Source organism: Coptis chinensis, chromosome 6 (assembly GCF_015680905.1).
Source record: "Coptis chinensis isolate HL-2020 chromosome 6, ASM1568090v1, whole genome shotgun sequence".
NCBI lineage: Eukaryota > Viridiplantae > Streptophyta > Magnoliopsida > Ranunculales > Ranunculaceae > Coptis > Coptis chinensis.
Genome location: NC_141461.1, coordinates 40,827,340 through 40,899,428, shown reverse-complemented (window position 1 = coordinate 40,899,428; position 72,089 = coordinate 40,827,340). Strand labels below are relative to the sequence as shown.

The 72,089-nt window shown below is 38.3% G+C and overlaps 1 protein-coding gene and 2 long non-coding RNA genes across 7 annotated transcripts; 2 read left to right on the top strand and 1 right to left on the bottom strand.

Moving 5' to 3' along the window:
* Nucleotides 1-10,143: 10,143 nt before the first annotated feature.
* LOC147492986 (protein DETOXIFICATION 29-like) lies at nucleotides 10,144-25,162 on the bottom strand. Of its 3 annotated transcripts, XM_086568625.1 has the most exons (5): nucleotides 24,691-25,162; nucleotides 24,015-24,555; nucleotides 17,547-17,633; nucleotides 13,513-13,569; nucleotides 10,144-10,666 (listed from the first exon to the last, which is right to left on the bottom strand). In XM_086568625.1, exons 2-5 carry the CDS (start codon nucleotides 24,476-24,478, stop codon nucleotides 10,636-10,638), a joined length of 639 nt encoding a protein of 212 aa, XP_086424751.1. In that variant the 5' UTR covers nucleotides 24,479-24,555; nucleotides 24,691-25,162; the 3' UTR covers nucleotides 10,144-10,635. The 3 variants fall into 3 exon arrangements, 2 of the variants coding, with proteins under 2 accessions (XP_086424751.1, XP_086424752.1); XM_086568626.1 differs by lacking the exon at nucleotides 17,547-17,633 and having other exon boundaries at nucleotides 10,147-10,666; nucleotides 24,691-25,161; XR_015199641.1 differs by lacking the exons at nucleotides 13,513-13,569; nucleotides 17,547-17,633 and having other exon boundaries at nucleotides 10,157-10,666; nucleotides 24,691-25,157.
* An 18,517-nt stretch (nucleotides 25,163-43,679) lies between these two features.
* LOC147492985 (uncharacterized) lies at nucleotides 43,680-48,735 on the top strand. The gene is made up of 3 exons (XR_015200053.1): nucleotides 43,680-44,204; nucleotides 44,293-45,968; nucleotides 48,466-48,735. It is a non-coding gene; the product is annotated as an uncharacterized LOC147492985 (long non-coding RNA).
* A 5,469-nt stretch (nucleotides 48,736-54,204) lies between these two features.
* LOC147492984 (uncharacterized) lies at nucleotides 54,205-57,215 on the top strand. 3 transcript variants are annotated; one of them, XR_015200050.1, is made up of 5 exons: nucleotides 54,205-54,549; nucleotides 54,643-55,002; nucleotides 55,249-55,550; nucleotides 56,582-56,654; nucleotides 56,993-57,215. It is a non-coding gene; the product is annotated as an uncharacterized LOC147492984 (long non-coding RNA). The 3 variants fall into 3 exon arrangements; XR_015200052.1 differs by having other exon boundaries at nucleotides 54,205-55,002; nucleotides 56,455-56,654; XR_015200051.1 differs by having other exon boundaries at nucleotides 54,274-55,002; nucleotides 56,956-57,215.
* Nucleotides 57,216-72,089: the final 14,874 nt, after the last annotated feature.

The following is a 72,089-nucleotide window of genomic DNA, read 5'->3' as shown; positions in this document are numbered from 1 at the left end:
CTTCTTCTCAATGTCATTGACATTGTCTTCTGCTTTTCCTCGCCATTGTTGTATCCTGTCCCCGACATCTGAAGCCTGCAATCACCACGAGAATGAGTATAGCCTATTGCAATATGTACACTCCATATAAATTCAATTAATGTAAACATTGCTAATAGGTTACCTCTTTGTCCCATTTGGTCCTGTATGTGATGAAGAAGAGTATGCACATTTGTGCCAATGTTCCTGTGATCATTCCACACCAGATTCCCTGTATTTTCATAAAGAAAATATAGTGAGAAACTTCGAAGGATTTTCAAATTTTAGATATTAAATAATTGATTGCTGAGAGCAAAATTTGGCTACCTTAACACCGAAATCTAGTGCGAAGCCCATTATTAGACCGAAAGGAATTCCAAACAAATAGTAGCATGCAATGTTTACATAACCCACTAAAGCTTACCAACCAGCTCCAGTAGCTACACCTGTGTATAGAAAGATATTAATCAAGCTTCACCACATATTTAAGAGGGTACTTAGATTAGTGATAAGAGACCAAAACTGTAGTTTTAACCCTGTAACAGTCATACTATTAGACCAATTATGTGAGTAATAATTAAGAGTTAACACTGATTACGTGTTTTTATGCATTTCAGGCTTCAAAGTCCATTATGTGCAGAAATGTGCCACTTTAGCGAGATAAAGGAGCAAAGGTCGGTTACTAAGGAGTTCCGTGATTAAAGGCCATGTTTCAAGAAGACAAAGCCTTTCTAAAGCCCGGTCAAAAGCTGAAAAGTCGACGCCGGGCGGTAAACAAAGACACAAGTCGGCAGAACTTCCAAAGGCCATATCTTTAGACTCAGACCTCGGAATGGGGCCTATCTTATGTCAAAACGACCGGCTCGGAAAGAGCTTTCCAATGGTCTAAGTCTTGATCCAATCAGAGGAGTCGAAGTGGACAAAAAGTCTGTTGAAGCCAACTGCAGCTGCAGAGGCCTTTTTGGACTGAAAGAATTGGGTTTTGGGCCTGATTCTCTGGACTAAAACATGGCTCCAAGCCCATGCACGATTTTTGGATCTGAAAGTATAAAAAACAAAGCTTAACTCTTTGTTAATGGTAGAAAATGGGTAGATAGAAAGTAGCTTAAAATAGAAAGTAGCCATTATAATAGCTTCTAGATCTAGATTTAATTGTTTTAATTAAGTTTAGTTTCAAATCCAATTCTTGTTTTAGATTAAACTCTTAGAATCATTACTCTTAATTAGTTTGATTAATAAAATAGCTAGTTTGTTAATTTCGATTCTTGTCATTTACATTTGTGTTAGATCTGATTTCATTTATTACTTGTTATTCAATTCTTAGTTATTAATTAGATTTTAATTATTGTTTAATTTAGATTAGTAAATTCAATTCTTTATATTATGTTTAGTTTAAATTTAATCGGAAATGATTGCGTAATGATTCTCGGCTAAACCTCCATTAGAGGGGGTTGAGAAGCCTTGATGAAAGCTTGATTCCGATTATCATAGAGTCATCGTAATTTCCTTTCCACTCTAGAAACGATTAGTTCACCATGAGAATGGGTTTAATCGTTCACATGCTAGTTATGAATTGGTAGAAATGTCATGTGTAATTAGGGATTAGGAAGAACCAATTGTTCTCGAAGGCGCGCTCAGTCGGATTTCGACGATTAAATGGTTAATAAGATTAAGTTGAGTTAAGGTGGAATCAATCCCCTCTAACTCTTTATCATCGAATCAATGTAGCATAACCATAGTTATTTTGATAATCGACTAGTTGCATCTTGTGGGTAGTTGCATCGTAGTCTAGTTGCCACTTCGTAAATCTCTCATTAGACTTTAGTGTCAAAAGTACTTATACGTAGAGAACATTAACATGCGGAAAGACTAGGAGTGGAACGAACTTCCTACTCCACTATATCTCATAGGATTGAGAGTAGAATCTTTGATAATCATAGGAACATAAGATAGTTTTAGTTTACTTACGTTTTGAGTTCATCGTTCATTTCGTAGGTAAACTATTTAATTTTATGTTTTATCAAATGGCGCCGTTGCCATCTTAGTTTCACTTTCGCATTGTTTTCGTAGAGTAAGTACTTTTCTTAAAGTCCCATTTCACCCACCCACCCTTGTTTGATTCATACTGTGGTTTTCCGTTTCATCGTTGAAAAGTTCCGGACAAAAATACACCGAAGCGCCCCCGGCGCGCTATAAAGAGCGCACCTGCTTCCTATACTGGAACGAGCGACCGCCCCATGTGGAGCGACCACCCCTAAAAACACTGTAATTTGAAAATTACACGAGCGACCACGCTTCTATGAGAGCGCACCACTTTGCTATTTTTCCGAATTCAACGCTTTTGACTTCGAACTTTGATTTTTCAAGTTTTTCAGTGTTCTAACTTGTTATATACACCGAACACGCCAGAAACAAGATGTTATTCATAAGCGAAGCAAGGATGCAATCAGGTATTCCTTTCTTCCACACCTCGCATCTCCTGTTAGAGGTTTATACTAGTATATCGAATTGTTTGGAGTGTTGATGTGTTTAGCTAAGTTTGGTTTTAGCCTTGTATGAGATTAAGGTCCGGCGAACAAAAACACCGAACGTAATTACACAACAAACGCGTCAACAAACAAGTCTATCTAGTATACCACCCACTACACCTCTAGCTACTAATTCACACACATCACGACCTGATGCCCGGCGAAGAAGAGAGACTCCTCTCTCGACTTCTACAAAGCCTTGAGCGATAGCCCCAAATCTTGCATCGTTCTAGCGGACCGGTAGGAGATTTCGAATCCCCCAAATATTTTTAATTTGTTACCCGTTTTTCATGGATTAGACCATGAAAAACCTTATCGGCATTACATCGTAGGATTGAACAAGTCCTAACAACATTCCACCATCCTTGGTTGGTGCGGAACAAATTAAACTCGTGGTATTCCCTTTCACCTTAGCCGATAAAGCGGCGTCTTGGTTAACGCCCAAACGCCTAATTGCGGGACTCGTGGGCTAAACTGGTTCACCTGTTTTATGGAACATTTTACCCACCCCTAAAGACGGATGAGATGCTTTCCAAGATTCATTTCTTTTCGACAAAATCCTCATGAATCATTTTCGAGGCTTGGAATCGTTTCACCGATCTCCTTATAGAGTGTCCACATCATAACTTAGCGAAAGACACGTTAGTTCATGCCTTTTCAAAGGACTTCTACACCACCATAAATAAGTCCTAGACATAATGAATGGGGTAGTTTCTTAAAAGGAAGGAGCCTCGGAGGCTTATAAATTTTTAGGGATCAAACTAAGCTTAAATAACAACCGGGGTAGTGATGATATCCACCGCTCCGCTAGTTCTTCTAATACTGATTAAGGCCGCCCGGTATGTTTGAAATTAAACACGACCCGAGCTTAAAACTCTAATCGAATCACTCACTAAAAAGGTAGAGGCCATTTCTGTTCAACAAGAGCCTATCCCGGTCATGAATGTAAATTCAAATCCATGTAGTTTCATTTGAGCCCCGAGCATCCCGACTCCTCCCCCGGCCCTATTGCCTATGAACAAAGCTTGTTCCATTAATAGTGAACCTAACGCCCCTTGGAGACAAAATCCCAACTTCGGTTGGAGAAATAACCAACACGTCACACCTCCAGGGTACAATAATCAATATGTTAGGCCAACACAAAGTTTTAACCAAGCTCCACCACGACAAGGACAGGGTCAGGGTAATTTTAATAATTATAACAACCAAATGCAACCTCGACAAGGTCAAGCACAAAGTCAAGGTAGTTATAATAATTATAATGCTAATAGAGGTATCGTTCCGGTAAATAATAACTATCAAAATCCACCCATAAATAATTCACGCGAAATAGTTCCAGTCACACCACCCGTGACTACTACACCCACACAACCGGATTGTCTTAACACCTTCATACAAGTGAGCCAAAAACTTTTCCAAACCATGGCTCAATCTAACCAACAGCTTCTACAATCCGTTAATAATTTAACCCAACAGTTGGCTCAAGATAAAGCCCAACCCAAAGGTGTGTTTCCAAGTCACGAAATACCTAATCCTAAAACAACAAATACAGCCTTTGAGGTAACCGATAATACTAGTAAGGAATATGAAAATGTAGGTGAGCTAAAAGCCATCACCACTCTCCATTCTGGCAGAGTGGTTGATAACAACGTAACTATGCCTATAGTTACCCCACCAGTAGCCCCTACACCTGCTATTTTACTAGATACCGAAATAGAAACTGAAGAGCTTACCACTGTAGAGGTACCAGTTACAATACAACCTAAGAAACAGAAAGCCACGGTTAAACATCCAGGTGATACCATTGCTAAATATAGACAGAAACCACCGTTTCCACAAAAATTAGCCGTGTTAACTAGGGATACAAATTATGAGGAGATTAGGGATGTTTTCAAGAATCTAACTATAAACCTTCCCTTCCTCGAAGCTATTAAAAAGCTACCACACCATGCTAAGTTTTTTAAGGAATTGTGTACTACTAGGCGTAAGACCAATATACCAAAAGACGCTTTTTTTTGAACAATTCCCAACTCTATCTAAACATAATGGAATTGTTAAGTACAAGGACCCCGGTCGCCCCATCGCATAATGCACTTTAGGAGATTCTTATCTGACGACCGCGTTATTAGACTTGGGGGCTAGTGTTAACTTACTCCGCTTTATTTGTATAGACAAATAGGTCTAGATGAGATGCAACCCACTAAAATGACGTTGCAATTAGCTGATCGGGTCTATTAAGTATCCTAAGGGTGTGGTCGAAAACGCTCGTAAAAAATTCAGTGATTTCTACTATCCGGGCTGATTTTGTCATCCTCGATACGTAAGTCGTTAACGACTCGTCCCCGATAATCTTAGGGCGCCCTTTCCGGCAACTGCCAATGCGCTCATTAATTGCCGCGATGGTTCAATGTCCATGTCTTTTGGCCATCTTGTCATTTGAAGTCAATGTTTTTAAAACAAAGACACGCGATTACCCATTAATTCGTCTATGGATGGAAAGGTTAGCATGATCGAGAGCTTTGCTCGAGATTATTTCAACAACACATTCCCTGATAATCATATGCCCAAATTTCTTTCCTTTGGAAGTTCAGACTCCAACATTTCCATCCCTACACTAGTCGATACACATATTACGGATGAGGATGAGATAAATGACTTCCTTAAAGATGTAAAGGACTATCATAGTAACGAGGATATGACCAATCTAGATGAGCAACTCGATGAGTTTCTTAGAGGAGGTCATGATTCAACCTATCAAGAACTACTTTCCACAACATCCACCTCGACTTCCCTCCTTCCACCCTTTCAAAGGAATCTCGAGTTTGCACTCGATCCTTTTGTTTCTTTTGTGCTTCATAATTTTTTAAATCCACCTAGTAAACAAATACTTCAAAAGACAAAAGCGTTTGACACCTTCATTTTCAGACTTGAGACAGTCCCTACCTACACTATGAATGAGTTTTGTGCTAAACCCACATCCTCATTTTTTCCATGCTATCCTTCTACAACTTATCCATATCCACCATATTCTCCACAACCATTCACTCTTCCACACTTATTCACTAGGACACCCTCTTGTTCAAAAATGAAAAGGAAGGTACATGCTAGGTTACGTAATAGGGTTATCCGACTTCATTTTCATTTCACTAGGTTGCGTCATAGGAAATCTTGGTGCTTGATTGTGTTTGGATATGTTTTCTGTGATATTTATTTATGGAATGATCCTCAACTATTTCGGTTGTTGATATATGATAAACTGCATGTTCATACATATGTTTAGATAAAGTCTCGAGTATCTGACTATAAACGACTCAACTTTTGTGTTGGTGCATTTCCTTTCATTTCCATATATTGGTGAGTGCACCATTAAGGTAACCGGGCCCTCCCTACGGAGTGTGTGGCTGTAAGTACCGGATCCTAAGTTCACGATTAACATAATTCACGTTTTCCACTCTTGCATGTTTTTCTCGGATTTTTGAGTCATGTTTCTCTATGGGGTAAATTATGTCTTTCTTGTTTATTGTTTTTCTTTTTTTTTAAAAAAAAAATATATATATATATATATATATATATATAAAGAATAAACATAGTAATCTAGGAAGTCTCGGGAATCTGACTTTAAAAGATCCACTGCTAAAAACAAATTTTCTAAGCTTCGTGGTAAAAAATTTTGTTTGGGGGTGGGGTGTTCGTGTTTCCGTCCTAAAATATTTTATGTCCCATTAGAATTGCTTAGGCCGTTTAATTGTATTCCGATTCGGGTTGACATAATCTATGAATTTAGAGTTCAGTCGTTCGCATAACGTACGTCATGCACGCACTTCGAGGCATTTTCCACTATCTTATATGTCATCCACAGTCGGAATAGAGTGTTTTATGGATCATTAGATTGGAAATTCTCTCCTGATCATTTTCATATCTCATTCGCAAAAATCGGACCGGTAACGAAGCGGCAATTTTGATTTGAAGTTTCGCGAAAAAATCGAAAAATTCACAAATTTCGAATTGGGCTTGGGCCCAACCCGCGCCCATCGACAGTGCACCCGCGCCCTTACCTTCAACAGTCGCGTTCATCTTCTCCAAACCGCCATTAACGCCATTAACAAAGCTTCCAAAAACCTAAAAAAAATAATAATAAAACAAAACCAAATTACCCACGCCCACAATCCAAGACCCAACCCAAATCGACTCCAACCGCACCGCCCACAACCTCCACCAATTTACATCAACAAAAACCACAGGAAATCAAAATAAAATAAAAAATTTTGGTGTTGCCGCGCCACCACACCACCACCACCATCGTTCCTTTTAGTGAGGTGTCCCTCATTGCTTCCCTTTACCTTCTACAAACCTCAAACCGTATTCAAACTTCCAATGGCTCAACAACGCCGAATTTTACCAGAGCAAGCTTTTACAGGAGACCACTTCACGCCGTTTTACGGTGACGAAATGATTAGTCGAGACTGGAATAGCTTGTGGTACTCGACTGAAGCCTATTACCACGAAGACTTAGTCAGACGGTTCTACAATACGAGGGAGTTGGAAGGGACTAGGATTTTTGTTGTGGTGGCGAAGAGGAGGAAGGAAGTGACTACTGGGTTGTTGGCTGAGATTTTAGGCATTCCGCCTAGAATCCATCTGGATGTCACGTTACAGGAGTCCCAATATAATGGGGTAGAGCCATTGATGAACGTGACAGTTACAGAAGGGAACTACAATGCGAGATCGCATTGTGTTCGCCAGGCATCCCTAAGGACCAACCAACTGGCTGCAGCTCAGTGGATTGGTCGAAACGTCTTGGGGAAGGAGAAGGTCAGCGACATCGGCCTGAACTGCCTCCACATCTTATGGATACTCCGTGAGCGTAAGTACAAGTTCTCAGATCTTGGAGTTTTTACTTAGCATGATTAGGGGAGTAGGGAAGCCTGTTGCACCTCTCCCCGTGTTGATAACCAAGATCATGCTGAAGTTGAGAGCAGCTCAGGCGTCTGATAGGTCTTACATCACCCTACACCGAAACCCTCGCATCTATAAGGAGTGTGTCCAACGAGTTTGGAGGCTGCCTGGGGATAGAGAAGAAGACGAGGAGGATGGTGGAGATGAGAATGCCGAGGAGGATGGGGGAAACGAGAATGCCTCAGAGGATTAGGAGGATTTGACTTGTTTTGATCACGGATGCCTTGGAGAGGTGTTGGTCGACGCTAACGCATGGTTGTGATTCATCGTGGGCATGCGTTAAGCTCAACACTATCTGCTGCGAACCTCCGGACTCGACAGGCAACTATCCATCATAACTTCGAGATCCGTACCCAGAGAGAGGATGAGAGGTGGGAACAGATGAGGGCCGAGCTAGAAGCTCAACGCCAGTTCCGGACCAACATGCTTGCACGATTCCCACCTCACGGGGATTCTCCTTCTGAGGACACACCATCGAGGCACGAGCGTCGTCGCCGAAAGGACGGATGGTGCTGGCCCATCGGGAGCTCAGGAGCCATCTCCGGACCGTGTGCCCTTCACTACCAGTACATGAGTGGTTAGGGATAGTATCGTTTGATGTTTTATTTTTATTTGTAGTTTCATTATTGTCATTTATTTTCATGTAAGTTTTATTTCCGTAATTTGAATTTTGTAGTGAAATGTACTTCGAATGAAAATTTTAATATAATGTGGTTATTTTCATTATGCGTGGTTGTTTAATATTGATCCCACCTTCCCAAATTGTTTGGGGGTGGTTTTATCTATTCCAGCATTTTTATATGACCCTCGTCTTAGAATTTATTGCGGAGTCAAGGTGAAAATATGGCCATTTAGGCATATCTATGAATAAGTATCATGGTAGGATGAAATATCGATTAAATAGGTAGATTCTATCATAAATTCAACCTAAAAGATACTAGGTTTGTTTTAGAATCAAGAAAATGAGTTGTTTTCGTTTTCGGGTTTGGAAATTTTGGTATTTTCGAAACCGCCAGTAAAACATTTTGGCAACTTCCCCGATCCGTTTTAGCAACTTAAAACCTATATAAACTTCATACATTCTACACTCACAACCTACAATACACCTAACCTCCATTACTCACCGTTCACTCCCCACGAATCCCACATTTCGCCTCATTTTCCGAAGTTTCAAAGAACTCCGAAGCACTTCAAGCTTCTCAGAGGCGACTCGCTCGCAAATTTTTTCAGTTTTTGTCGAGCGCTTCAGCTTCAAGGTGAAGCGACCGACCCGCTCAAACACTGGATTTCCAATTCTTCAGAGCGCATTCGCGCCCTAAGAGAGCGCACTCGCGACCTGACTTCCGTGGACCTGAAAAATTCCAGTTTTCTGCGGGTAGTTTCGGATCATTCGCGCTATTCCAGAGCGTAATTTTGAGATGACATCTCCAACATTGATACCGGAACAGTCTTTTGAAGATTTGTTCCAAAGCACTACTTATGGTGCTTGGTTTCACGAAGCGATCACATACGTTGGTTGGGAGCCGCTTATGGTAAGACCTGATGCACTTTATTCTCCAACACTAGCATCTTATTTTTACGATAACTGCATTTTCTTTGAAAGACCAGATGGAGAACAAGTGTTCTCCATCAACATTGATAATGAACCAATGGAAATTACCAGGTTCTTGCTAGCATTTGTTCTTGGACTTGCTATGCCCGCTGAAATACAAGACCCATGGTGTTATTGGGTAGATAATATGTATGTCTACACTTATGAGTTTTTGCATGAGTCGTATGGGGCGGGCATTTTCCGTATCGAGGACCAAGGGGACTATAACGTCGCTTTTGGTAGCCTGTCCATGAACATAGGAACTATTATGTTTTGGATCATGCTAAACATTTTAGGGGAATGGCGTTTTTCTTCTGTGAATGATGCCACTTGCAGCGTGTTCCTTGCTTTAGCCACGGGACGTATGTGTCATGACCTTCCCCGAACCTTGATGTCTAGTTTAGCTCGATCCCATAGCATGAGGCATAAGTTCCTTCTTATGCCTGTTCTAGTTTCCCGTATTATGATATGTTTCTTTCCTGTTTTTTGTACACATTTCACGGATTGGATTACGGTCGATTAATCGATGCGACCCACCAATAGTATTATTCGATCCTTCCGCGGTAATGACTTGGCAAGGGTGGAGGATACAACCTCATCAGGTTGCACCCTACACCCCGTCAGACCAAGTGGCTCTTAATAGGTTAGCAATAATAGATGATAAATGGTGGGAAGCCTGGCAAATTATCATGGCATGGCAAGACGCAAAGGAACCTCACTTCTTTATGGAAGAAGAGGATGAGGAAGACGATGAGTAATGCCAGAGATAAGGTAAGTTTTCATTCTAGTTAGTGTCTACTTATGTCCCAAGTAATTTCATTCTTGTTAACCCCATAATGGGTAGAACTCAGATAGAGAGTTGTGGTCGAGTTTTATTTCCTATATTAGTACGTTCTAACTTTGTTTTGCAGATGTTCTTGAATTTCACACGTTTCAATGGTATTTTTCCTACCCTCTTTATTTACAATACTTTGAGGACAAAGCATGCTTCTTGTTTGGGGGGGGGGGGCATAGAAACACGTGTAATTAAGGCATCTGTTAGGATATAGATATGTATAATATGCATTTGTTTTATAGTTAAAATTTCAAAAATTCAAAAATATAAATAAATAAGTTATGCTATACACTTAGGAATATTGGTATTGTTTTTATTCTCTATGCTCTTAATAATCTAGAAGTCTCACGTAGTTTTTGCATTAGAATAATTTTTAGAAACTTAGGTTAATATGTAGGTAATAATCTTTGCATCTATCTATAAATATATTACATGAGTATCTATGATTGTTAGCAGTAAGTTTCTGAAATCTAGGCTAGAGTACTTATTCTACAAATCCTGTGAGAATATAGCCTAAAGCCTTACATGAGTGAAACATTTGAGAAATGACACAAGGGAGAAGTAAATCCGGATAGAGAAATCACATGTCCACTTGCTTGATCACTAAACCATATCCTAAGCGAGAATTTAGGCCCTCTTTGGATCGATATAGCCAGAAATTCAAACCTATGAATTATTTTCCGCTAGTCGCCCCTCTGAGCCTTTCTTTAGCCTTTCATAAACCACAATTCCTTTACCCTGTTACAAAAACAAAACAAAATAAAAAATTCAACTTACCCAATCTAGAATAAGTTTGAGAATAGAATGAGTGAAGAAAGAAGAAGAGAAAAACCTGTGTAAACAAAAATTAGTTAGTTGCTTCAGAAAAGAAAAGAAGTTTCCATCCAAGGAAAAGAAAGAAAAAAAAAAGAGAAAAAAATAGAAATAAATAAAAAACTCCAAAAATAGAATAAAAGGGAGTCAAAAGCCAAAGAAAAAGAAAAATATGGCTAAGGATGGAAACAAAGTATAGAAGCAAAAGAAAATAACAAGGTTTTCTCTAAGTTACATAATATGAAAACTCTATTATCTCAGACTTGTCCTTTTTGAATATCCATTTCTTTTCTTCTTAAACCATCTCCTAATCCCCGCAACACCTAATAAAGACCTCTAGCTCAATTAGGAATAGGTTAGTGTGATAGTAAGTGGCAGATGTGTTTGATCGACTCCGGCTTCCTTGTTGTCATTGAGATTGTAAGGTAAAGTGTGCCCACCGCATTAATCGGAGTAAATGAACTTGAGTGGAAAAATCGTGTTGTATCTTGACTATTATTGTGAGAACCTACTTTAGGACGCTATTCCGAGTTTCAGAAATGGACCTGCTAGGCATTTCATAGTATTACTCATTGTATATATGTTTATTGTAGATGATTGATTATTATGTATATATTAGTTTAGGTTTCAACTTGATTACTCTATATGCATTGCTAGTGAGAGGTATAGTTAATTTAGGGCATGAATAAGGAAACAATAGTTTTATTTCTTAGTCGTTGTAGTATAGATGAAGTTTGTGAGTACCTTCACTGGAAAACTCTCATGAGGCTATAACTCGTCCACTAGGGAATTCCTAGTGGTTTAAGGCCTTGTTGCATATGGTCAATGCAATCGCACTCAGCGAAATGAGAGTAGATAGAACTCCATTTTTGTCACTTATTCTAATTTCTCATCTTTGCTTGAGGACAAGCAAAATGCTGTCTGGGGGTGGTTTGATAAGAGCCCAAAACTGTAGTTTTAACCCCGTAATGATCATACTATTAGACCAATTATGTGAATAATAATTAAGAGTTAACACCGACACGTATTTTTATGCATTTCGGCTTCAAAGTCCATTATGTGCGTAAATGTGCCACTTTAGCGAGATAAAGGAGCAAAGGTCGGTTACTAAGGAGTTCCGTGATTAAAGGCCAAGTTTCAAGAAGACAAAACCTTTCTAAAGCCCGGTCAAAAGCTGAAAAGTCGACGCCGGGCGTAAATGAAAGACACAAGTCGTGAGAACTTCCGAAGGTCAGATATCTTTGGACTCAAACCTCGGAATGGGGCCTATCTTATGTCAAAACGACCGGCTCGGAAAGAGATTTCCAATGGTTTAAGCCTTGATCCAATCAGAGGAGCAAAAGTGGACGAAAAGTCTGTTGATGCCAACTGCAGCTGAAGAGCCTTTTTGGACTGAAAGAATTAGATTTTGGGCCTGATTCTCTGGCCCAAAACATGGCTCCAAGCCCATGCACGATTTTTGGATCTGAAAGTATAAAAACCAAAGCTTAACTCTTTGTTAATGGTAGAGAATGGTAGATAGAAAGTAGCTTAAAATAGAAAGTAGCCATTAGAATAGCTTCTAGATCTAGATTTAATTGTTTTAATTAAGATTAGTTTCAAATCCAATTCTTGTTTTAGATTAAACTCTTAGAATCATTACTCTTAATTAGTTTGATTAATAAAATAGCTAGTTTGTTAATTTCGATTCTTGTCATTTACATTTGTGTTAGATCTGATTTCATTTGTTTAATTTAGATTAGTAAATTCAATTCTTTATATTATGTTTAGTTTATATTTAATCGGAAATGATTGCGTAATGATTCTCGGCTAAACCTCCATTAGAGGGGGTTGAGAAGCCTTGATGAAAGCTTGATTCTGATTATCGTAGAGTCGTCGTAATTTCCTTTCCACTCTAGAAACGATTAGTTCACCATGAGAATGGGTTTAATCGTTCACATGCTAGTTATGAATTGGTAGAAATGCCATGTGTAATTAGGGATTAGGAAGAACCAATTGTTCTCGAAGCGATCAAGTCGGATTTCGACGATTAAATGGATTAATAGGATTAAGTTGAGTTAAGGTGGAATCAATCCCCTAACTCTTTATCATCGAATCAACGTAGCATAACCATAGTTATTTTGATAATCGACTAGTTGCATCTTGTGGGTAGTTGTATCGTAGTCTAGTTGACACTTCGTAAATCTCTCATTAGACTTTAGTGTCAAAAGTACTTATACGTAGAGAACATTAACATGCGGATGGACTAGGAGTGGAACAAACTTCCTACTCCACTATATCTCATAGGATTGAGAGTAGAATCTTTGATAATCATAGGCACATAAGATAGTTTTAGTTTACTTACGTTTTGAGTTCATCGTTCATTTCGTAGGTAAACTATTTAATTTTATGTTTTATCAATTAGCATACACAACCTAAGATAACAGAGTAGAAGAAAAATACCAGAAAGAACAATTTGTACCATGTTGAGAAGAATAGAGGTTGCAAGTAATGGTGTAAGTTGATATACAAGGTTCCTTACATCTGCGTTGCTTGTAAAGGCATACGGGTATTGTTTTCTTGCAATGATGAGAATTAGAGAAAGGATGACGCCAAGTGTGAATGATGTTATAACAACAACCACAATAGAGAATTTTGCAGTTCTTGGATGATTAGCTCCAAGTTCATTAGACACCCTTACACTGGAAACATCCAGAACACATGTACTTATGGTGTACGAATGAAAAACATATATATACATAATTAGTAATTAGGCTATCTTTGCGACAAACCTCGTGGATGCATTCAATCCCATAGACACCATAATTGTCCAACCTAATATGTTCGTGCTGCAAAATAAAAAATTGAACATAACTAAATAAGCAAATATTACTTTGCCATTGTTCACATACATGAAGTTGAGTGCTTGGCCAAAAAAGTAAAGGTATGAAAGAGGACAGTACCAAAAGGCCAAACGTTTAGTCACTAAATCGACGAGTAGCAGCAGAAGCTAGAGCAACTAATTTGAGAAGCTCTAGATATGAAAGAAGACCCTGTATGCAACCGATGCATATTGCATATATATTCTAGTTAAAAGAACGAAAAACACGCATTTACTGTTTTTTGGTTAAGAAAATGCATTTCAGAATGCATTGTGCATCGAGGTAACCTGGATACATATGCTGTCTAAAATAGGCATGGGATACATATATAGTGTCTTGAAACAACTTATATAGTGTTGTCAGTACCCTCCACTCTCAAACACTTGCGGACAGACCACGTGTCCAAACTACAAGCAGGTCGTGCACACGACCTAAGGTTAGGTCGTCCAAACGACCTAGGAAATGTAACCGCTGCAAGCTAGTCAACAACATCATTAATATATGAGAGATCATTACTTCATAACGGAAAAAGCAAAATCAATCATCAAGACAGCGCAAAAGGGGGATCTACACCTATAAAAGGAGGCGTCTTCTCCATTATGAAGGGAGACCAATTCTCCATCTTCTCGATCATCTATCTCCATCTCCCCTCCATTCAACTAATCAAAAGCTTGAACTATGTCCGACTTGATTTGAGTTCACTAAAGAACTCGATACATAGGCAGCTCGACATAACCGAGTTCAATCGAACAAATACCACCTCTATATTGGCGCCGTCTGCCGGGACGTCTTCTTGAGAAAAAACATTCAAACCATTTTCTCAAGCCCACAAAACTTGGAAAAACCACCATGGAAGGAGAACTCAAAGCTTTAGCTGATCAAATGAAAACTCTCCAAGATTCTTTTACGGCAAACACATCATTGAAGTTTCCATGACGCTGGTGTGGATTATCAATGGCGGCAAACGAAAAGTCAGCGTTCTAAGAGATAAGTCTACATTCAACTATCCTTCATGTATATTAATCTTTAATCTTTGGATCAGTTCAGATAATCTATGCACACTTCTATGTTGCAAGATATACTTCTTACTTACAGATCACTTGCAGTCGATCCAGTACCTACCCGAGGGTTGCAACTACCACCATGTCACACGTTCCTTTACGACGAATCGGTGACAATACAAATCCAGGAATCTAGCTTACAGGTCGCTCCTTACCAGGTCAACTAAGGTGTTGGTTCAACCAATCTCAAACATAAATTTCAGAGCATGCTAATCTATGAACCTATATCAATTAGGAGAAGTGCACATCAGCACAACTCATCACAGAGCTATATCAAAACCTCAGCCAGATCTCATGCAAAGACCTCCACCAGGTCGTCCATCAGCCTTCCATCAGCAGGTCATTATCAGTCATGTCGTCATCAGCCAGGTCGTCCTCAGCTAGGTCGTCCATCAGATCAGCGCATCATCAGCTAAGGTTGGACAAAAATAGAAAAATGTGAATTTGCAAGAGAAAACAATGGATTTTGACCTCGAAAATGGCCACCATGGAGCGAAGCTGGGTGGTGATAGCGTGCGCGCCGCCAAAATCTTTTCTAATTGGGGTCACATGCGTGATTTTGACAACTATAGCCAAAGTTATGGCCAAAATACCAAAACGCATCCAAACTTACTCCAATTAGCTAAAGATCACGATTACTTGTCATATTTGTGTTGATCCACCAACTCATGATACTTTAGTACCATCAATGTGCAATCTGACAACTCAGCATCATCTGACTCAGATCCTCCTGCATCACTCAGCCAGGTCATCGATCAGATCAGCGCATCATCAAGTCAGGTCGTCCTCAGATCAGCTCATCCTCTAATCAGGTCGTCCTTAGATCAAGTCATCCTCAAGTCAAGTTAGACCAGGTCATCCTCATATCAGCTCATCCTCAAGTCAGGTAGTCCTAAGGTTAGGTCATCCTCAGATCAGCTCATCTTCAAGTCAGGTCGTCCTCAGATCAGGTCATCCTCATATTAGCTTATCCTCTGATCAGGTCGTCCTCAAATCAAGTCAGAGGAGGTCATCCTCATATCAGCTCATCCTCAAGTTAGGTTGTCCTTAGATCAGCTCATCCTCAGATCAACTCATCCTCGATCAGGTCGTCCTCAGCTCAGGTCATCCACTCAGATTAGGTCATCCTCATATCAGCTCATCCTCTGATCAGGTCATCCTCAGTTCAGGTCATCCTCAGGTCAGGTCGTCCTCAGATCAAGTCATCCTCAAGTCAGGTCAGAGTAGGTCTACAACCTAGAAGAAGTAACCAATTTTCCAACTATCAGTTCAACTCGAACAGAATCACTGTTAGTTCAGCTTGTACACGGATTGTCATCAGTTCACTAGAGCTTAAATGAACATCAATATTCGAGGTCATCCTAGACTGACCACACCATAAAGCTCGCATCGATGATGTCAATCAATCTAAAAAGCTCGCTCGCCATGGAGTTATACCACACACAAAAGGTTGCCAGCATATCCATCATCAATTGAAATAACAAATCAAGGGGAAGCAATATAGAATCAAGGAATCAACAATTCCAAACCGAGAAGCATCTAAGTGTTCCCGAATCAGATATAACAATTCAAAGCAAGTAGTTCCCTCCTTGACAGTTCGCATATACTACAAATAAGTGAGTCACTCGAATTGCAAAATGGAAGTTCATTCCCTTGCAGTTTATTGCAAGCTAATCAAGCTAGCCATCTCCAAACTAGGACAAGTTATTGCCATCTAAACATGTCAATCAAGCTCCAACACTGGGGCTAAACAACATTAACACCCACAAAGGGCTGCTTCTACTACGAACTGGGGGCTAGCTACAACCACCTCCGACTTGGTCGCTTAAAGCTCCAAAACTAGGCCTAGCAACATACAGTCAATTCAAGACTAATAGCCATAGTGACGCCCCCAAAAGGCTAATTATCAACAAAAATGCCCCCAAAAGGCATACAAATCAACTTAACACTAACGCCAGGGTTAAGCTTAATTCAACTGTAATTACCACTCAAAAGCTAATTATCAGTCAAATCTAATCTACAAACTACGATCTATGCACTACGACATACGATTTATGATCTACGCACTACGAGCTACGATTTGCGTACTACGACGTAGGACTTACCACATCAACTCACAACAAAGCTCTAAGCAACAAACGTCATCCAACCTACAAACACAGAAAATTTAATTCGCAACAATCTCAATTTTTAACCAAGTAAGACACGCGGTCTCCTTTATTATCTTTATTTACACCACTATTCTACAAACATTTATATAAAGAAAGGGGGTTGTGTCAGTACCCTCCACTCTCAAACACTTGTGGCAGACTACGTGTCCAGACTACAAGCAGGTCATGCATACGACCTAAGGTCAGGTCGTCCAAACGACCTAGGAAACGTAACCGCTGCAAGTTAGTCAATAATATCATTAATGAGAGATAATTACTTCATAATGGAAGGAGTAAAAGCAATCATCAAGACAGCACAAAAGGGGGACCTACGCCTATAAAAGGAGGCGTCTTCTCCATTCTGAAAGGAGGCCAATTCTCTATCTTCTCGATCATCTATCTCCATCTCCCCTCCAATCAACCAATCAAAAGCTCGAACTACGTCCGACTTAATTTGAGTTCACTAAAGAACTCGATACGTAGGTATCTCGACATAATCAAGTTCAGTTGAACAAATACCACCTCTACAAGTGTCTTGAACAACTTTTTAATTTACACTTAATAACTTTTTAATTTACGCTTATATATAACACACTATATAAGATGTGCAAAACACTATATAAGTTGCTCAATTAAGACACTATATAACATGTTCGTAAATAGACGTCCATTTAAGGGAAAGCCTACTTAGTTTATCATTTCAGTAAATATGATTATAAAGTGACAAACTCACCATATGGACAAACCATCGACTAAAACCTCAGGGGTTTTTAGATATCCAGCCAAGAGAATTAAAGCCATAAAATACCATGTTTGTAAGCTACAAGAATGACAAGAAACATATAATAAGAAAAGCCACATTGTGATTTGTGATATAAAAGAGAAATAAAAGGCACCACCCTTATGGAGGGGCGATTGTGATTTATGACAGCACAGCCTCCCCCAAACCCTGTGCCTAGCATCTTCTGATAATATATATTTTAAGTTTTTGAGCGTTCAAATGCATTGAACCGAGTAGCCCCAGGCCCCAGGAACTTTTATTTGTATGTTAATTAGCTAGGCTTTAATCTATCGATGTGGGATGGACTATTGATCTCAACTCCATATGTTAACGGACCTAGAGTTTTGGCTCAAGGACCAAATTAGTCAAAGTTCTAATGCACACTTCATCCATTGTTTTCTAAACGCTACCCCTATCACAGTATCACGACGGTTCCCACCCATGGTCATACACATTGGGAATGTAACAGATTTTACTATTATAAATTAAGACTATTATTCTGAAATAAAGGGTTTAAGGCATAAAAGGGAAAATGTTCCATGACTCCATGAACCCATTGAAGGGGAAAATGTTCATATCAAGGATTTTTAAGGCCAAAAAGGACAACTCTATCATTCTATCTACGTGTATGGTCCCAGAGGGTGTTGGAGTTATCCCTCACATGAGGATGAGAAAGAAATCAGTTCTGTTTGTATGAAGAGGCCTGAGCGCGGCACGCTTAGATTGGTCTAAGCCAAAAGCATACCAGCGCCATAGGTAATGGAAAACGAAAACGATCATTGAGGGCCGCCAAGACTCAGATTTGGTTTTGCCAAGAGCGTGCCCACGCCCATGTCTAGCATCTCACGGAACAGGTTGTTGAGGGGGTGCGTGCTCGGATTTGGCCTTCCCAAGATCACGCCCGTGCCCATGTCTAATTTTGCAGTTTCTATTTTGCTATAGTAACCGCGAGATTGAGGTTTACTATATAAATTGAAACAAGGTTTCGGAAAACCTAAGTCTTACAGAGAAACCCAATTTTGAGAGCAATCAAGATTAAGAGAAAACATTTGCAGAGAGAAAAGCCTGTAAAAAGAGAGGAGTAATCTAGTAAGGTGGAGAGACTTGAGAGAAGTGATTGTAATCTTTCTTCCCACGTTATAAAAGGATTAGCTCTTGTGGAAGTAGGCACCATTGGCCGAACCACATTACATCTTTGTGTTGTGGTATGCTTTAATTTTTCTTTGCACTACTATTTATTATTAATAGTTGTTTAGAGAGTTGGGCATGCTAGGTTGGTTATAGTGGAAATTTAGATTTTGTCTGGAGTTGTAGTTGGTTTAAGTACAAGTTATCTGTGTAGTGGGGATCGATTGGAATTGTTATTCCCCAACAAGTGGTATCACAGCCAGGTTGGATTAACCTAGGGTGTTATCCAAATTTTGCTCGGAAGGTGTTTGACAAAATTCCTGAGAGAAGATTTGAGTTTAAATAACTTGTAGAGATGGACCATTCAATGAACACTCGCATGACTAGTTTGAATAGAGTGAACTACACTATTTGGAAGGCCAAGATGGAAGACTTTCTCTATTGCAAGGACTTGACACAACCCATTAAAAATGGAGGAGAAAAACCGAAAATGATTGTTGCGGCTGAGTGGAGCAAGCTTGACAGAAAAGCAATAAGGTATATTAGACAGTGGATTGACGATAGTGTCTTCCACCATGTATTCCAAGAGACTACTACTTTTGGGTTGTGGTAGAAACTCGAAGACCTCTATGAGAGGAAGTCGGCCGGAAACAAAATGTTACTCATTAAGAAGTTTGCCAACACGAAGTACAAAAAAGGTTCTTCAATGTCTGAGCATCTTAATGAAGTACATAACACCATCAATCAGTTGCACTTAATGAAGATTGATATGGGTGACGAAGTTGAGGCTTTGTTCCTATTAAACTCTCTATCCGACAATTGGGAGACGTTAGCAGTTTCTCTTAATGGAGCCGCTAAGGATGGAGTTATTTCCATGGAGATGGCTACCGAGACATTGTTGAATGAGGAGACAAGAAGGGGTTCAAGGAGCAACTCCTCTCACTCAGAGATCCTTATCGCAGAGAAGCGGGGGGCAGGTAAGAGTAGAAAACCATCTCATTCTAGAAGTGATGACAGAAGCAAATCTAGGGGTGAAGCTAAAAATCCTAAGGCAGAGAGACAATGTTACTATTGTGCCACCAAGGGTCACTTCAGGTATGAGTGCAGAACACTAAATAGGGATGAGAAGAATAACTGTGTACATGAAGACATGGTAAAGAGGAACGGAAACACATGCAGAGATACTACCGCACTAGTCGATGATGGTCTAGTGGGAATTGTGTCAAAATGTGGTGTGTGTTGTCTTAGTACCTTATACCAGGATACAGAGTGGATGATAGATACAGGAGCATCCTATCATGTCACACCGCACAGGGGATTCTTCACTACCTACAGCTGTGGTAAATTTGGTCAGGTAAAGATGGGTAACAATGGAGTCTCGAAGATTGTAGGCATTGGTGATGTTCATGTAGAAACCAATATCAACTACACCTTGACACTCAAGGATGTAAGACATGTCTCTGACATTCGGCTAAGCTTAATTTCTGATGGGAAGTTAGATGATGATGGCTTTGTAAACTCATTTGGTAACGGGGTATGGAAATTGAGCAAAGGTTCCATTGTAGTAGCCAAAGGGAAGAAAACTTGCTCTCTTTACAAGACACAGGCTAGTCTGTGTAAAGCAGAAGTAAATGTGACAGAAGAAGAAGCTTCCTCCGAACTACGGCATAAGAGACTATGTCATATGAGCGAAAAAGGCATGGAAGTTCTTGCCAAGCAAAAGGCATTGCCAGACATCAAAGGTACGCATTTAAATAGATGCACTCACTATTTGGTAGGAAAGCAACGCAGGGTGTCTTTCCAAAGATTCCTGTCTCACAAAAAGGATAATGTCCTTGAGCTAGTTCACACTGACTTATGTGGTCCTATGAAAGCAAAGTCCCACGGGGGAGCTTTGTACTTCTTGACTCTCATTGATGATGCGTCAAGAAAGATATGGACATATAGTCTGAAGACCAAGGATGAAGTACCTAGCATGTTCAAGATTTTCCATAGCATGGTGGAAAGAGAGACAGGGAAGCCTTTGAAGTGTATTTGCTCAGATAATAGGGGTGAGTCCATAGGATCGTTTGAAGAGTATTGCAAGAGTCATGGGATTCTTCATGAGCAGACCGTTCTCAAGACACCGCAACAAAATGGTATAGCTGAGATGATGAATCATACCATTGTAGAGAGGATGAGATGCATGCTGTCTCACTCTAAGTTACCGAGAAGTTACTGGGTATATATGTGTAATGCGCACAGCCGTACATGTGATCAACTTATCGCCATCAAAGCCTCTAAATAGTGATTATCCAGAGAGAGTATGTCAGGCAGAGATGTTGATTATGGATATTTGAAGATATTTGGGTGCAGGGCATTTGTTCATATTCCCAAGGATGAGAGATCCAAGCTTGATGACAAAGCTAAGCAATGCATTTTTCTAGGTTATGGGGATGAGAAGTTTGGCTACAAACTCTATGATCCGATTAACAAAAAGGTAATCCGAAATCGAGATGTTGTGTTCTTGAAAGACCAAATCATAGCAGATTTCGAGAAGGGTGAGAAGCTACAAGCTTTCACTAATGATCTTGTTGATTTAGAACCAGTAGTTCCTACTGTGGAACGTGCAGAAGGCATTGAGAATACAGAGAACGATGAGTTTGAAGCTTATGATGATGATCCTATTACTCATGATGAGATAAAACCTATTGATATAGAAGATGCAGATGAAGTGCATGAACTACCACCTGTGCAAGCATAAGTGCATCCTCCTAAGGCACAAGAAAATAGGGCAAGGAGGTCCGACAGAGAGAGACAAGCTTCAACCAGGTGTCCACTATATACGTATGTTTTACTATCTGATGGTGGAGAATCTATGTATTATCAAGAAGCTCTTGAAGGTACAGACAAAGAAAAGTGGTTGAAGGTCATGCATGATGAGATGAATTCTTTGCATAAGAATCACACTTATGACTTAGTTAAGAAACCGAAAGGAAGAAAAGTTCTCAAGAATAAGTGGATCTACAAAGTCGAGCATAAGGAGAATAATCCACACCCAAGGCACAAAGCTCGCCTTGTTATGAAGGGATTCGGTCAAAAGAAAGGTATTGACTTTGATGAAATTTTCTCCCCTATAGTTAAGATGACTTCTATTAGGGTGGTATTAGGTCTGACTACAAGTATGAACCTAGAGGTTGAGCAACTAGATGTCAAGACAGCTTTTCTTCATGGAAACCTTGAAGAAGATGTTTACCTGGACTAGCCAGAAGGGTTTGAGGTCAATGGCAAAGAGCACCTAGTATGCATGCTGATAAAGAGTTTATACGGGTTAAAGCAAGCACCGAGACAGTGGTACATAAAGTTTGATTCCTTTATGGTGAAGCATGGATACAAGAAGTCTGCTTCCGATCATTGTGTGTTTTTTTAAAAATTTCCAGATAGGAATTTCATAGTGCTCTTGTTGTATGTAAATGATATGTTAATAGTTGGCCCTGAACATCAACAATATATCCAAGATAAAGAAAGATTTGAGTAAGTCCTTTGAGATGAAGGATTTGGGTCAAGAAAAGCAGATACTTGGAATGCGGATCACTCGTGACAGAAAGAGTAGAAAGTTGTGATATTCTCAATAAAGCTACATTGAGAAGGTGTTGAAGAGATTAAACATGGGTCAAGCGAAGCCAGTTAGTTGTCCGCTTGGTGGCCAGTTCTGCATGACCAAAGAGATGTGTCTAAAGGGTGAGCTTGAACAGAATCAGATGGAAAATTTTCCTTATGCATCCGCAGTGGGCAGCTTAATGTATGCAATGGTATGTACAAGACCGGATATTGCTTTCGCCGTTGGTGTTGTAAGCCGATTTCTATCAAATCCGGGTAAGGAGCATTGGGAAGGTGTTAAGTGGATATTGAGATATCTCAAGGGCACTTCCAAATCATGTTTGTGTTTTGGTGGAAGTAAGCCCTTACTTGAAGGCTACGCTAATGCAGACATGGCAGGTGATGTTGACTCTATGAAGTCCACCTCCGATTATCTGTTTACTTTTGCAAGGGGAGCAGTTTCTTAGCAATCTAAGTTGCAAAAGTGTGTTGCCCTCTCCACTACAGAAGCCGAGTATATTGCAGCCACAGAGTGTTGCAAAGAGATGATATGGATGAAGATGTTCTTCGATGAACTAGGGCTAAAGCATAAACAATTTGTAGTTCTACGTGATAGTCAAAGTGCCATCCATTTGAGCAAGAATTCGAGTTTTCATTCTATATCCAAGCACATACATGTGTGTTATCATTGGATTATAGAAGTACTCGAAGACAAGTATTTGTGCATTGAGAAGATCCATACCGCTAGAACGGGTCGGATATGATGACCAAAGTTTTACCAAAAGGTAAGTTTGATGTTTGTTATGCTACCGCCGGAATGGTAGCACACTCCTCCTGTTGATTTGGAAATTGCATGGAGGTATTCCCCATCACTGTTCGGGAGGGGGAGATTGTTGGAGTTATCCCTCACATAAAGATGAGAAAGAAATCAATTATGTTTGCATGAAGAGGTCCGCTGCGCCGCTTAAGATTAGTCTAAGCCCAAAGCGCCGCCGACTTTGTGGTAATGAAAAATGAAACGAGAATGGTGAGGGCGCTACAAGCCAGATTTGGTCTTGCCAAGAGCACGCCCTTGGCAAGAACGCCCGCGCCCATGTCTAGCATCTTACGGAACAGGTTGTTAAGGGCGTGCACGCTCGGATTTGGCCTTGCCAAGAGCGCGCCCACGCCCATGTCTAATTTCGCAGTTTCTATTTTTGCTACAGTAACCGCGAGATTGCGGTTTACTATATAAATTGAAACAAGGTTTTGGAAAACCTAAATCTTACAGAGAAACCCAATTTTGAGAGCAATCAAGACTGGGAGAAAACATTTGCAAAGAGAAAAGTTTGTAAAGAGAGAGGAGTGATCTAGTAAGGTGGAGAGACTTGAGAGTAGTAATTGTAATCTTCCTTCCCACGTTATAAAATAATTAGCTCTTGTGGAAGTAGGCATCATTGGTCGAACCACGTTACATCTTTGTGTTGTGGTATGCTTTAATTTTTCTTTGCATTATTATTTGTTGTTAATAGTTGTTTAGAGAATTGGGCATGCTAGGTTGGTTGTAGTGGAAATTTAGATTTTGTCTGGAGTTGTAGTTGGTTCAAGTACAAATTATCTGTGTAGTGGGGATCGATTGGAATCGTTATTCCCCAACAGAGGGATCATGTTAGGCAACTTTACAATCGGAGTTAGCAATTAAAACAAATCTAAATTTGCAATGTAGAGTATTACCATAGCATCACAGCTGAAGCAATTGAAAGCCTAACGAATCCCCACAGATTCTCAAAGGCCTTCATTGAAAATCCGGTCCAAGCACAACCACAAGTCCCACTAATTATGTACAAGAACTGAGCTATATCAATGAACCACCACGACGCGTTCAGAACCACTGCTGCACCAGCTAAGCCCCACCCTAACTTCAACATAAATAGCCAACTAAAGAAAGTGCGGAATACTAGTGCAGCAAATGCTATAAGAGACATGACTAGCATCTTGCTTTGTGCTTGCAAAAACTTTGCTTGAGGGATGTTGACAGCATATGCAAATAATTGTGGAATCATCCATATTGCTAACTTGCCCGCTGTTTCTGCGATATTCTCTTCTTGTCCAATCAACTTCAATATCGGCGTTGCGAAGATGTAAAGAAACACCAAAGGTAAGGCAGTTACATCAAGGATAACCCATGTTCTCTGCATATAGATCCCCAACAAATCAAGTTATCCTGCTCCAAATGCTTGACCACACAGTGTTTCAAGTGCACTCCCATGCCCATCTGTTCCAAACAGTTACAAATAATCATTTCAATCTCACAACAAAAATATCATGGTAAATTCAAATAAGTATAGGATAACCATATACTACATAATGGATCGATGCCTTCAATAAAAAAAGATAACATAATATGTACCATGACACCCAGAGAAAATCCAGCAATGACTGAATTTTCGATAGAGACAGCAGCGAGTTCTAAGGTACCAACTTGACCGGCGAAGGCCTGAGTTACAGCACCAAGAGTGTACCGACTTACAGAGGTGAAGATAGCTGGGCCAGCAAGAAACCATAGCTTCTTGGATTCAACTGCAAATTCTCTGAAGAAATCGTTAACGTTTTTAACAGGTTCTATATCTCCATCCCCTATAGGAGATGCATTAAAAGAACTTCCACCATGCTTTAGTGGCTGCCTTGATATATCTTCATGATCACCTCTGTGTAACAGAAGTGGCAATTGGTTAGCACCCTCCATGTTGATTGGTTTTGGAGACTCAGAGATATGCCTCAAAAGTTTTATTTCATTAGCACTGTAAGCCTGTAACTACCAACTTCTCATATGGACTTATTGAGTACGATAAAAAATAATTCATGTGGCAGTAAATTCGTACTCATAAAATACAGATCTTTTAATTTTGTCCACATCTATCTATTCTTCGATTCTACGTTATAAAGAGTTAGCGAGTTAGCCGAATGGCGCCGTGGAAAATACCATTAGCACCGACAAAAATGTTTTTTTAGTTTTTTTTTTGGTTATAGTCAAACCCTTCGACTCTTTCACTTTTTGGTTTTGTTTTAAAAAAAATTTTAAGATTTTATTGTAGGCCCCACATATTTGAAAAAGTTGGTCGGAACATGCTAATTGTGGCATAGAAAAGTTAGTAATGAGAAATTGAGAATTGCATGCACGTATTCGGTACTTTCCTGTCCAATACTTTGGGTAGGTACTGCCAGTATGGGTACTGCACTTTAGATAGATAGATGGGGCGCAGTATTGACACCCTATTTTATGGGATTGGCACCTCTTTGACAAAAAGTAGAATAATAATAGTTATTTCTTATATGTCATTTTACACCTACATACCCAATAGTTTTATGGTATCGGGCTGTTGCGAGATCCTATATCCCACGGTATGCAATTACTGTGAAATCGCACAATCTAAACATCGGAATGCCGCAATATCCCATATATATCCTACGGCAGGGAGTTGTCATGGAAGATTTTTTTGTGTTTTTTGTTTTTTTTTTTCACTTCAAATTTTGTGTATTGAACGCACATGAGATATGGATACCTCATTTTTTTTTAGAGTTTCTTTATACACTCTAAGAACAACACCAAAACCATGACAAAAAAATATATAATCGAGGCATAATTTTGTTATCTCGCGGCAAATATTTTCATATACTATAAAAAAAAAAAACTTGTGATCATATTAATGAAGAAGACTTTTGATAATTAACACAAACAAAGACTCTATTTTAGTGAACACAACCATCTCACGACAACTAATTTTTTTTATGGTGGCTATTAAAAAATATTTAAAACAAAAAAAAGACCCACGACAACAACGTGGGATATGGGATCTCGCGGCAACCCAATATCGTGGATTGTGCGATCTCACGGCACCTTCTTGTCGCAGGCGTTTTTTTATGTGATTAATGGAGGAGTGTCAATACCTTGGAATTGGTTAAAATGGTGCCAATCCTATAAAGTGGGGTGTCAATACTGCGACCCTAGATAGATTACTAGATGATAGATACATTGATAATTGATTGATTAAAAATTAAAAATATACTATTTTTTTTTTTTTTTGCTCTTGCGTTATCCCTTCTTAACTCTGTCCCTCTCTATCCCTCTCCCTGGATATTTTTATCCTCTTCCGTATTTCTTTTTCAATGCAGCTAAGAAAATTCAAACATAATTTGTTTAATCTTCTTTCTTTTATTCTTTCTTAATTAATGCAACGATAAAGAAAATTCAAACGTAATTTTGATTACTAAGAGCATCATCAACACACTGCTAAAAACCATTTCTAATGTGACAGATAGAATTTTTTTTGGCAATTCGTTCACCAACGAACTACCAAACACCCGTTTCTATCTCAACAATTGTTAAATTCTCGACCAAAATACTCAGAAATTTAGCAGCCACTCACACGGGACAACTTTAGCCGTCCAGATGTTGGACGGGTCAAGTTTTGTCATCCAGAATTTTTTAATTTTTTTTAATAAAAAATTAAAATGGTTTGATTTTGTACCATTGGGGTCAAGATGTTAGACGGGTCAAGTTTTGTAGTCCAAAATTTTTGCAATTTTTTTTAATAAAAATTAAAATAACAAATTAAAACGGCTGGATTTTTTTAGGCCCAACGGATATATTTATATTCGTTGGACTTATAGCCTATATATATGCATTAGTGCCTCACTCAATTTTCACCAATTCGCTCATCTTTCTTCTTTCATTATTCTTCAATAAAATGTCTTCACAAAGGTCTAGAGATAGAGGAAATAGAGGAGGTAGAAATAGCCAAAACCAAAGCCAAGAAAGAAAAATTGGACGTTTTGTACCATGAACTTTCCTATTTTTATCAATTGATGCCAAGAACTTTTTTTTTTTAAGCAAATTGTACCATGACATTTCTTTTTTTTTTTATCAGTTTGGGTCACCAGTGTAGTTCCGTTAGAAGATTTGCATATATGTACAAACGGCTGCCTATGTGTGCTAACAGAGGATGATGCATTGTTATTCAAATGGACAGCTAAGAAAAACTAATGTGGCTCGACTATGTAAGCATTACGTCACAAACAACACCACACTTGTTGCACGTGATTTTCATTTCTCTCTTAAACAAACACCATCATCTTTAATTTTCATTTATTTTATAAGTTTGTTTCTTTTGAATCATTTCTTCTCCTTACACAATTTACACAGTACATTCTCACAACAACACAAAATGTATCGCATTGCTGCCTTTGCCGCGATTTTATTACTAACTATCTCAGATTTCGGCATTGCGCAATCTCCATCACCGGCACCAAAATCTTTACATACTCCACTTTCATCGCCCTTTTCTTCCCCTGTTGCAGCTACATCACTGCCACCCAAAGCGTCGCCTCTTTCATTGACTCCCATTTCAACACCACCACCCAAAGTAGCCTCTCCTCCACTGGCCTCCACACCTAAAGCCTCTCCACCAAAAGCCTTTACCCCAATTCCAACACCACCACAGAAAGTAGTCTCACCAGCACCAAAAGTCTCACCAGTAATTAGTCCTGTTTCCTCGCTTCCTCCAACAATGGCCGCTCCCAAGAAATCTCTAGCAACAAGCTAAGTCCGGTTATTGCACCTGTTCAAACTAGTGTGGGCACCCCAATAGAGTCACCAATGATACCGAGCGATCCTTCTAGTTATGACACTCCCTCTGGAGCGCCTGAAGTATTTTCTAGGATTACTCCTCCAAGTCACCAATGACACCGATGTAATTTTTTGTTAATTAGTTGCTTGATTTGAAAATTTGGGGATTGAGGTTGAGTTAGGTTTTTTAATTTGAGAATTTGGGATTAGGGCTTCTGTCTGAATTCTGTCGACTAAGTGTGATTTATATACTAAGGTTAGAAACTTGTGTGAAATTTTGGTGACATTTCAGAGCCACATCACTGGTTATTAGGTGTGCACCTCAACGATGCCACATGAGCATTTGGTCGGACACATATACATTCGACATGCCACATATGCATATGAATTAACAGAATGGTAACGGTGGCCCAAACTGATCAATAAAATAAAGTTCATGGTACACTTTGCTTCAAAAAAAAGTTATTGGCCTCAATTAATAAAAACATGAAAGCTCATAGTACAAAACGTCCATTTTTTCGCCAAGAAAAAAGCCAACATACCCATGTTCAAGGTCGTTTAAAAAATTTCATAGTCGTAGAAGATGAAAATTTGTGTCATAGTTGGATTTTTATTTCAGAAGATGCAGTTGTTGGAATGGGGAAAAATAGATTTGTTTTTTTTAAGAAAATTGTTGAAGAACTGAACAAGCATATGAGCCAACTTGGTTATGTTGGCCAAACATGAACTGGTGGATCGGTTCAATCTCGTTTTCCCCAAATCCAACATGCGGTAAGTTTATTTCAAGGTTATTATGATCAACAATCGAGAGTGAATGCTAATGGTACTAATGTGGATGATACAATGTCACGAGCTTGTACTATTTATTTAACTATTGTAAATGAACCTTTTAAATTTGAGCATTGTTATTGGGTTTTAATTTTAAGTCCAAAATGGAATCACTACTATCAAGCTAGAAGTGATATTGGTTCTAAAAAATAGAAAACCACTTCTAGTAGTGATGTTAGTGGTGGCATCAATGGTGGATCAACCGCTAACAATATTGGAATAGCCAATATTTCGTTAGAAGAAGAAAATCAACCATCAAGTGAAGTGCCTGCATTAGAAAATCGCCCAAAGGGAAAAGAGTTTAAGAAAAGAGATGCTGATGAAGTTGCGCACCAAATGGCACAAACTCTAGAGGAAGTCAGAGGCAATCAACTTATAACTGCAAAATATCTACAAGAATAAACAGACCTATAACAACAAATGTTCCTCTCAATGAAAAAGGATAAAGAAGAGGAAAGATTGAGACTTGAAGCACAGAAAGAACAAGATATCATTATGCTTGATCTCAGCAAGTTTAGCGGTATTCAACTTACATTTTGGGAAGCTAACTAACAATCTATCTATCATAAGTGGGTTGAACAAGAACAATGTATTCATGTTGCTCCTTCTGTTCCTCATTATCCAAATTTTCCAACCTTTCCTAGTCCATACATTTCAACCCCACCTAGTCCATACACTCCAACCCCTCCTACTCCATACATTCCAACCCCGGCCTCCTAGTCCATACATTCCAACTCCTACTTCTCAACAGTTTGGATCATTTTCTTCTTCTTCTGGATCAACTAGCAATGTTAGTCAGTCTCGTGGTAGGCAAACACACTCTCCCAATCCATTTATGAGGGATGAAAATGAAGAATATGAAGCTGATGATTTTTAGTTGTAACGTTTTTAATTTGAAGTAAGTTGTAGCATTTTTAATTTGAAGTTGTAATGTTTTTAATTTAAAGTTGTATTGATTTTAATTTAATTTAATTTAAACAATGCACAAATTTCTACCAAATTAATAACAATCGTATTCAACAAATCACAATCTTATTTAAACAAAACAAACTTGATAAAAGCACACTTAAAAACACACTTAGAAGAAAATATAGTTAAGACAAATCAAACTTAAACAAACTTGATAAAAACACACTTAACAGAAGATACAGTTAAGACAAATCAAACTTAAACAAACTTATTAGTTGTTCCTTTAGTTGCAGCGTGCACCATAACGTGCCCAATGATGTTCAACCAGATCATTCTTCAATTGTTCATTAGTAGCTCCACAACGAATACTTAATGTCCTGGCTACCATGTTTTGCACAAGCTCATGTTCATTACTCTGCATCTCAACTTCATGTCGCAATCGTTCATCTGAAAGTGGTTTCCACGTTAGAAGTTGTTCATAACGCTCATTTTCAACAATCATGTTGTGAAGTATAATGCATGCCTTCATTATACGAGATAGAGCTCCTCTATCCCACTAACGAGCAGGCCTACTAAAAATTGCAAATCTAGCCTGTAAAATACCAAAACCACGTTCCACATCTTTTTTAGCTGATTCTTGCGCTTTTGCAAAATTAATATCCGTAGGACTAGCAGGAGATGAGATTGTTTGAATCAGTGTAGCCCATGGTCGATATATTCCATTAGCAAGGTAGTAGCCCATGTTGTAAGGATTTTTATTAACTTGATAAGCACAAGCTGGAGCTGTTCCTCTGACTAAATTATCTAACACATTAAGATCATTACACGATCTAGCCATTCCAAAGTATGCGTGCCAAAACCATAACTCTTGGTCTACAACTGCTTCCAAAATTACAGTCGTTTTTCTAGCATGGCCCAAATGAGTTCCATGCCGCGCAGTTGGACAATTTTTCCATACCCAATGCACAAAGTCTAAACTACCCAACATACCTGGCCAACTGTGTTCTTCACCTACTGTAAGCAAGCGTATTACATCTTCTTCCGTTGGGCTTCTCAGGTACTGTTCTTCAAAACAGTTGACAACCACATTGCAGAAATGATGAAGTGATTCTCGAGTTGTACTCTTAGCAAGTTTTTATCCAGTGATCCATTGAATCAGCTGGACAGCCATAACCAAGCATCTGTATTACAACTGTCATCTTCACCAAACCCAAAACCCCAGGCAAACCAAGAGCATCACAAAAGACTTAAAATATGGATCAAAATTAGTTACAACTTCCAATATACGATTAAAAAGTGGTCTTCTCATACGAAACCTACGACGGGAAACTTACCTGCTTTATAATTTGGTCTAGCAGCAAAATAATCATCCACCAACCATTCATGCGCACTAACATGATCGTTGTTAGTGTATTCTCTACCATGAACAGATCCACCCCATTTTGGTACAGATAAAGCATTGAAAGCCAGAATCATTGATGTCACTACAACTGCATCACTTTGCATTTGTTGAACAATTGTGGCAGTTTCATTATCATCGTAAAAAATCAGTTCACTTACTCTTTCGCACCAATTATGACTATTACTACTAAAACCCATGACAAAATATAAAAAATTTATAACTACAAACTTAAACTGATGAGAGGAGATGAAGAAAGATATGGGAGGAGGAGATGAAGAAAGCATATGGATGCTTATTGTAATATAACATACAAAATGGAGGGAAATGATGGGTGCCAAAATGAATTGGCGGCAAGGAAATGGACAGGACAAGTATTGTTGTTTAAAAAAAAAATTGAATGGGACAAGTTTTGTCGTCCAAAATAGAAACCCATAATTTCAAAAATAAATGCGTTGGTACATGACACGATTATAACAATTGTGACTGATGAAAAAAGCTGATGTGTCACAATTGTTTTTAGCATCGCGTTGATGATGTTCTAAGTAAAGTTAGAAAAAATATCATCATCGCCAATCATTGTCACCAAAATGAAAACACCTTCTCCTTTCAATCTTGACTCTTGACGTCTAGTACCATTTCTCTGGGGGGGTCTGTGGACCAATGTTTGGTTGATATTCATAGTGGTCCCACACTCCCACATAAAGAGCTAGATGCAACAAATTAACCATGGTAGATAATCATCTATTTTGATTTGGCCCAGTTGGCATGATACTCCATGTCAACAAATAATGCTAGTCTGCGTGTTGATAAATATATAGTACAATACTACAATCCCAAATATGGAGTTTAAACTTTTGGGAAACTCTCCTAAATGTCAATTGATTTTGAGTTGAATCAATGCTCCACATTAATTGTCTTGTTACAACTCTTTTACTAGCAACACTTTTGAATTTGTACAATTAAACTAAATGCTTTCTCTTGGGCACACAATGATTCAACAACCTTTGAAGTTGAACTATTTGTCCAAACTTCCAATCCATTTCCACTGAATTTAGGGTGAGCAATTTCTAAGCTGATCAAGTAGTTACTGATGGATTAAGCTTCATTTTGTACTGACGGAGTCAATAAAAAACAGTTTGTAGGTGCATAATGTGATCAGCGGCTTCCATGCTTTTGACGATCATGTCATCAACATAAATTTCCATGGTTTTACTGATCATATCATTGAAGATGATGTTCTAATCATTGGAATGTGGCTCCAACATTTTTTTAGACCAAATTGGAGGACGGTGTAGCAGAATAAATCATTTTCAGTGATGAAAGCGGTTTTTCGTGGTCATCTGGGTAGAGTGGGATCTGATTATACCTACTATATGCATCCATGAATGAGAGTAAGGTGTGCCTGCAAGTTTGATCGACAAGGCGGTCGATGCGTGGGAGTGGGAAGCTATCTTTTGGGATTGCTTTATTGATGTCTGTGAAGTCGACATAAATGCAGACTTGACAATTCTTTTTGGGGACAGCGACAATGTTGGCTACCCATCTGGCTGGGCATGATGGCAGGTTTGATGAATCTAACATTTTTTTAGTCGTTCGATTTCATCATGGACCTTGTGTTTGTATTTAAGTGATAAAGTGTGGGGTATCGTCGTTATGTGACGGGTCAATATTTAGGGTTGTCGTTAAGTCGATGGCATGCAATTAAAGGATTTATACTAGACATATCGGTATACTAGAAAGCAAAAACATCTTTATTATCACTTAGCAGTTTTACAAGTTGGTCATGGATGGTTTGGCCTAAGTCACAACCAATAAAACATGATGAAGGTTTGTTTTTGTGCCTGTATTGACCTGGAAGCCTGGAACATCAGTGCTTAATTAACTTATGGGTTGGGGGTGTTGAAGTCTAACCTTGTTAGAGAGTTGATTCAGCAAGAGTGTCGGGTGGTGGTGGAGGAGTGAACACTGTCTGGTAAAGAGTTTCTTTAGGAAGGGCGGTCTTGATGATTCGACTGCATTGTTGCACTTGCAATTGGCTGCCGTGAGGTTCCATGATGCTATGCAAACTAGGGACAAAGCGAATGACTTGGTGCAGGGTTGATGAAACAGCTTTCATGTTGTGGATCCAACAACACCCTAATTAAAATGGCATTATTAGAAAAAAGGAATGTCAAGGACGCTAAAGTGGGTCCTCATTGTGACTTCAAAACCTGTGTTATCTGTGATGGAGACTCGTAATAAGACATTGCCTTTGGGATTGGTGTGTAGTTCATTGAAATTGTAGATTGGGGCGACTGTTTGGATTAAGACATAGTCGGGAAATCTGAGTTGCTTGAAAGTGTTATAGTAATTAAAAGATGTCGCAAGAACTTCCGGGGTCGATTAAAATTCTCTGGACTCGGACACCTTTGGCCTTGAGCTGAACTACGAGTGCATCATTGTGTGGAGTGTAAATTTTGTTGAGATCATCATCTGTGAAGTAGAGTATTGCTATGCTGAGACCTTTGACGGGTAGGATGACTGAAGCTTTGGTATGAATAAGGTTGAAGCAATTCCAATGGTTCTTATCACCAATTTGGCGACACTAGAAATATGTTATATATTACACAATGCTATAAATGAAATAATCATATAACAATTGGCGTCATCCAATTGGGATTGAAGGTTAGAAGGTCACAGTGGTAGAAAAGAGATGGCGCCTCTAAGAAAAAAAGCAAGAGATGAAAATGAGATGGAGATCACGGCGGCAGAGGCAAAAGAGGAGACAAATCGGACTGATATAATAGAAGCAGGAGAGGTAGATCTGACAGTGGGGGAAATGATAAAGGAGATAGAGGTTGAGTTGGGTCGGTTAAGAGGAGAAAATGAGAGACTTAGAAAAGAAAAGGAAATGATGGAGGTGAGAAGAGCGGAAAAAGAGTTGGGTGAGGGATCGAAAGAGGAAGATTCAGAAGAAGAAGAAAAACCGTTGCAGCCAGTGGCTAAGAAATAACTAGATCTACAAGCAGAAGTTGGTGGACATGCAGATCAGGTGACCTTGTAGCAAATATAGAGCATGTTGAAGAAAGAAAGAGAAGTTTTACGACCAGTACAACAAGAGAACAGAGGAGCAGCCAGCCAAATAATAGCTGGGATGAGTCACAACCCATTGGTGGTGGTGATAAGGTCAATAGAAGTTATAAGAAGGTTCACATAGCCTCATTTTGACAAATTTGATGGAAAAGGAGACCCAGTTCACCATCTACAGCACTTTCATCAACAATTAGCTTTATGGCAAGAAGATAAGTTTGATTGCTTATGGTGTATGCTTTTTCCGGTGAGTTTGAAAGAGGGAGCTTCAAATTGGTTTTATCGGTTGCCAATTGAAAGTATAAAAAGGTTCATTAATCTGGAAAAGGCATTTGTTACCCAGTATATTCATCAGAAGAAGAGAGCGATGGACGTGTCCGCGCTGTTCTATGTAAAACAAGAAGAGGGAGAACCGCTAAGGAAATTCGTTTAGAGATTTAATGTGGAGGCATGAAAGTAGAAAAGTTAGATAAGAAGACCGTAGTGATAGTTTTCAGAAATGGAGTTTGTCAAGGAAGTGAGGTGCATATGTTAATTGTTAGAAATGAATAAAGAATATCCAATTTGGCAGAGCTGTATCCGAAGCTTGAGAAATACATAAGATGTGAAGAGTATGTGCCACGGACTTCAAAGAAGAGCGGAAAGGCAGTTAGCGTGGTGGAAAGGGAGGATGAGAGAAAAGGTAAAGTGGAATATAAGAACAAAGGGTATAAGGCAGAGCGCCCAAATGAAAGGGAAAGATGGGAAGAAAGAAACAGAAGACCATATCAGGATAGAGTTTTCACATGGTTGAATAAGCCCCTGGAGGACATTTTCAAAATTATAAAAAATCGCCAGGATTACATACCACTGTGGAGTTACCTAGAGGAGAGGGTGGGTAAGCCCTATTGTCAGCATCACCAATTACGAAATCACAACACGAACGAATGTTATTCGCTGAAATGGTTGATGAATGTCACTTGAAAGAGTTCATCGCAGATGGCAGAGAAAAGGGAAGGATGCCCGAAGAGCGTAGAATTCTGGGAACTATCAATGTTCTTTACAGCAGAGAGATACCGACAAGGAATGGCCAGAGAGACAAGATAAGGCGGACTATACTGTTGCAACATGTATGTGAGGTGAACTTGCTGCCAAGGGCTATACCGCAGAGTATAACTGGGTACAACAGCATAACATTCACTGAGGAAGATAGGGATAAGGTGAGTTTGCCCTATAACATTCAACTTGGCGGAAGGGGAGGAAGAAAAACTCACTGGTATAGGATCATCGTTACCAGAGATGTGGAGTTAAAAAGGAGTTAATAGGGTTTCTAAGTAGAAACAAAGATGTGTTCGCTTGGACAGTGGAAGAGATATCCGGAATAGACTCGGCATTTGTTTGTCATCGGTTAAATATGAATAAAGACGTGAAGCCGGTGAAGTAGAGACCACGGAGTGTTCGTACGCAGTATGTGGATAGTATTAAGGAAGAGAGAGAAATTATTAATGGCTAGCATTATAAAAGATAACATGTACCCCACTTGGCTCTCAAACATTGTGGCAGTGCCTAAAAAGAATGTGAAGGTATGTATGTGTGTAGACTTCATGGATGTCAATAAGGAATGCCATAAAGATAGTTATCCAATGCCTAGAGTGAATGAGTTAGTTGATAGGACAGTAGGATTCAAGATATTTTCCTTCACGGACACATCCATGGGATATAACCAGGTGGAGATGTACGAACTAGATTAGATAAGGACATGTTTTGTGGTCAACGGGGGAATGTATTGTTATGCACGGATGCCTTTTGGTTTAAAAAATACAGGTATAATGATAAAAGTCTAAAACTGTAGTTTTAACCCCTTTAAAGTATTACATTTAGACCAATTATGTTTATAATAAATTAAAGTTTGTATTGTTGACGTATTTTTGTATATTTCAGGTCTTGGAGTCAATTATGTGAAGAAATACGTCACTCTTGCAAGAGAAAGGAGTCAAATTGCTTGCTAGAGAAGTTCTATGATTAAAGTCCAAGTTTCAAGGAGAAAAAACATTTTTAAAGCCTAGTAAAAGCTGAAAAGTCAAAGTCAATGCGGGTATGTAGAAAAAGAGCAGAAAAGTTAACAGAACTTCCGCAGGTCCTATCTTTGGACTCAGACCTTGAAATGGGGCCTATTATATGTCAAAACGACCGTCTCGGAAAGAGATTTCTAATGGTCCTGACATCAACCCAATCAGAGTAGCAAAAGTAGATGAAAAAAGTGTTGCAGTAAATTCCAGTAGAGAAACCTTTTCTTGGACTTAAGTAATTAGGTTTTGGGCTTGATTTAGTGGCCCAAAACACAGCTCCAAATTAAGCCCATGCATGAAATTGTAAACTTAATCATCTCCTATATAAAAAGGACTAAGGAAAAACTCTAAGGATCTCTCTTTTACCTCTTCCCTTTAGTTTAATATAGTTTTTAGGGTTTATGTTATTAGCCTAGCCACCATTAAACACTTCAAATTATTTTAATACAAGTATTCCTTTAATTATGTCTTCTTCTCATTCTTTACTCCATGATAGTCTAATGAATCATAGCTAAATCTCCATTAGAGGGGTTTGATTGAAGCTTTAATGAGGAATTGATATTTTAGTATAGAGTAGTTGTATTAAAAAGCTTCAAGTATAGGTTTTTCTACTTAGCAATAGGTAGAATAAACCTAGACTAGAGGATAGTTCATTCACCATGAGAATGAGTTTTAACTTCCTCTCATGCTAATTATTATTTGGCTAGAGATACCATGAGTAATTAGGGATAATAAAGACCTAACTTTTATGTTTTAACCTTGTGTGAAAACATAAAGATTAGGGTTGCAGCAAACTCTTTACAAGCATATTAGGGATTAATCAAGGTGGATTCGAATCTCTCTAATTCCTTTTTCATATTCACAAGTTAATATTTATTTGCCCTAGTTTAATTTAGAATAGATTCAATTTAGTTTTCACCATATTAGTTCTATTTAGAAATCATTACTCTCATGCTATTTAATTGTTCACCATTAGTTGAATTAGTTAATATCTGAGCAATTAGGAGTGGAACAAATTCTTTACTCTAGTTATATTACATGATTAATTGAGAGTAAAACTTTGATATAAGCAGCTAGAAAACATAATTTACTTCTTCTTTGTTGTCTTTAGCATTAAGTAAGAGTAAAGTTTAATTTCTAGTTTATCAAATGGCGCCGCTAGAGAAGTTCAAGATTTTTACTACCCAGCCGACTTCATTATCCTCGACACAGAAGTTGCTAATGACTCTATTCCTATCATCTTAGGGCGTCCCTTCTTGACAACCGCCAACGCGCTCATTAACCACTACGATGGTTTGATGTCCATTTCATTTGGACACCTTTCTATTGAGGTGAATGTTTTCAAAATGATGCAACAGTTACTCGATACGACTATCGATAGGGAAGTTAGCATGATTGAGAGCTTAGCTCAAGATTATTTCAACAACACGTTTCATGATAATCAGATGCACAAATTCCTTTCCTTCTGAAGTTCCAACTTCGATGATAACTCCTACGTAGAGGAAGTCAATGCCCTTTTAGAGTCTACTCCTATCTTAGATCCTTCTGTAGATCCATCTTTCGAGTTTGAAGGCCTCTTACCTAAATAAGTCTTTATTACTCAGGACAAAAACCTTCTGGAAGCCTATCTACCCATTCCTCCCACCCCTGTGCTTAAACCTCTTTCTGCTGAGTTGAAGTATATCCATCTTGATCCGGATGGTAGTCATCCGGTGATCATATCTTCTTAGTTGTCTGTTGATGAAGAGGCACATTTGATTAGGGTGATTAGGGAACATCGTTCCGCGATTGGTTGGTCCCTAGACGACATTAAGGAGATTGACCTTGGCGTATGCACACATCGCATACATTTGGAGGATAATGCAAAGGCTTCACATGAACCTCAGCATCGCTTGAACCCTGCCATGAAAGAGGTGGTCAGGGAAGAAGTTTTAAGGTTACTCGATGCAGGTATCATATATCCCATCTGTGATAGCGAATGGGTAAGCCCCGTTCATGTAGTTCCTAAGAAATCAGGTGTTACCATTGTATGTAATGCTGATGGTGAATATGTTTCCACACAAGTTCTTATGAAATGGAGGATCTGTATTGACTACAAACGACTAAATGCCATGACACGAAAGAATCACTTTCTTTTACCTTTTATAGATCAGATACTCGATCGTCTAGCTAGTCATGCTTATTATTATTTTTTAGATGGCTACTCTGGCTATTTTCATATCATTATCGATCTTGACGACCAAGAGAAGACTACATTCACATGTCCTTTTGGAACATTTGCCTATAAACGAATGCCTTTCGGCCTTTGTAATGCTCCTGGTACCTTCCAGCGGTGTATGCTTCATATCTTTAGCGACATGGTGGAGCGCTTTATGGAAGTTTTTATAGATGATTTTCTATCTATGGAAACTCAAAACTCTTTTAGTGACTGCCTGTCTAACCTTTCTAAGGTGTTGACACGGTGTGAGGAAAAGAATCTAGTTTTAAACTGGGAAAAATGTCATTTTATGGTCCAAAGAGGAATAATTTTAGGTCATATTGTGTCTAGTGACGACCTAGAAGTAGATAATGCCAAATTAGATAAAATAGTGTCTCTACCTATACCACAAACTGTCTGTGACATTAGAGCTTTTTTAGGCCATGCAGGTTTCTATAGGCGTTTTATCAAGGATTTTTCCAAATTAGCTAGGCCTTTAACTAATCTGCTTTTAAAAGATGTCATCTTTGATTTTAATCATGACTGTAAATAGGCTTTTGAAACATTAAAAGCCGCCTTAATATCTACACCGATTATACAGCCTCCTGATTGGTCCTAGCCTTTCAAACTTATGTGCGATGCTAGCGATTATGTTGTTAGTGCTGTGTTGGGCCAGAGACTAGATGATAAGTCCACCATTAATTATTTATTATGCTAGTAAGACTTTAAATGATGCTCAAAGAAATTATACTACTACACAAAAGGAATTTTTAGATATGGTTTATGCTTTAGATAAGTTTTGTCCTCACTTGGTTTGTTCAACGACCTTAGTGTATACTGACCATGCAGCTTTTAGGTACCTTCTTGCCAAGAAGGATGCTAAACAGAGATTGATCCGATAGATCTTTCTCCTGCAAGAGTTTACCTTAGAAATTAAGGATAAATGAGGGGTCCGAAATGTAGTTGCCGGTCACTTATCTAGACTAACCAATTACAGTAATAGTGAATCTGAGTCCATACTTGATTCTTTTCCTGATGAGCACCTTTATTCCATTTTTTCTACTCCTTGGTATGCCGACATTGTGAATTTTTTAGCTTATGATATTATTCCTGATATTTGGTCAAAAAGCGAACCTTAAGAGATTTTTTGCCAGTTAAGTTATACTACTGGGATGAGCCATACCTTTTTAAGTATTGTGTAGATCAGATTATTCGTCGTTGTATTTTCCAGTGGGAATATAATAAGGTATTATCCTTCTGCCATGACAAAACGTGTGGTCGCCATTTTAGTGGTATGAAAACGGCAGCTAAAATTTTTCAATGTGGTTTTTATTGGCCTACCCTTTTTAAGGATGTCCAAGTACACTGCAAGACGTGTGTTCATTGCCAACAACTTAGGCATATCACTAAACGTAATATGATGCCCTTAAATCCCATTATGGTAGTGGATATTTTTTATGTATGGGGCATTGATTTCATGGGTCCTTTTCCCGTTTCCCACGGTTTTATTTACATTCTCTTAGCCGTTGACTACGTTTCCAAATAGATATAGGTCATGACTTGCCGTAGCAATGACCATAAGACAGTTGTATTTTTCGTCAGAGAATACATTTTCTCTTATAATATTTTAGTATCCCTAAAGCCATCATCAGTGATGGCAGAACACATTTTTGCAATCGAGTTGTTGCTTCTGTAGTTAAGAAATACAGAGTTACTCATAAGATGAAAACTCCTTATCATCTGCAAACTAGTGGCCAAGTAGAAGTCTCTAGTAGGAAATTAAAAAGATTTTAGAAACGACAGTCAATCCTGACCAAAAAGATTGGTCTAAACTTCTAACAGATGCCTTATAAGCATATCGGACAGCTTTTAAAACTCCTATAGAAATGTCTCCCTTTAGACTTGTGTTATTTGGAAAACATTGTCACTTACCCGTTGAGTTGGAGCACCGTGCTATGTGGGCTATAAAAAGCCTAAACTTCAATATTTATGAGGCTGGTGTCAAGCGCAAATTGTAGTTAAATGAGCTGGAAGAACTTCGTAGTGTTTCTTATGATCTCGCGAAGGATTATAAAGCTAACATGAAACATGTTCATGATAAATAGATTTTGCGTAAAGAGTTTGTAGTTGGTCAAAAGATTTTGCTTTACAACTCACGTTTGCATATTTTCCTAGGGAAATTAAAAACCCGTTGGTCTGGTCCTTTTCTGGTTACTGATGTCACCCCTCACGAAGAAATCACCTTGGTGAATCCCAAAGACAACAATACTTTTCAAGTCAATGGCCAACGTTTAAAATCTTTTCATGAGTTAAGGCCTCCAGCTGTGGAGAATGTCCTTCTATAGGACCCTGTCTATGAGGACTGACCATTAATGCTTGGTGTACTTCCTATTCATTCTATATATATTGGGAGTGCACCATTAAGGTAACCGGGTCCTCCCTTTGGAGTGTGTGGCTGTAAGTACCGGATCCTAAGTCCACGTTTAACATAATTCACGTTTTCCACTCTTACATGTTTTCTCGTTTTTGAGCCGTGTTTCTATATGGAGTGAATTATGTCCTTATTGCTTTAATTTATTTTATTCTTTTATATTAAACCTTATTCATAAAAAGTTAAAAATATTTAAATCTGATAAACATTAGTCTAGTAAGTCTCAGGAATCTGACTTTAAATGACCCACGTTTTAAATAAATTTTCTAAACCCTGTTTTCAAAATTTTGTTTAGGGGTGGGGTGTTTGGTCTTTCCATTCTTGATCACTCAACTTCCTATTCTTATTCATTCTGTCGTTTAGTCGTACTTTGATTCGTGTTGACACAATCTATGAATTTAGATTTCTTTCGATCACATAACGTATGTCATTTACGCGTTTTGAGACGTTTTCCATCTCTTTAGGTGTCACCTACGGTTAGATTTGAGTTTTTTTTTTATAGATCCTTGGATTGTATCTTCTCTACTGATCATTTTCATAGCTCATTCGCTAAAATTGGACCGTTAGCGTATCGAGAATTTTAGTTTTAAGCTATACGAGGCAAATTATAGGATGGGTATTACGAAATTGTTTTGGGCTTGGACCCAAAATTTTAAAACCTTACTAGGGCATGTGCCACGCAAGTGCCTCCCTATTTAAATAGCCCACGCTTTTTCCCTATTCTTCTTCCTCGCCTCCATTCAAGAACATCTCCTGTTGCTCTCAAGATCGAGTGCGCCCGCCCTCTTGTTTAGGTCAAATTGAGTGTGCCCGTGCCCGCGACCCGCGCCCTTAGCTCCACACACCGACCCTTCCATTTTTCACCGAGTTTTTCTCTACTCTTCCACACATTAACCATCACCATGTTTTCAAATTTCTAGCACTACACCATAACACTGAAATTGCAACATTTAGGAAAATTGATTACTAACACATCTTCATCCGTTACAATTGTTGTCACACAAGCCCTTCCGTTATAAATGTTGCTAACCGTTACATATTCTGTAGGCAAAATAATTGATTTATTTTGTCACATTTGATCAATATTATGTGACGGATGGAGAAGTGTTACCTATTGAAAATACAAAATAAAATAACAAAATGAAAACAAATGAAAGTGGGTTAAAATTAGGGGTGTTCATGGGTCGGTTCTGGGTCGGTTTTTACCGGTTTCGGTTTTGGGTTTATTTTTAACGGTTCCTATCGGGTTCGGTTCTTTTGGGTTTTTTCCTATATTTTGAAAACCCGGACCCATATCCATTAAATAAGTCGGTTCCGGTTCCAGTTTCGGTTCCTTATCGGGTTATACATTTTTATTGCTAAAATTATTTTTTTTAGTTATATAACCGATATAAAAGTTGGTTTACGGGGACTATAACACTTGTCATCGATATTTTTGTCCTCTCATAAGAAGTAATGGTCCTAAATTCAATAATAATATTTGAAAGCTATCTAAAATTTTTAAATACATTCTCATACATTATATGTATGTGTATATTTTAAATCGAACATATGTATATTATACTATACGTAATGCGTCATTTATAGAATAAATACCACATGTACTACAATTGTTAGTTAGCATTGCACGTATTCGTTATCTAATATATATACATGTAATATATCAAGCACGTACACGTTCATGTGTATTAGTTAATATAGACAGTGCATAAGTTAATTCATAGTATACGACTATACGTATAGACGTAGACACGTAAATATTATTATTAATATTTATAATACACATATTTAATGTAATATTATAAAATATGCATTTAATAACACACATTCACTATTATGCTAAATGTTATATATATTTAGTATAATTTTACACCTAACAAATATAAACTATATATAATACTATATATAATAATAATGTTTGGGTTTGTTTTTATTTAGTGTAATATAATACTAAATTCTATATATCAAAATCAAACTAATCGGTTCCGGTTTCGATTCGGGTACCCATCGGTTTTTTACTATTTGGTTCTAACGGATTCGGTTCTTGAAGACCCACTTTAAATGGGTATAACATTTTAAGACCCAGACCCGCTATAAATGGTTTCGATTCTGGTTCGGGTTCGGATAATTGGGTAACCATGCACACCCCTAGTTAAAACTTTGGGGGGAATGTTTTCTTTCTCGCGCTCATCTCTCACCCCTTTCAATAACAAAAATAAAAATGAAGAGATAAGCACAGAGAAAACCACCACTGTCGCTGCCGCACCGCCACCGCCACCGCTTCCAGTGTTGCCAACTGGGGTAAGTCGTCCTTTTCTCCTTCATTTTCTTCATCTTATTTTCTTCTTCCTTTGTAACAATAAGGGTTTTGGTTGGGGTGTTACATACACAATCAATTGCTCCATCTACTGAAGGAAGCTTCTTCTTTGGCCTGCAATTAAAAGAGGATTCACTAAATAAAACATTACCTAGTAGACGTGAGTTGATGTTATACACAAATAGATTCTGGGAGTCTTCCTGATTGCATGGTAAGTACATGGAGTCTGCAAAAAAGGTACTTGGGAGTCTTCCTGATTGCATAATGGGACTCCTATGACCAAGACTTTTACACAGTCAAAATGCTCCCATAATTTGGTTGAGGGTTTTAGTGTTTCCATTTTTCGAAAAAAAAAAGGAATTAGCTTTTGGGTTTGTGTGGACATAAGATTATTAGGGTGTATGTTACCAATATATAAGTATAAATTGTCAACCATGGCAAAAGGTTGCATCTTTATATGATATATTTATTTTATCTTAATGTTCTGATCATGTTGGCTTCAAATAGGGAACCCAAATAGCAAGTCTGTTAACTTTTCACTTTGATTTCAAGTTAACAGTTTATTTAATTAACAAAGTTTTGTGTATTGAATCATATCACTTTGGGTTTTGAATTATGTACTAAAGCTTTGTTCTTGAAGTGTGTTTTTAGAATCTGAAAATGGGTGTTTCTTTCAAATAATTATGGGTTACTTGTGTTGGTGCTTAGATCTAGTCAATTGTTATTGTTGGTCTTCTCGCTCCAAAATTGATTAAGCTTGATGAAGTCCTCATTTAGATACATGATGGAATGTATAATAGAATGGAATTTTCTTTTTATGTTATCGTTTGTCCTTTTAATAATTTCTCATTTATGGTGGTACTCGCAATTGTGTGGATTTTCTTTTTCAGGTGGTAGGCTTCATTGTACTAACTTAACCCCTTTTTGAGCTCCGTCGACGCAAACTAAATCTTTGTGTTACTGGTCCCAAGCCCAGATAAAGAGAGGCGAGGGGGAGGTGATGAAGTGAGAGCAACCTCATTTGTCCCTTGAAGCACAGGAGTATGTTAATTTAGTTCCTGAGTTAAATAAAATAGTGCCTGCAATTCAAGTGTTTGGTAAGTTATTGCATGTAGTTGTGTTCCTTTGATAGTTATCTATCTTTCTCTTCCAACGAACACTGAATCTCTTGCTATTTTCTTGAAGGTGAGAATTGTTCATAGCCTCAGAGGTCGAGTTTTCGGGGGGCTCTTCTTGGTATAGGTGATGGCACGTTCTTCTCCCTTACAAAGCAATTTTGTTATGCATATTATGTTTCCACAGTTTTGTGACTTATAATTTCTAATTTACTAATGACGCAGTAAGCTTTGTCAGACTGGGATTTATAAAGTTCAAAAGCATGGGTTCAAAAGCATGGCTGGCAACCAAATGCAACCAATCCGTGATATGATGTGGAGATGGAAATTTTCTGCATGCTAAGATTGCACTTTTTCGAGCCATAATGGTTTTCTTACTTTATTATGCTGATACACAAACCATGGGGCTATTGTAGGTTTTCAAAAGATACCAAGTTCATAGTATTTGTGGTAACTCATGCACCCAAACAGATTATAAGTAAGAAAAATCCCACATTCTATTCTCTTTAACTGGAACATGTAAAGAGAAACAAATGCAAGACAAGAAATTTGGTCATGGAGATGAAGCTAAAGGGTATGATGTTGTTGTTATTGGGTCGGGATATGGTGGTTCTGTTGCAGCCCGTTGAATGTCGATGGCAGGGATTAATGTCTGTTTGATGGAGAAAGGTCGCAAATGAGAAGCCCTGGACCTCCTAACCAATAGTATAAAGATGATGTCCGCAATAAAGATAGATAGCCAGAAATGGGGATTCAGTTTTGGCCCTAAAGATACTTTAATTCTGGTTAGTTTCAACTTCTTTTTCATAGAGTTGAGTTTCTTAAATTATTATAACAACAACTGGTGGTCCATATATTTTCTGATTCTGGGAGAATCTTGCGACTCCTTTTGGTTGTTGAATATCTGAAGGAGATATATTTGTTAAAAGGAGGTTACAACATACAGTCTCTTATGAATGAGGGAGTAATAGAGCTTGAGGGGAATGAAGAAGAAAAGGACTGTTAAACTGCATGGGGAATCAAGTATCTTTTCTCATAAGAAAATGTCTACTTACTTTGTGAGCTGGATCCATCTTTTCTGTTGGGCCTAAGCTGTGGTATCATACCATTTACCAACCATGACAATGCTAGGAGGGCTCTCTACCAAGAGAAGCACTCCCAGCAAGTAATTGGCCGGTTTCTCCACCACAAACCCAAAAATTAGAGTTGATATTTTGTCTCATTAGCTGTACTATCCCCAAAGACCTCTTTCTCGAATAGTGATTTCTGATTGTCTTGGAAAACATGAGTATCCCCTAGGGAAAAATGTTCATCCAATGTGTGAAATCTACAATGGATAGAATGCCATTGTTGCTGTAAACATTCACCAGGGGTACAGTCAAGAAGATTCCGTAGTCATGAATAGAGCTTCGTAAGAGCATGGCATGTTCCGAATAGAGCACATCCATTGTTACAAGGTCGAGGTTAAGAACAAAGAGATACGTACTTGAAACTAAACGGATGAAGTCAAAGGAGACTTTGGAAAAATGCCTAGCAAAATTGGACGTGTTGAAAGCATTGACGAGGATCCCCTTTATAGGTGGGAACTTGCAGGGTGGTGTTATATATATAGTCATTGACAAATGTGCAGACTTTGGGGCAGATCACAGCATCAAATTGAATCACACTGAAAGAGGGAAAGTGCAAAAAGTTAACTTGTCAATAAATGGTGAAGGGACAAATTTCGCGGCTTTTTCTCTCCAACAGGTATATCCCCTATTTCCTCCTCTGTTTCTCATACTTGATTGCTCGATTGTGATAATTTTCGAATCAGTTTCTAATACTATTGATGGATGTCAAAATGTTTGTTGTCTGTATTCTTCATAGCGAAGTTTCCATGCATACACGTGTTTAAAAAATATATGTTTATATTTAAATCATATTTACTCAGATACGCGTGTTGGTGTCCGACACAGTGAGCTATATGAAGTATAGGACATGGGGACTCAAGTAATTGAAAAGAATATAATTGTCAAAATGTTTGTTGTCTGTATTCTTTTTAGCGAAGTTTCCATGTGAGATACACGTGTTTAAAAAATATATGTTTATATCTAGATGTTTATACACATGTTTGCGTCTGACAAGGATACGGAATGTCCGGCACAGAGAGCTATATGAAGTATAGGACATGGGGACACAAGTAATTAAAAAGAATATTATTGTTATTACACAAGTGACAACTGATTCTTGAGGGTTAAGACCTTACAAAGCATCTAGAACTTTTAGTTTGAACTTTTAGTCAATTTTTGTTTCACATCTAGATTTTTACATTCTGCTTTTAGGTCTGTAACCTTATATTCATCCTCCCAAACTTTTTTTTTTTATAAAGTTCTATCTGCACTATGCTAGTTGTGAAGAATCTACCTTCATTGAAATTTGATGCTTATAAATATTTTGTCAAGCTTTGAATGTGATTGTTTTGGATTTGACATTCCTGTTAAATAATGTTATTTGATATAACGTCTTTCATAAATGGAAGGAACGTAGTCTGATGTTTTTTCAATGGTTTTGCTTCACATGCCCCCAAAAAGCATTTCTCTGAGCTCAATTACATGCATTAACAAACTTAACTATAAATGACTAGGTCCTTTCCTTATGAGCGTAGCGGTCTTTGATATTATATATATATATATATATATTTGTTGTTAGATTTTTATTTATCAACCTATCCGCCCGATATATATATATATATATATATATATATATATATATATATATATATATATATATATATATGGGGATAGGTTGACGATCAAAATCTAACAACAACCTTACAATCACCCAATCTAAATTAGAAATCAAAGGCCCAAATATTGCCTTAACTAAATAGAACAGGGGTATTTTGGTAAATTATTTTCTTTCTCTCCCAATTTTCATTTCTATTTTACGATCAAAACCCTTACCTTCTCGCTCTCTCTCTCTCTCCAAAAACCGAAAATTTCCATTTTAACTATCAAAAATCAAAATCAAACCGAACCCAAAACAAACGCCTCTCCTCCAACAAACTATTCTATTTCACGTACCCAAATTTGAATCTATTTTCGATTTTCAGCATCCAAATTTGAAGAACCCATTTTCGATTTGTGGACCACATCTTCAAATCCTTGTGTGCACACCCATTTTCATGCAAGAACTAGACCCCTTTCACAACTTCTCTCAAAATCGTACAAACCTCAATTTCCGTTAACCCAGAGTTCAACTTTGATGCAAGATTGCTGAGAGACCCACAGTTCATTAGGGGCATAACTACCCAATAGTTATCTTCAGTTATTTTGATATGTAGATGAGGAAGAATGTTGGGGTGTGGTGGTAGGTCTTCAATCGAGTAGAAAGTTGAAGCAGTTTGGCTTAGGTCAAGAATCTTGATAGCAAGGTCAGCAGCGTTTTAGTCTTTTAATTTGGCTTGGTGTACTTTCGATGTCACATTGCCACAACTGAGTTTCTTTTCAATGATGTACGAAGTTCGTAACCTGGGATCAAAGTTGTTTGCCATGGCTGGCTTTCAAGTTTCAAGAAAGTGTGGTGACGTAGAAAAATCAAGAAACAGGAGTATGAACATTCAGTGTTCATACTCCTAGTGGACTATGAACACTGAATGTTCATAGTCCAACAAGAGTATGAACCTTCAGTGTTCCTAGTGTATGAATGTTCATAGTCTAACAAGAGTATGAACATTCAGTGTTCATACACTATGAACATTCAGTCCAACAAGAGTATGAACATTCAGTGTTCATACACTATGAACATTCAGTCCAACAAGAGTATGAACATTCAGTGTTCATAGTCCACTAGGATGTTCATATTCTTGTGGACTATGAACACTAGAATGTTCATATTCTTGTTTTGGGTTCCGGTTGATTTTGATTTTTGATAGTTAAAATGGAAATTTTCGGTTTTTGGAGAGAGAGAGAGCGAGAAGGTAAGGGTTTTGATCGTAAAATAGAAATCAAAATTGGGAGAGAATGAAAATAATTTACCAAAATACCCCGGTTCTATTTAGTTAAGGCAATATTTGGGCCTTTGATTTCTAATTTAGATTGGGTGATCCAACGGTGAATTTCGACTGTAAGGTTGCTGTTAGATTTTCGGCTGTCAACCTATATATATATATATATTTTGTTTATTAATAGATTTGTTGTGAGATGCATCTTGGTATTTTTTTAACCAAGCAATTGACATAATTACTTGCATTGATGTCATACAGCCATACAGGTTTACAAAATGCAAAATTATACAAGCAGAGGGTGACTTGTGAACAGTTTACAGGTTCAAAACATCCTTCAATGTCTATTAGCTCAAACCTTCAGGCTCTAAACTCATATCTTCACAGACCTCTTCAAGTCTGTCAAGGAATCCCTTTCTAGAAGTGTCTCGAAAGACCGAGGCATCCAATCGCAACACATTTGATGACAATGATGCAGCCTCAAATTCTCTCCATAACTCTTTCTTCAAAGTCTTTTCTCCAGGCTGATTACCTATATTTGTTCTACTTTCAGGTTCATTCTAGATAGGAGTGCTATCAGTAAATGCTATACTTGTAATTCCAGGTTCTTGAACAAAAGTTTGCTTAGCTAACTGATCCCCCCGAACATCCTTGTGTTGGGTTGTTGGAACTGTCGAGCTTTGCTCCGGTGTCCGTTCACCACTCTCGTTACAAACTCGATGAAGAGGGCGACAGCGCTTTCGTCCAAAACCTTGATGTCCGAAGAAGAAGAGAGCGGCTTCAAGCTCACCCTAAAGGCGGACTCGCTTCATGCTCGATGAAGAGGGCGCAAGGCTCACCTATAAAGCCATCGAAATTGCCCCAAGCCCATTTTACTTCCCCTTTGTCTATGTACACCTATATAAAGGAAATAGATTAGGGTTTTGAAGTACAACTTTGAGAGATTCATTTCTAGGGTATTGTGGGAGCTCTATTGAGCTAGGGTTTGAGTGAGGCCTCTTCTTATTGATTCTTGATCTCTTGTAAACTCTCCAATCTTTGTTATAAAGGAAACTCGGCTCTTGTGTGTGGATGTAGGTAACATTTACCGAACCACCTAAATCTTTGTGTCTCTTTGCGTATTTACTTCCATTATTATTGTTGCTATGAATTGTGATGATACAGTAGTGGTTTTGCTTGGTTGAGGTTGTTGTGATAACTACCAAAGTCTTGGGTGGGTGATTTCCTTGGTGTGATCTCCAAGTTGAAATCATTTGGGATAGAAAGTAGCTAGATTGAGGTGTGACCTTCTAGTGAAATCTCCCAACAAGTGGTATCAGAGCACGGTTTTGAATCAGTGGAACAAGGTGTGTGAGGAAAGTTTCCACCTTTGGCACAGAGAGAGCTAGGTGTTTGAAGAAATTCCTCTGAGAGAGTCTCCACCGTTGCGTTGGTTCAAGTGGAAGTCATGACGACCGAAAAGGAAAGCTACAAGATAGAGAAGTTTGACGGAACAAACTTCGGCTATTGGAAGATGCAAATTGAGGATGTTCTCTATCAAAAGGATTTGATGGAAACATTGATATGTGAGAAGCCCGATGAGATTCCGCAAGATAAATGGGATTTGCAAGATAGAAAGGCCTTGGCCACAATCCGATTGAGTCTTTCGGTAGCCTTCAATATCAAAGGCCCGAAGAAGGCGAAGTCTCTCATGGAGGCACTTTACGATGTATGAACAACCCTCGGCCGCAAAACAAAGTCTATTTGATCACCAAGCTATTTAGTATGAAAATGTTGGAGGGACCTCCTTCAAGGATCACCTAAATGAATTCAACCAAACTAAGGACCAATTGGAGTCGGTTGAGATTACATTTAGTGATGAGGTGCTAGCTTTGGCGATACTTGGACAATTGCCTCCAAGTTGGAATCTCGACTATGGCGGCTATTAGTGGCTCTGCTTGAGGAATGACCAAGTTGAAGTTTGAGCATGTTGTTAGTATGGTACTAACCGAAAATCGAGACAGATTGTCCGTCATCTTGGGATCAACTTCGTGGCCCGGCATTGAAAGAATCGAAAAGTAGGGAAGAAAGTCAAACAGAGTCGTTAAGAAAAAGTGGAGGGGAGATCGAAATCTCAAGCCTCCCAATTGCAAAAGCGTTGAACACAAACCTCGAGACATAAGTGAAGTGGTGTGCTATAATTGTGGTAGGCGCCACTATAGCCCCATTACCCGGCACCAAGAAACAACAACAACATTAATAAGAACAAGAAAAGAATCAAGAAGCTAATGTTGTTGAGATGGTAGATGACGCTTTGATATGTTCGATGGAGCACAAGAAGGAGTCTTGGGTACTTGATTCCGGCCATCTTTCCATGCTACCTCACATCGAGTTCCTTGAGAACTACACCGAAGGTGACCTTTGAACGGTCTTTCTGGTGATGACCAACCTTGACATTGTCGGCAAAGGGTGATGTGCATATCAAGATGAATGGCTCGTCATGGTTATTGAGGGGCGTCGGACATGTTCGGTTGAGGAAGAATTTGATTTCTGTGGGGCAATTGGCAAGTGAAGGATTTGTTACAGTCTTTACCGGTGATACTTGGAAGGTCTCAAAGGGTTCATTGATTGTTGCAAATGGTAAGAAAGATGGTACTCTCTACATGACTGCACATGGTTGTGAGTCGATTGCCGTGGCACATGGCAAAGAGGATCCGAATGTTTGGCACCGCAGACTTGGTCACATGAGTGAGAAAGGAATGAAAATCCTCCACTCTTCTGGTAAACTCCCAAAGTTACAGTTGACTGAAATTGACTTCTGTGAGAACTGTGTATTTGGAAAGCAGAAGCGGGTGAGTTTTCAGAGAATGGGTCAGACTCCGAAAGCTAGAAGGCTTGAGTTGATACATACATGTCCGGGGCCGGCTAATGTCTCTTCACTTGGCGGAAAGTCATATTTTGTGACTTTCATTGATGACCATACTAGGAAAGTGTGGGTCTATTTCTTGAGACACAAAGTCGGGAAGTATTTGAAGTGTTCAAGACTTGGAAGGCCATTGTTGAGAATGAGACAAGCTTGAAAGTAAAGAAGTCGAGATCCGACAACGGTGGAGAGTATGAGGATTCAGGTTTTTAAGAAATCTTGTCTTGACAATGGCATCAAGATGGAAAAGACTTTGCCGGGGACACCTCAACAGAATGGGGTTGCTTGAGAGCGGATGAATAGAACAACTAGGTGTATCGCGTGAACATTCACAGGCAGAAAGTGTTAGCAATGGCGGCTTTACGTCAATAAGGACCATCGGTGCCTTTGGATTTTAAGATTCCAGGAAGTGTGGGCCCGGGAAGGATGTGAACCTTTCCCATTTGAAGGTGTTTGGTTGTGTGTCCTATGTTCACATTAGTGACCAAGCTAGAAGCAAGCTTGATGCTAAGTCACTAAAGTGCACCTTCATTATTGGCTATGGCGGTGATGATTTTGGGTATCGCTTTTGGGATGATCAAAATCGGAAAATCATTAAATAGTAGAGATGTTGTGTTTAATGAGAAGGTGATGTACAAGGACAGAGATGAAGCCAAACCAAGGAATCGGGTACGAGAGCGGCGCGGTATGTTGAGTTGGAAGACTTTTCGATGTAAGTCGTGGTATAGTGGGAGCCCCGGTTGAGTAGTGACTTAATGAGGATACTACACCACCGAACCATCTCCACCTCGTGGCCCCAAAGCCACATGTACCGAAGTTCGAGATATCCGCCCTCCACCTATGTGAATTACTTGCTACTTTATCGATGGTGGCGAGCCCCAATGCTATGATGAAGCATTAGAGGTGAATGCAAGCAAAGTGGGAGCTTGCTATGCAAGATGAGATGAAGTCCCTCATCTCTTGTGGCGCGTGGGAGTTAGCCAAACTACCCATGGGCAAGAAGGCTCTGACGAACAAATGGGTGTTTAGAGTCAAAGAGGAACATGATGGTTCCCGAGATACAAGGCAAGGCTAGTAGTCAAGGGTTTTCAGCAGAAAAGCGGGCATTGACTTCACGGAGATATTCTCCCCGAAATACTATTCGGTCGGTGTTGAAAGTATTGTTGCAGGTTTTGTATCTTGGCGGTTGGATGTTAAAACCGCCTTCCTCCATGGTGACCTAGTTGAGGAAATTTATATGCAGAACCGGAGGGTTTCATCAAGAAGGGTAAAGAGAATATGGTATCTCAGTTCGAGAAAAGAGCTTGTATGGTTTGAAACAAGCCCCCTAGCGCATTGTGCAGGAAGTTTGATAACTTCATGCAAGGAAATGGCTACTATAAGTGCAATCAGCGACCATTGTTGCTACTTCAAGAGGTTCGACTCCGGCTACATCATCCCGTTGCTATATGTTGATGATATGTTAGTAGCGAGTTACGATATGTCGAAATTGGGAGATTGAAAGAGAAGTTAGCAAGTGAGTTCTCTATGAAGGATTTGGGTGCAAATAAAAAGATTCTAGGGATGAGGATCGAAGAGATAAAGCAGAAAGGTATTCGGAGTTGTCTCGGTTCATGGGTAGTCTTGAAAACCGGTTTGCACACCTTTGAAATTCCACTTCAAGTTGTCCAAGGAACACTTCCCAAGCAGGAAAGAAACTTCATGGCTAAGGTACCATACCTGCCATTGGAAGTCTTATGTATGCCATGGTTTGCACATATAGCCCAGCGAAAGGGGAGTCGGTAGATTTATGTCTAATCTGGCAAGCAACATTGGGAAGCAAGTGGATATTGATATCCGAAGGTACTCTGAGAAATGCCTATGTTATGGAAGGGTGTTGTGAACCTGCAAGGGGTATGTGGATGCATTTTGGGAGAAGTTCAAAAGCACTCTTTACAATGGGTCTACTTAGCGATGAGTTGGATTTCTCGATTCTTCAAAGATTGTTGCTTTGTTCACCACGTAGCGGTATGTGGCAATTCTGAGGCAAGCAAAGAGATGATCCGGTTCTGAGGATTGATGGAAGAGCTTGGGATGAAGCAAGAGAGAAAGTGTGTTACAAATGCTATACATCTTGCCAAAAATTCCGCCTTTCATTCTAGGACCAAACACATTGGTCTCCTCGTATCATTTTATCCGATCTACGTTAGAGGATGAGGTTTTAAGCGGCTTGAGAAGATCGAGGGAGTGAGAATCCGGCGGATATGTTTGACCAAGGCCGTCTTACTGAGAAGTTGAAGTTGTGTTCAACCCGGCATGATGGATGGCCGAGTGTTTCTTTAGTATATTGGATTTGGATTGAGTGGTTACAATTGAGATGTGATGTGCATGAAGAATCTCGAAGGTTCCAAGTGGGAGATTGTTGGGTTGTTGGAACCGTCGAAGCTTTGCTCGGTGTCCGCTCACCACTCTACGTTACGAACTGATGAAGAGGACCGACCGCGTCCATCTAGCCTTTCAGCGCTTCGTCAGTGTTTTCTGAAGAAGAAGATTACCTAGGCGCGGATTTGTTCATGCTCGATGAAGAGGGCGCCAAGGCAGGTTCATTCTAGCTCGATAGGCCCAAGCCCATTTTACTTCCCTTTGTCTATGTACACCTATATAAAGGAAATAGATTAGGGTTTTGAAGTACAACTTTGAGAGATTCATTTCTATAGGGTTTGAGTGAGGCCTCTTTCTTATTGATTCTTGATCTCTTGTAAACTCTCGATCTTTGTTATAAAGGAAACTTCGGCTATTGTGTGTGGATGTAGGTAACATTTACCAGAACCACCTAAATCTTTGTGTCTCTTTCGCGTAAATGAATTGTGATGATCTGATGCTTGGTTGAGGTTGTTGTGATAACTACCAAAGTCTTGGGTGGGTGATTTCCTTGGTGTGATCTCAAGTTGAAATCATTTGGGATAGAAAGTAGCTAGATTGAGGTGTGACCTTCTAGTGAAATCTCCCAACACCTTGTACATTGCAGCTGCAAAAGTTGTTGTTTGCTTGTCAAAAGTGCAATCTTCGATGGATAATTTCCCATTAGCAGCCAAACTTTTCATAGGATTTCTGTCTGGTGGCTCCATTAGAACACAAGGTTTGAGAGGTGACATACAGCAATCTGGTGGATCGATTTGTTTCCTACCCATTCTTGCCTGCTGAGGCCCAAAAAGCTCACGATACTTTAATGTAAGCCTCTCAGAGAAAAAGCTACTCAAAGGTGAACTAGTAGTTTGGCTTCCAACATGATATGGAGTTGACTTGGGAACGTATCTATCTTGCTGACAAGACTCTGAGATTGGTTCTAGCAAAACACAAGACTTTGGAGGTGACAATTTTCGGTCATAAGAAACGCAGTGTGATTCCTGTGTATAAACTTGGCTGGGGATACAAAACCATGATCTAAACTACTCTTTGACTCGGTAACAAATGATTTGCTATAGTTGTTTCGTATTGATTTCGTTTCCTTTCCTTTGAGCAAATCCTCATCAACATGATGACAAAAATTCAATGAGGGGATCTCGAGGTTAGTACTAAAAGGGGCAACTGTTGTTCTTTCGAAGACTGATCTAGACAAACCACAATGTTTGGAGGATGGTTGTTTCGATCTGGGTAATGGCGTAAGCAAAAACAGTTGCCTTCCACTTTGGATGGCACACTCAGCACACCAAGACACTAGGGGTGACAGAGACACTAATGATTCCAAATCAAAATGTACTGGGCTCTCATCAACATTTTAAGAAGTAAAGGTTTGGCTCGGCGAAAACTGTCCCAACTGAATTTCAGACTCCGCAGTTAGGCTCGGTAATGCACTTTGGAGCATTGGCATCCATGCCTTTAAAGAGGAATGCATGTTAGATAAGACATTTGTGAAGGTATTGATTTCCTTTTCTTCCCTTTTCCCTTTAACTTTCTCTGCTTGCACAACCAATTCATCAATCTATTGGATGAGATTAGAGAGATCCGAGTGAACAAGAAAGTGTTGATTTGTAATGTTGTCCTCTGACGAGATTTTGGTGCCGACGTCATTTGAGATTTCTTTCAATGGTTTTCTCGTTGATTTCAATTTGCTGCATCTTGGTATTGTTAATCCGTATTAAATGTTTTTTTCCTGGATGCAGACACCCTTCTCATTGGGGGAAATTGTGTTTTCTTTCTACGTCAGATGGAGAAAAATGTAGGCTTGTAAAGAATATGCCCATCACTGGAATTGTCTCCACAAACTTGATTCAGCCTTTGCTAGACAGTGGACATACTCTTGGAGTACGGAATGGAGAAATTGATTGATGATCTTTCTCCTTTGTCATTGAAAGGAAAGAATAAGATTTTTCTGAATGGGGAGCAGGTTGGAGTATGCAGGGATATTCTTTCACTTGTAAACGCTTTGAAAAGGAAATGTCACAGCAAGGAAGTCCCACCCCAGGTAATGTCTTTTATTGTAGCCTCTTGGCAGTATTACCCCTTCACAAGGTCTACCTTGATGTTATATGTGTTTTTTTGTAGTCACTTCTTTTGTTTGTGTGTTTATCCATACGCTTAAACCTCAGACCAACTATTTGTGTTCTTGTTCCTTTTAGATAGTGGATTCCACTAATTATGTTAAGGTACCAATTAAGTTGTACATGTTTATTAATGTCGAACCTGTTCTATGTATTTTTGTTGCCTTCTTTTGTGCGTATGTTTGAGCATGCATGAAATTTCCCTCCAATTGTTCCTCGTTTTTCTCCTTGAAGTGACCTAGTACTACTAACAATGCATACTAAATTAATGCAGTTCAATTGGCATCAGTTCATGGTTCCACGTAGGGCTGTTCAACAAAAAACCGGAACCGTTTCTTAAATTATTATAGTGCAATCATAGAAACCTAAGGCTTTGTTTCATTATCAAATAACTTGATAACTCCATTTTCAGAACATACGTTAAGTTCATAGTCAATAAGAGTATAAGACAATTAAATTTTTTGGAGTGCTAGGCATATTGTATTTGTTTTTCAAGCTGCTACTGCAATATAGTATGGCAATATAGTATGCTCCTAATGGTAATCATATATTTTGTTTATCGGTTTTATGAGAACTAAAAGGCATATACACCAAGTGAGACACACCATGCACATCTAGGTGAGTAGCAGCTTAGACTTTGGTCCTTATCTTGGTGAGTAGTAGTTTAACTTAGAAGTCTTAATCCTTATCATCTTAAAACAAGTGAGTTAGAGATACCTATCATATAATTACAAGTGTGCTAGACCAAGAACAAAATAAGAGAGCTTCTCTTAAACCTCATTATCTTATGCCTTAAACAAATGCTAATCTCTCTCCTTATTTACTTAGTGAAAACAAAAACTCATCTCTTACTTAGTAGAACCAATCAGTTGGAAGCTTGTGGGAAATCTTTTGAAGCATTTCAATGGGTTTATTATTTTATGAGGTTATGTTTGAAGTATTGTTGATCGGGCAGAAATTTTCAGCAACATTCTTGAAATATCTATCATCAATTGGCGCCGATGGGTTTCGATCGATTTCCTCACTAGGTAAGTCGTCCTCCCCTTTTAATAATCTGTCTTTCATTCTCTCCTCCTTGTTCTTCTTATGTTCTTCTCTTCCTCCCCTTTCAATATTATGTCTAGGGTTCAAAATTGATTTCGGATTTCTAATTTACAAATGTAGGTATCAAACAAGCTGAGATTTCTAAGTGTTCAATGTGTTCAAGTGTTCTTCTTATGTTTTAACCTATTACGCATATTTTATAGTTTATTAACGTCTTGTTTTTATGAATCTAACTTAGACAAAATTTTACTTACTATTATGTATCGATCCTATCTATTTTCTTAGTATTTTTTTTGGTGTCATTGCATTGGTCTGGTTGCAGGTGTCGACGACTTTTATGATTGCTACAGGAAGGACAATGTGAGAGATCAAAGAGTTTCGTTTTAGAGCTATTAGGACTAATTCTATCCATGTATTTTGTTTACAAAAGACTTAATGAGTTTATTGATTGTTATTATATTTTTGGTTATTATTTCATTGTTGAATAAAATGTAATCAAAGTTAAGACTTACGACTTATGAATGAATTATGGAGTATGTTTGGTTTAACTATTTTTTTCTCTCGCTATTGTACTTAAGTGTATGTTTCCAGGCTGTGTATAATTTGTGGGATGTATACTAGAAGCAGGTGGCCCAAGAACGATTGGGACTAGAATATTGATTTTTTTTTTTTTTTTTTTTTTTGTTTCCAAATTTAGCAACGGTTATATATCCGTTATTAATTGAAGCTTTAGTAACGGTTACGTATCCGTTAGAAATGGAAAATTGCTAACACTTTTATTTGTTGGAAATGAATTAGGAACAAAATTAACCGTTACTAATAAATTTACTAACGGTTACTAAGTGTTGCTGAAATTAATTTTAGTAACACTTAATAACTGTTAGTAAATTTTCTAACATTTTATAACCGTTATTGATATCTGTTACTAATATTTGTCACCCTTCTGTGTCAACGCAGGATAACTGTCACTAATATATTTTGTAATGGATGTATATCCGTTACAAATAAGCTGTTATGGTGTAGTGCAGGTCTCCATGGCTCCTCCCCCGAAATTTCTTCCAGAACAAGATTTTTCAAGTGCACAGTTTGCACCATTCTTCGATACCGAAATGCGTATTAGGAAGTGGGAAGGGTTGTGGTACTCTACTGAGGATTTTTACCACACTAATTTGGTGCTTGCTTTTTACTGGAAGAAGGTGGTTATGAATCGTAGGTTTTTGTGGATGTGAATGATAGTCATTGGGAGATGACTATAGTAGTGTTAGCTTAGATTATTGGCATTAAAGAAAGGGCCATTGTAGTCACCATGTAGGAATCTTAGCTTGGGGGTATAGGTCCTTTTATGACGGAGACGGTGTTGGAAGGACGTTATAATTCTGGTTCACATTGTGTTCATTAGTTGCCCCTAAGAAGAAACCAACTGGTGGTTGCTCAGTGGGTTGGAAGAAACATTATTGCCACCACGAAAGCCAGTGACGTAAATTTGAGTTGTCTCCACATTCTCTGGACCCTTCAGAACCGAAGGTATAGGTTCTGCATGCTTGAATTTTTATTAAATGAGATTATAGTAGTTGGTACAACTACCGCACCTTTCCCTGCATTGATCACAAAGATTATGTTATATTGGGGATGTGTTCCAAACTCCAGTAGGATTATGTTGAAGTTGCCTGAAAATCCACGTATTTATAGAGTGTATTCAGAGGGAGTGGAATGTGCCTGAAGTTTTGGCTGCTGAGTTAGACCCAGAGGAGGAAGATGAAGATACAGCCTGTTTTGCTGTAGGAGCCTTGGAATGTTCTACTACATATGTAGCCCATTTCTCTTTGCTTCATCGTGGCCTGTGATCTCTTCGTACCTAGTATGAGATGATTCGAACAGGCCAACGTTCTCTCAGTGAACTCTGTGAGACCATCCAGACTAGGCAAAGTACTATCATACGTAACCAATCTGCTTTTCAACAAAATTTTCATTTGCTCAGTGATAGTAAGTAGGATTTCCATGCTAACATGGAGATTATCGCACAGACTCAGAATGAGCATTAGAACCCCATGGGTGTTTTATGGGAACAACAATGCACATTTTAGGACAAAGTTCTATGACGCTTGCCACCTCATGGTGGTTCCTCCTCTTCTGACTCCGGAAGGTGTGAGCGTCGTCAACGTAGGACGGATGGCTCTGGCCTTTCCTCCTCTTGTGGCTAGTTCCTTATTATTGTTATTAAGAAAATTTTCCCTTTTCAGTAGTTTAAATATTTCCTGTTGATTAGTTTAAGTAGTTAATATTGGATTATGTAAGTTTGTTTTTTTATTTCAATTGCAAGTTAGTTTAATTTTTGTCTACTCATGCTATCTATATTTCATGAATCCCACCCTTCCGACCTGTTTGGGGGTGACATAATTTGGTTAGCAATGTATTTACCATATCCACATATTTTTTAGAAAAATTATAGCCATGCTTAGTGCCTATAGTTTATATTAGCATCATGCTAATAGGGTGTAACTAGAATTAGCTACTCTTGTTTTTGTGCAAATCCCAAGGGTTCAAAATATTGTGATTGATATTGGCTTCACATATGTTTCTATTTTGGAATTAGAAACTTTTTTCCAATTACATCCTTCCCTTAACAATTTGGGAACCTTGGGGAACTTGGATTAAGTAACCTGTGTTATATAAATACATGGCACACCATGTAGTTTACTCTGCGCCATTAAAATGCATATCACAAGTCTTACTCAAAGCGCGCGCACCCCCATATCGCACTAATTCAGAGCGCGTCCGTGCTGTAGTCCACTATCGCTGTAATTTTCTTTTCTTAGGAGATAGCGCACCCGCCATCTGACATAGGCTATTCTGAGCGCGCATGCGCCCTTAGTTCCACATACATCCGGTTCTTTTTTCTAGGGTTTTTTGTGGTCAATTCCAAGAGTTCAGTGATGTGCTTGTTTGCTATGAAATCTCCGCGACTCATACCAGAGCAGTTCTTTGAAGAATTGCTCGAAAGTGGCACATATGAGTTTTTGTTCCGCGACATGATTATGCAATTAGGATGGGAGCCTCTATTGGTAAGTGCTGATGAATCCTATTCACCTAAACTTGTTGTTTATTTGATAACTGTAGGTTTTTCTATCGACCAAATGGGGAACAAGTATTCTCTGTCACAATTAATAATGAAACAATCGATTTAAGCAAGTTTTTGTTAGCATATGCTATAGGACTTTCTATGCCTACTGCCTAAGACTCATGGGGCTATATGTCTGATAATGTGTACATCTACAATTATGAGTTTTTCCATGAGACTTATGGGGCGAGGATTTTTCGTGTAGAGGACCAAGGGCAATATAACATATCCCTTGGCAGCCTTTCCCTTAACTTAGGCATTATTATGTTTTTTATTATGCTAAATATTTTAGGGGAATGACATTTTTTTTTTGTGAATAACACCACTTGTGACATCTTCCTTGCTCTAGCTGAGGGACGTATGCTTTATGACCTTCCCCAGACTATAATGTCTAGTTTAGCACGAGCCCATAACTTGAAGCATAAGTGTCTTCTTATGCCTATCATGGTTTGCCGCATAATGCTATTCTACTTTCCTAAGTTCTCTATCCATTTCACGGATTGGATTGGGGTTGACATTATACGACCCACTAATTGCATTGTACGCTCTTTACGTGCTATGATTTGGCCGGGGCATCATCTACAACTTCATTGGATTGCCCCTTACACCCCATCAGACCAAGTAGCGCTTAATAGGTTAGAAAAGGTAGATGATAAATGGCGTGAGGCATGACAGATTGTCATGGCTTGGTAAGATGCAAAAGAACCTCACTTCTCACAAGCTGAGATAAGAGGGGAGGACAATGCCTAATGGTTGGATATAAGATATGTTTTACTTTCTGTTAGTGTCCACTTATGTCCCAAGCTATTTAATTTCTTGTTATTCCCATAACGGGTGGAACTCATATAAGAGTTGCGTCTGTTTTTCTTGACCTATATTAGTATGTTCTAAGTTGGTTTTGCAGGTGCGCTAAAATTTTCACGCGTCTCCATGGTATTTTCTATCCTTCTTCTTTCTATACTTTGAGGACAAAGCATGTTTTTGTTTGGGGGTGGCATAGAAACACGCGTAATTTAAGGCACATATTAGGATATATAAGTATAATATGCACTTTTCTTTCTAGTAAAAAAATAAAAATAAATAAATAAATAAAGATATAAATAAAAATTATTTATACTATGCACTTAGGAATATTGGTATTGTTTATTTTTCTGTGATGATAGTAGTCTAGAAATCTCACTTTAGCTCTTAAATTAGAATAGTTTTAAGAAACTTATGTTAATATGTAGGTAATAGTCATTGCATCTTTCTATAAATATATTGCATGAGCATCTATGATTGTATTGGCAGTAAGTTTCTGAAATCTAGGTTAGAATACTTATTCTACAAATCATGTGAGAATCTAGCCTAAAAGTCTTATATGAGTGAAATATCTGAGTGATGACACAAGGGAGAAGTAAATTATGAATAGAGAAATCACGCGTCCACTTGCTTGATCACCACACCATATCCTAAGTGAGAATTTAGGCCATCTTTGGATCGATATAGCTAGAAATTCAAACCTATATAAAATTATTTTCCGCTGGTCGTCTTTCTGAGCCTTTCTTTAGCCTTTTCATAAACCACAAATCCTTTACCCTTTTATAAAAACAAAATAAAAATAAAAATAAGCCTACCCATCTTGAATGAGTCTGAGAAGTAGGAATGGATAAAAAAAAAGAAAAAGACCTGTGGAAAACCAAGAATTTGTTAGTTGCTTCAAAATAAGAAAAAGAAAATAAAGCTTTCATCCAAAGAAGAGAAAAATAAATAGAGATAAAATAAAAAGTTATAACTCCAAAAACATAATAAAAAAAGTCAAAAGCCAAAATAAAAAAGAGCTAAGGATGGAAACAAAGTGTAGAAGCAAAGTGAGAACAAGGTTTTCTCTAGTTACATATTTTGAAGACCTTATTATCTCAGACTTGTCAATTTGAATATCCATTTCCTTTCTTCTTAAACCATCACCTAATCCCCGCAACACCTAATAAAGACATCTAGCTCAATTAGAAATAGGTTGGTGTGATAGTAAGTGGCAGATATGTTTGATCGACCTTAGTTCCCTTGGATGTCATTGAGATTGTGAGGAAAAGTGTGCCCACTGCACACTAGAGTGAGCAAAACTTGAGTGGAAAAATCAGAGTATTTTTGTCTTGACACATTTGTGCTATTCTAAAGTTTCAGAAATGAATCTGTTATTGTATTTCACAGCATAGTTCATTGTATATATGTTTATCCTTAAATGATTTGATTATTATGCACGTATTAGCTTAGGTTTTGAATTGATTATTCTTTATTCATTGCTAGTGAGATGTATAGATATCTGAGATTAAATAAGAAAACATTAATTTTATTTTTTAGTCGTTGTAGTATAAATGAAGTTTGTGAGTATCTTCTCTGTAAAACTCCCACGAGGCTATAACTCATCCACTAGGGAAATCCTAGTGATTTAAGGCCTTATTGCATATGGTCAATGCAACCGCACTCTGCTAAACGAGACTTAGTTAGGACTACATATTTTTGGCCACTTATCTGTTTTAATGTCTCTTCTTTGCTTGAGGACAAGCAAAGTACTGTTTGGGGGTTGTGTGATAAGCACCCAAAAGTGTATTATGAAACCCCGTTGAGACATATAAATTTGGTTAACTATGTGTTTAATAATCATGAAATAAATATGTTTTCATACTTTTGCAGGTATTCGCAGTGACATGGAAATATGGTTTAAACCTGCGATAAAGCACGAGGAACGACATATATATGAAATCTTCCAAATCCGCACAAAAGCATCAAACTTCTGAAGCTCCTACCTCTTGAACCAGGACTCCGAATGTGACAATCAGGGCGATGAACTCTACGCATAGGCGGAAAGTTGTAAAATTGCCCAAAGACCGGACCGCCACTAGACTGCACATAGGACCCACTATGCGGGCCCGCAAGATTGGATGAGTCATCAATCATGGAGCATGTCAAGACAAAAATGACAAATTATTGGTGCAAAGTTGACACCTTGCATGTAATTAATTAGATTAGGTGTTAATAGTGAAAAAAAGGCAAGGTGTCACTTTGTTTTAATGTGGTGGATAAAAATGAAGTAAATGTGGTTTGATGTTTCACATGGGAGGAAATGAGATGTCTCTCAAATGAAGAAGAAAACAAAACAAGGGGGGGGGGGGAGGAAATGACATGTCTCTCAAATTATTTTAGTTCCTTAGTCATAATTATTTATTTAGTTTTAGTTTTTGTAAGAAAAGCTTGTAATCATTTTAATGGAGGAAACTTTGGTTTTCTTCTAGAAAATAAATAAAAAGCAAGTGAGTTTAGTTAGTTTTTCTTCTTCCTTTTCCTCTCTCTCTTTTTGTTCTTCTAGTTTGTAATCCTTTATCCCAAGGATCATGAGCTAACTTCCCTTTTGGGGAGTTAATCCAACTCATGTGAGAGAAAATAATTGTTATTGGCTTGGTAGGCTGTTAGGAATAACAACTAGACCTACATCCTATCCCAAAATGATAGTTGGTGTAGTGTCTAGTTAGGAATCAAGTAATGAGCTTAGAGATAAGTCATTGCTTGATTCCAATTGCTAACATGTATGAGTTTAGAAATGAGCCATACATGTTAGGGATCAAGTTTTCTTCCATTAGGGTTTGTCTATGAGTCTAGGAAGAATCAAATACACATTTTCAAATCAACAACTAAATGTTATTTTCACATGAGGAGGATTAGCTCTCCACCTTTTCTTTAGTAAATTGTATTTTGTCTTAGTTGCATATTTCGAATCTTAAGGCCTTATTGCATATGGTCAATACAATCGCACTCTGTGAAATGAGATTAATTAGAACTCCATTTTTGGTCACTTATTTTAATTTCTCATTTTTGCTTGAGGACAAGCAAAATGCTGTTTAGGGGTGGTTTGATAAGAGCTCAAAACTGTAGTTTTAACCCCTTAAAAGTATTATATTTAGACCAATTATGTTTATAATAAATAAGAGTTAGTATTGTTTACATGATTTTGTGTATTTCAGGTCTTGGAGTCAATTATGTGAAGAAATATGTCACTCTTGCAGGAGAAAGGAGTCAAAATGCTTGCTAGAGAAGTTCTATGATTAAAGCCCAAGTTTCAAGGAGAAAAAACCTTTTTAAATCCTAGGAAAAGCTGAAAAGTCAAAGTCAATGCGACAGAAAAATAGTAGAAAAGTCAACAGAACTTCCGCAAAGTGTTGAATGGGGTCTATTATATGTCAAAACGATCGAATCTGAAATAGCTTTCTAATGGTCTAGGCCTTAACCAAATCAGAATAGTAAAAGTGTTGAAGTAAATTCCAGCAGAGAAACCCTTTTTGAACTTAAGTAATTAGGTTTTTGGCTTGATTTAGTGGCCCAAAACACAGCTCCGAAGCCCATACACAAAATTATAAACCTAATCCTCTCCTATATAAATAGGACTAAAGCAAAACTCTAAGGATCTCTCTCATACCTCTTCCCTTTAGTTTAATATAGTTTTTAGGGTTTATGTTATTAGCCTAGCCACCATTAAACACTTCAAGTTATTTTAATACAAGTATTCATTTAACTATATCTTCTTCTCATTCTTTACTCCATGATAGCCTAATGAATCATAGTTAAATCTCCATTAGAGGGGTTTGACTTAAGCTTTAATGAGGACTTGATATTTTAGTATAGAGTAGTTGTATTAAAGAGCTTCAAATCTAGGTTTTTCTACTTAGCAATAGGTAGAATAAACCTAGACTAGAGGATAGTTCATTCACCATGAGAATGGGTTTCAACTTCCTCTCATGCTAATTATTATTTGGCTAGAAATACCATGAGTATGTAATTAGGGATAAAAAAGACCTAACCTTTATGTTTGAATCTTGTGTGAAAACATAAAAATTAGGGTTGCAACAAACTCTATACTAGCATGTTAGGGATTAATCAAGGTGGATTCAAATCTCTCTAATTCCTTCTTCATATCCACAAGTTAATATTTATTTGCCCTAGTTTAATTTAGAATAGATTCAATTTAGTTTTCACCATATTAGTTCTATTTAGAAATTATTACTCTCGCGCTGTTTAATTGTTCACCATTAGTTGAATTAGTTAATATCTAAGTAATTAGGAGTGGAACGAATTCTTTACTCTAGTTATATTACATAATTAATTTAGAATAGAACTTTGATATATGCAGCTAGAAAACATAATTTACTTCTTCTTAGTTGTGTTTAGCATTAAGTAGGAGTAAAGTTTAATTTCTAGTTTATCATGCAACGTTTCAAAGGTTAGGAGAGAAGATGTTCGCGGACAACATAAGGAAGAAAATGGAAATTTACATCGATGATATGGTTGAAAAAAGCATGACAGAGGAAGAACACTTGCAGGGTTTAGAAGAAACTTTTGGAATTTTGAGAAAGCACAGAATGAAGCTGATCCGGAAAAATGTACCTTTGGAGTGTCGTCGGGAAAATTTTTAGGTTATATAGTAACTCAGAGGGCAATTGAAGCCAATCCAGAGCAGATAAGATCATTTGACAAAATGCCTTCGCCGCAAACTATAAAGAACGTGCAAGTTTTAACTGGAAGGATTATAGCACTTAATAGATTCATTTTGAAATCTTCTGACAAATGTAACCCTTTATATTAGTTGCTCGAGAAAATAGTGAACTTTGAATGGACGGACGACTGTGAAAAGGCTTTCCAAGAACTCAAAATATACATAGGTCAAGCTCCAATATTGTCACAACCATGTCTAGGAGAGAAGTTGTATTTATATCTCACGGTATTAGATTTCGCTATCAGTTCAGTGCTAGTGCAGATAGAAGATGGGGTCGAACACCCAGTGTATTTTCAAAGCAAAACACTACTAGATGTCGAAACAAGATACAGCAGAATAGAGAAGTTTGCGCTGGCATTACTATTCTCTGCCTTGAAATTAAAACCTTATTTTAAATCCCACTCAGTAATTGTTGTGACTAACTTGCCTTTGAAGCAAGTTTTAAAGGCCGAAAAGTCAGGGAGGATGCTCAAATGGGTCGTGCTACTAGGTCCATATAAAATTGAATACCAAGGTAGAAGTGTGGAGAAGACACAATTAAGCAGTGGTAAAGTTTTTGGCAGAATTCCCAGTGGAAGACCCAACATGGGGAAAAGACATTGAAATTGAATTTGACGTTGAGATAGTTGTAGACATCCTAGGCCCTTGGAGCAGAAAAAATGGTTGGAAAGTGTTCACAGATGGGTCTTCTATTGATACTAGGAATGGAATTGGAGTTGTGTTAGTTACTCCAGAAAATACAAGGTTGGAATTCTCCATGAAGTTAGGATTTAAGGCATCAAACACTGAAACCGAGTACGAAGCTGTATTGGCAGAACAGGCAGGGGTGATTGAGCTGGCGGTTTACACAGATTCAAACTTGGTAGTGTGTCAAATCAATGGTGGTTTCACAGCTAGGTGTCCACGGATGTCAAAGTATCTACAAGAGTTGCATAAGGCGTCAACAAAGTTTAGAATAATCAGATTTGTGCATTTGAATAGAGGAGAGAACAGACATACAGATGCTCTTGCATACGTCGTGGCAATGTTGGAAGAATTCGAAGGTCAAACCATTAAAGTTCAATATAGAAACTATCCGTGGACACGAAGTGAAACAATTGAGGTCATGGAAACATTGGTAGAAACCAAGGAATAGATAGACGAAATCAAAGAATTATTTAAGGGATACGGGGAGTATTTTGCCCATTCTCACTGACATCTACAATCTTGGGGAATAACAAAACCAAGTCCTCGATCTAGACGCTGAGACAGGTTACCCCCTCCTTTCGAACCTTTCACGGTCTACTATTAAAGAACACAAGCACCCCCTATACTGCAAACCCTTTGCCCCCAAGGTGAAATCCAAAGCTTCCCCATCTCACTCTCACAAGAGAACCCCATCCCCTATTCCCCCATGTCCTTCACCTCCCCATAATCCCCTCATTGACTCCAGGTTGTTATCTATCCGTAATTGGGAAGAAGATCCACCTCTTGCTATCACTACGATGAAGTTTCCCCCAGCCCCCAAATTGATTCGATATTGACTTTAACTCTGACTCGTCTGATAGTGAAATCCAAGTGGCCCAAGTCTCAGAGGGTCCTGCCAAAAAACCCCAAACCGAAAGTGGCTCTCCTTCGGCTACAGCTCCACCCCTTAACTTTGCTACTGCCAAACGTTATAGTTGACAATTTGTTGCAAAAAATCCTGGTCAGCCCCTATTTTCCGTTAAGGTTAAAATCCAATCCCTTACCGCTGTGGACTCTGCTTTAGAGGATCCTTCTGTGGCTTCTGATGTATTCCATGGTGCTCATCTGCCCCTTGATCTTTCTTATGCATCCGGTGGTACCCTTCCGGCACACCGCGACTCTTTTTTCCAAAGCTTGGATCGGGTAATTTCTTTCTCACACCTCTGTTTGATGTATTCGTCTTCTAGATGCAACCCCAATGCATATAGATTATAGATTTGAGGCATCATAGTATTTCTGGCTGGCATGGTATTAATCGAGAAAGTTGCTAATACTCTTGAGCAGGAAAGTGTATAGAATGACAATGTTTTAGCATACTTTTCTAATGTAGTCGAAAGTTTCGCCAGATCGATCTATTGGCAGAAGCGTGAGCAAGGAGCTCCCAAGGTTTACTTTAAGTTGGAGAAGTTTAGCATCATCAATGTTGTGACAAAAACAGTTATCAATGAAACTAGAAATTTGATATGTACCCTGACAATATAAAAAGATATAATGTACATGCTGCCATGCTGGCAGGGATTGCAGGGAGTGGGTATACTGCAGATTTGTGGCACATTGCTTGCAAGCATATTAGTCATGCGGCTCCATATCCTACTATATGTTTATTCTCATTGAAGCTGGTACCATTCCAAAAGGATTAGTTCTTCTAATATCAGTACATGTTGTGTATTTCACCTGCTTATGTAGTTCAAAGGCTCTTGCTTCCAATATTTCGTTTCTATGTTCTTTCACTGACTATTTTTCACCATGTTTTCATAAATGACCTTGGACGTGGTTCACCTAGTCCGCGAACTTGACTTTACTACAAGCAAATATGAGCACACGGTGGCCAAGCTCAATGGTATTAATGGTCGACCTGGACTCCGCATCACACTAGAAGATGCACAAGCCGAAATTAAAGCTTTAAAAGCTGACCGTATAGCCCTGGAGAAATCCTATACCGAGGACTTATTGAGACGACTGTCTGAGAACGAAGTTGAAATGAGTAGCCAATTTACTGATAGGTTGAACTGTGTTTGCAAAGATTATCAACGCAAATTCGATGAATAAGTGAATAAACTTGTCACCAAACGAGTTCGAAAGGAATGGGCTAAGTTAGAAAAAGCCCTTGAGACTACTGCGAGCGAAACTCCCCTCACCGCTGAAATTCCCACTTACCCTCTCAATCAAGCGCCATCATATGTTGTTGTAGGCACCTTTAGAACCCTTTCTATTCCTGAAACCTCTGTTGTGATTCTGCCTGACACTGCAAAGATCAATAATACTACGCACTCTAACACCACAACCAATATTGAGGTTTCTGCTTCTACTGCAGAATGATTGGACATGTTTTGCATCTACTGAAGAATGATTGGACGTGTTTTGCATTGTCTCATTTATCTTGTTTTGTACTGATCTCTTGTGGATTTATTGGTGCTCCAGCTATTTCTCCCCTTTTGATTTAATTGTCATTCAGACTTCGGTTCTATTTACCACCCCGCAATAATGAGGCTTCTGCTTCTACTAAAGAATGATTGGTCGTGTTTTGCGTTATCTAATTTATCTTGTTTTGTAATGATCTCTTGTGGATTTATTGGTACTCCAGCCATGTCTCCCCTTTTGGTTTCCTGGTCATTCAGACTTCGGTTCTATTTACCCTGTTGCCCCCTAGTTTTGTTGTGGTTATAACATAAATGAAGCCACAACAAACTAACAAAACTAGAAATATAATAATTGAATAATTATTAAACGTACAATCCGCTATATGAAATCCAGTGTAACACACCTTGTAGAAGTTTTCGAACTGCCACTTATGTTCAATTACTTCAACTCAGGAATGTCCACTAACAATAAGTCAATAACAAAATTTGCGTTGTCACATCCCAAACACTATGTACACCTCTACAAGTGCCAATTGTGCAAATCTAAAACCGTCTAATATCTTTATTCATTACTAACTTAAAAAATGGGGACCTTTTTTTGGGCGATATGGAGTGATATAACTTAAGTCACTCATATGATCTTGTGCGCCTCTTTTTTGCCGCTTTTAGTTAAACTCTTTGGTTTGGTTTAGAAACTTATCTCCTCATCTTTTTTTTCTTGCCAATTCGGGTAAAATCCATCGCTGGTTACAGTGGATGTTCTGAATTGCAGTGGCTCTACACATCCAGTCTGAGGTAAAATCCTCCACAGCTTACTGTGCGAGTTCTTTGGGCTGGATCTTTAGGCTTGTAGCTTTCTCTCCTTCTTCTTTCAAGTTATATCAGCTATGGCGACTCCGTTAGCTCCTCCACAATCATCCCCTTCTCCTCAACCTTTTCGTTGGAGCTCCCTCTTTCAAAACGATAAATCTATTTTGGCATCTTCTAACTCGACTTTAGAACCTTGCTCTCCTTCTTTTGAAGAAGGGGCAGCTAATAACCCGTAAAAACAATAAAACACTAATATTAATGTTAACAACACTAATACGTAATCCTACCGTTCTTACGTTTAAATCAATATTTCTTACTCTCAAAACAAAATCATGCAATACAACGAGTAAGGATTTCGTTCCACTCTTAAACCCTCAAGACTTAAATAGAATTCAATTATTCAAACACAAGGAACAGTGAGAGTGATGTGTTTGGTGTTTAAACTAAAACTAATTATAAATTTAAGACAACTAAATCTAAAGATTCTAACTTTATGAAATTTAACAAATAATAATTAAAATCTAACATCAATAACTACTTAAATGACTAACAACCAAGAAATGAAATTAGATCTAAGCAATAGATAAATGACAAAATCGAATTTGATCAATAATAAACTACTTTATTTATCTAATGAAGCAATAACAATATTTTAATACTTTAAATTAAAACAAGGGAAATGAAAACTAATTAAAATGAAGATTTAATTCTAGATCTAACTTTTTCTAACCCTAAACTCCATTAACATTAGCTTCCTAACCTAACTGCCATTAACAAAGAGTCAAGCTTTTGTTTTTATACTTCCAGATCCAAAAATCGTGCATGGGCTTGGAGCCATGTTTTGGGCCGGAAAATCGGGCCCAAAACCCAATTTCTTTAGTCCAAAATGGGCTCCTCAGTTGCAGTTGGCTTCGACAGATGTTTCGTCCACTTCTGCTCCTCTGATTGGGTCAAGGCTTGGTCCATTGGAAAGCTCTTTCCGAGCTGGTCGTTTTGACATAAGGTAGGCCCAATTCCAAGGTCTGAGTCCAAAGATATGGTCTTCGGAAGTTCTGCTGTCTTTGTGCACTGTTTCTGCCTGCGTGGACTTTGACTTTTCATCTTTTGACCAGGCTTTACAAAGGCTTTGTCTTCTTGAATCTTGGCCTTTAATCACCGAACTCCTTAGTAACCAACCATTGCTCCTTTATCTCATCAAAGTGGCACATTCCTCGCACATAATTGACTTTGAAGCCCGAAATACATAAAAACACGTGTCGGTATTAACTCTTACTTATTACTCACATAATTGGTCTAAAAGTATGATCAAGTAAGGGGTTAAAACTACAGTTTTGGGCTCTTATCAACCACCCCAAACAACATTTTGCTTGTCCTCAAGCAAAGATGAGAAATTAGAATAAGTGACCAAAAATGGAGTTCTATCTACTCGTTTATTTGAGTCGCGATTGCATTGACCATATTCAACAATGCCTTAAACCACTAGGAATTCCCTAGTGGGCCGAGTTATAGCCTCGTGAGAGTTTTTTCGATGAAGGTACTCACAAACTTCATCTATACTACAACGACTAAAAATAAAACTATTGTTTTCTCATTCATGTCTCAACTATCTATACATCTCACTAGCAAATACATAAGAATAACCCAAATGTCGAACCCTAAGCTAATATATGCATAATAATCAATCATCTAAAATAAACATATAACAATGAGTAATACTATGAAATGTAATAGCAGGTCCGTTTAAAAAACTTCGAATAAGCGTCCTTAAGTAGGTCCTCACATAAATGTCAAGACAAAACCACTCTGATTTTTCCACTCAAGTTTTGCTACTCCGTTAATGCGGTGGGCACACTTTACCTTACAATCTCAATGACAAACAGGGAAGCCGAGTCGATCAAACACATCTGCCACTTACTATCACACTAACCTATTCCTAATTGAGCTAGAGGTCTTTATTAGGTGTTGCGGGATTAGGAGATGGTTTCGAAGGAAGGAAATGGATATACAAAAGGACAAGTCCGAGATAATAGAGTCTTCATATTATGTAACTTAGAGAAAACCTTGTTATTTTCTTTTGCTTCTATACTTTGTTTCCATCCTTAGCCATATTTTTCTTTTTCTTTTCTTTGGCTTTTGACTCCCTTTTATTCTATTTTTGGAGTTTTTATTTATTTCTATTTTTCTTTTTCTTTTCTTTTCCTTGGATGGAAACTTCTTTTCTTTTTTCGGAAGCAACTAACTAATTTTTGTTTACACAGGTTTTTCTCTTCTTCTTTCTTCACTCATTCTATTCTCAGACTTATTCTAGATTGGGTAAGTTGAATTTTTTATTTTGTTTTGTTTTTGTAACAGGGTAAAGGAATTGTGGTTTATGGAAGGCTAAAGAAAGGCTCAGAGGGGGGACTAGCGGAAAATAATTCATAGGTTTGAATTTCTGGCTATATCGATCCAAAGAGGGCCTAAATTCTCGCTTAGGATATGGCATAGTGATCAAGCAAGTGGACGTGTGATTTCTCTATCCGATTTTACTTCTCCCTTGTGTCATTTCTCAAATATTTCATCATATAAGGCTTTAGGCTATATTCTCACAGGATTTGTAGAATAAGTACTCTAGCCTAGATTTGAAACTTACTAACAATCATCATAGATACTCATGTAATATATTTATAGATAGATGCAAAGATTATTACCTACATATTAACCTAAGTTTCTAACAATTATTCTCGATGCAAAAGCTACATTGAGACTTCTAGATTGTTAAGAGCATAGAAAGAAAACAACACCAATATTCCTAAGTGTATAGCATAAACTTATTTATTTATATTTTTGAAATTTTTAACTTGAAAACAAATGCATATTATACATATCTATATCCTAACAG

What these genes read in the sequence shown, in the direction of transcription:
- LOC147492986 (XM_086568625.1), bottom strand. Translation starts at nt 24,478, where the DNA reads ATGCAGAGAACATGGGTTATCCTTGATGTAACTGCCTTACCTTTGGTG. An exon ending in GTCGATGGTTTGTCCATATG is followed by an intron (nt 13,570 to 17,546) that starts GTGAGTTTGTCA and finishes TTTATTTTGCAG; the next exon opens with CACGAACATATTAGGTTGGA. An exon ending in GGATTGAATGCATCCACGAG is followed by an intron (nt 10,667 to 13,512) that starts GTTTGTCGCAAA and finishes TTTTTGTAACAG; the next exon opens with GGTAAAGGAATTGTGGTTTA.